At 40.0% G+C, this 69,957-nt stretch overlaps 7 protein-coding genes and 1 long non-coding RNA gene across 12 annotated transcripts; 3 read left to right on the top strand and 5 right to left on the bottom strand.

Annotated features, from left to right (window-relative positions):
• Positions 1-3,791: 3,791 nt before the first annotated feature.
• beat-Vb (beaten path Vb) lies at positions 3,792-18,097 on the top strand. 2 transcript variants are annotated; one of them, XM_020957330.2, is made up of 7 exons: positions 3,792-4,048; positions 6,416-6,781; positions 11,938-12,091; positions 14,626-14,834; positions 16,800-16,933; positions 16,992-17,292; positions 17,660-18,097. In XM_020957330.2, exons 2-7 carry the CDS (start codon positions 6,733-6,735, stop codon positions 17,815-17,817), a joined length of 1,005 nt encoding a protein of 334 aa, XP_020812989.2. In that variant the 5' UTR covers positions 3,792-4,048; positions 6,416-6,732; the 3' UTR covers positions 17,818-18,097. The 2 variants fall into 2 exon arrangements, with proteins under 2 accessions (XP_020812989.2, XP_086693697.1); XM_086837571.1 differs by having other exon boundaries at positions 3,855-4,184.
• Positions 9,711-10,501, bottom strand: LOC147642957 (uncharacterized). Its single transcript, XR_015272740.1, has 2 exons — positions 10,155-10,501; positions 9,711-10,082 (listed from the first exon to the last, which is right to left on the bottom strand). It is a non-coding gene; the product is annotated as an uncharacterized LOC147642957 (long non-coding RNA).
• A 19,003-nt stretch (positions 18,098-37,100) lies between the features above and the next one.
• grsm (probable aminopeptidase NPEPL1 granny smith protein) lies at positions 37,101-58,290 on the bottom strand. Of its 2 annotated transcripts, XM_020957713.2 has the most exons (7): positions 58,165-58,290; positions 57,778-57,987; positions 47,590-48,593; positions 47,366-47,522; positions 45,269-45,445; positions 37,381-37,491; positions 37,101-37,317 (listed from the first exon to the last, which is right to left on the bottom strand). In XM_020957713.2, the coding sequence occupies exons 1-7, from the start codon at positions 58,255-58,257 to the stop codon at positions 37,186-37,188; spliced, it is 1,884 nt and encodes a 627-aa protein (XP_020813372.2). In that variant the 5' UTR covers positions 58,258-58,290; the 3' UTR covers positions 37,101-37,185. The 2 variants fall into 2 exon arrangements, with proteins under 2 accessions (XP_020813372.2, XP_020813373.2); XM_020957714.2 differs by lacking the exons at positions 57,778-57,987; positions 58,165-58,290 and adding an exon at positions 49,629-49,848.
• On the top strand, positions 49,849-51,338 carry Spc25 (kinetochore protein Spc25). Its single transcript, XM_020957716.2, has 3 exons — positions 49,849-50,125; positions 50,195-50,408; positions 50,743-51,338. The coding sequence occupies exons 1-3, from the start codon at positions 49,990-49,992 to the stop codon at positions 51,065-51,067; spliced, it is 675 nt and encodes a 224-aa protein (XP_020813375.2). The 5' UTR covers positions 49,849-49,989; the 3' UTR covers positions 51,068-51,338.
• Cyp304a1 (Probable cytochrome P450 304a1) lies at positions 52,150-54,765 on the top strand. Its single transcript, XM_020957715.2, has 4 exons — positions 52,150-52,341; positions 52,401-52,652; positions 53,299-54,155; positions 54,217-54,765. Exons 1-4 carry the CDS (start codon positions 52,248-52,250, stop codon positions 54,544-54,546), a joined length of 1,533 nt encoding a protein of 510 aa, XP_020813374.2. The 5' UTR covers positions 52,150-52,247; the 3' UTR covers positions 54,547-54,765.
• On the bottom strand, positions 54,747-55,646 carry LOC110188130 (uncharacterized). Its single transcript, XM_020957717.2, has 2 exons — positions 55,405-55,646; positions 54,747-55,333 (listed from the first exon to the last, which is right to left on the bottom strand). The coding sequence occupies exons 1-2, from the start codon at positions 55,452-55,454 to the stop codon at positions 54,823-54,825; spliced, it is 561 nt and encodes a 186-aa protein (XP_020813376.2). The 5' UTR covers positions 55,455-55,646; the 3' UTR covers positions 54,747-54,822.
• Positions 56,854-57,282, bottom strand: LOC110188131 (UPAR/Ly6 domain-containing protein cold). Its single transcript, XM_020957718.2, has one exon. The coding sequence runs from the start codon at positions 57,208-57,210 to the stop codon at positions 56,854-56,856; it is 357 nt and encodes a 118-aa protein (XP_020813377.2). The 5' UTR covers positions 57,211-57,282.
• A 54-nt stretch (positions 58,291-58,344) lies between the features above and the next one.
• LOC110188125 (uncharacterized) lies at positions 58,345-66,900 on the bottom strand. 3 transcript variants are annotated; one of them, XM_086837569.1, is made up of 11 exons: positions 66,489-66,900; positions 65,949-66,131; positions 61,049-61,356; positions 60,871-60,988; positions 60,184-60,804; positions 59,998-60,117; positions 59,812-59,931; positions 59,328-59,744; positions 59,133-59,264; positions 58,913-59,059; positions 58,345-58,849 (listed from the first exon to the last, which is right to left on the bottom strand). In XM_086837569.1, exons 3-11 carry the CDS (start codon positions 61,157-61,159, stop codon positions 58,749-58,751), a joined length of 1,887 nt encoding a protein of 628 aa, XP_086693695.1. In that variant the 5' UTR covers positions 61,160-61,356; positions 65,949-66,131; positions 66,489-66,900; the 3' UTR covers positions 58,345-58,748. The 3 variants fall into 3 exon arrangements, with proteins under 3 accessions (XP_086693695.1, XP_086693696.1, XP_020813371.1); XM_086837570.1 differs by having other exon boundaries at positions 66,682-66,900; XM_020957712.2 differs by lacking the exons at positions 65,949-66,131; positions 66,489-66,900 and adding an exon at positions 63,625-63,730.
• Between the last annotated feature and the right edge of the window lie 3,057 nt (positions 66,901-69,957).

Below are 69,957 nucleotides of genomic sequence, written 5' to 3'. Positions count from 1 at the left end.
AAACTCAGATTTTTAATAAACTTGCCGTGGCTCCTTGCTCGCCGTTCGCCATTCGCCTCGCTCCTTCCGCATTTCGCTGCATACTTTTGGGCGCAGCGACAATAGTCGCATTATTGTTGCCGCAGCGGCTGCTTATTTACGAGTATTTGCCTAGGAATGTGGCAAGCGTCTTGCCAAGTGGCTGAAACCTCTCAAGAAAGAAAAAAAGGAAAACAACCCCCCCACCAACCCCCATAATGAGCCATCATTCTCTCGCCGAATGCCAGACGATGGCAGTTCATGAAAAATCAAGAGCCAAGAAGTTTTAGCCACCCGCACCGCAGATCCGCCAAAACTTTGGCCCAATGTAAATTTCGCCCGATCATGTTTGGAGTTTATTCGGGACTAAGACTATAGGGGAGCTTCTGGAACTCTGGAAGAGGGGCAAAGCTTGGCCATGTCCGGGACCACCTACACGACACGTCGACGGCAACTCCATTAAACCCGCTGGGAACCGAGATGACACCACAAGCCCTCATGTTAGCCTTTTAGCCAAGCAGATGTGCTGGCATGACACTGTACTAAATGACCCAAAAATAGAGTATTTTTTAATTTATATTAAGTTTTTGCCATATAAATTGAAACAACAGTGCGTATGAGTAATATGATTTGAAGCAACACTGCGTATGCGTAATATGATATGAACCATATTACTCATACGCAGTGTAGTCTGTAGAATAATCGATTTAAAACCTTGAAGATAAAAAATTATAAGCCTAAAATTTTAAAAGGTGCTAAAAATATATTTATTTATTATATAATATTTAATAATTTTATTATTATTTATAATATTGTATATATAAATGGATTTTCATGTACCAGCAAAGGGACTTTTTATAACCTCTTGCTAACTAATGAAAATATGCTCCTATTAATTTTAACTCTATTATATTTTGTATTAAAATTATGAGTTATTTTACTAACTTGTAATATTTTAACTTTACTTATTTTATGTATTACCATCAGGTAACAATTTACCGTTCAACAACTTTGGATACTTTATCGAGAGACCATATCACATCGCCATCAGCTGTGTATGGTGGAACCTGCTGCCCTGCTGCCATAGCTTGCTTAACGTGGCCAGAACGTGATGGCTGATGCTGGCAGGGGGTGGTGGAGAGGCGGTGGGAATGCATTTTTAAAATACTCGCGCGCATTTCCGCAAATGGCAACAAACGGCGCCAAGTTTAGCAGCTGCGCTGCCTTCGAGCGCTGTAAAATGCAAAATCCAAAGGCCCTGCATCCTGCTTCCTAGCATCTCCCATCGCCTGGCCTGGCATGGCTTTTGGCATAACATTTTTAGCATATTTGTTGTAGTCTAAACACGTGACAAGTGTACAAGTGTGCGAGTGTGTGTGTGTGTGCTGAGAGGGCCATTAGTCCCTTGGTCATGCGCCGGGTACGGAAAACTCACGTGCCATCTACGGATATGCAGCTATTGCCGAAAAATACAAAAAAGGAAATAAAAACTTTACCGCAAGTGTGTCGCCGGCGACAACAACGGGAATATATGAGAATGGCCCTTGGCCGAGGGGAAATCGCTGCGGTCATACATTTCCCATTGCATCCGCATATTTCTCGGCCCACATTTTAATCAATTTTTCAGGCATTTAAGTGCGCTGCATTCGAGGGTCTCCTCGTGGGAAAATCACACTATGCTGTGTGTAAGCATTTTAATATAAAGCTTACTGAATTTTTAAATACCAATTGTAAGCTGAAAAGAAATTGTGTAATAAGATCCCATTCTGACATAAATAAAATTAAAGGAACTCTCGAGAAAACATGCAATATTTCTATATGTAAATGTATGGTAAAAACTATAAATAATATTCAAAGCATAAATTAGCTAGGACCAACTTTACCTAAAGTATTAGAAAGATTGTTTAATAGTTGAAAAATGTTCAAAAATTCCGTGACTTTAGTGCCATGACCCTGGATATCACACTTTTTCTCTAGATATCTAAAGAACGAAAAGCATCATCGGATGGAGGAAGTCACAACATTTCCCAAAGTTTACGAGCTCTTCTCGTGACCTAGGACAAATCCCTGTGGAGCACAGGCGACAATAATGCTTGAAATTAAATAAATATGCTCGAATATTTTCAGTTTATGGCTATGTAAGTTGGTTGGCAAAAGTGCGCACAATATATTCGATAAATACTTGAATATTAAATCAGCTTAATGCGAACGATCAGGGCCCATCAGTGCGATGCAGCAGGGGGCGTGGCATTCCACCTAGGAAACGCTCATTGAGCTCATTAAGCCCATAAGCTTTATTGATTTTTAACAAGCTCTCACAATGGCGGTCCGGTGATGTCAATTTACAAAAATTAATTATTGCCAGCCGAGCAGAGTGGAAAATGCATTTGAATTGATTTGAGTTGATTTTATTTTTAACACAATTTCATTTAACCATTTAACCATTTAACCAGGTGCCATTAAGAGCAAATCGATTGCATTATAGACTCTTAGTTTCCTCGTTATTTCACTGACAGCCATTAAATGTGATATGTGAACTATTTTAAAACTCGGATTTAAATTAAAATTAATTTTCTAGAAAGCTTGAAATTACATTGATTCACAATTTATTTTAATTGAAACGATAACAAATATCTTAGCTGACAGTTAGATTTACTGGCATTGTGTGTTGGTTTTCTTTTTTGGAGCAGCAGTACCAGGAAGCCAGAAATCAGAGATAGCCCATGATTTGCCCTTGCCAGGAGCCGTAGAAACATCAGCTGCAGCTTCTGCAAGTGACTGATAACTACAAAATTCGCCACCCTGTCCCTTAAAGTGGCTTTTTGGAAACACAACAAATGAAATCGATAAGAAACTAAGCGGCTTGCCGGCGAAATTCCATTTCTTTTTCGAGCAAAGCAACAGCAATTGCAGCTGCGGCTTAAGCCGCTAGATGCAGGTTCCTTCCTGGCTGCTCCTGCTGCTGGATGCAATCCGCCATTCCGCCATGTCCGTTGGCCAAAATGCGGCCATCAGCGACAAAGACTGGCATGTGGCTAATAGGATTTGGCCCGGCTGGCAAATGTAGTTTTCAATTGTCTACTCCGCTGCACAAGGCCGCCGAGAGTTAATGCCACACTAAGCAGCCAAACTGTGGGCTTAAGCGAGCGATTTAGCTGAGAATGGGTTGGGGTTAAATAAGCGTTTGAATTTAAAACTGGAATCTTAAAGTATATAACAAAGAATTTACAAATAGAAAAGTAGTATTCTTATACCAACAGTATTTTATATAGCTCTTCCTTCAAAGTATGTTAATTAGTATCCTTATTTTCTTGAATAAAGTAACCTAATTCTCAAGTGTTCTCCACTTAAATGTATTATATTTTTAGCAAACTAAATTGCTTGTATATACAATTTGTTTTATTTTTATATAATATCAAGAACTAGAAACTTCTTTGAGCATCATCCTAGCTCAACATTGCCAGTGTTGTCTGTTATTATTGCCAGAACTAATTAACATTCTGTTTCTGCTCTGCAAAAAGTCTCCACTCTGTTGACTTAACAGAAAACGACTTTTAACAGCGACCACAAAGCGACAAAGTAACAGGAGCAGCATCCCATGATTTATAGGAAACAAGAGAGCATCCAAGAGAGACGCCGCGCCCAAAGACTATTACTCTCTTTAGAGCTCCATCTCCGAATGTTCTCTTCGAACAGCGGCTTTTCCGAGAAAAAATTCAGCATGCGGACGACGAAGCTGAGCCGCCGAAGGACCCATCAACCACGGCATCAAAGAGTTGCTCCGGATCCGTGAAGGAATCCCGAGTGCCGATTCCCAGAGCCCAGACGCCGGAGTCAGTTTCACGGCAACTCTGGTGCGGAGCGGTACGAAGGGAAAAGTGTTACCGTGCGAAGCGGTACGGTGAAGTTTTGTCAACAAAAGAAAATCCGAAATCGAAACGCCAAATATTAGTTAAGCTCCAAGAAAGATAAAGCCAATAAAAAAAAGAGATTTCAAAATTACTGGAATTATGACCATATGCAGATCTAGGTAAAACTAGTGCCAAATGCATTGGCAGGATACCATAAATATTTCAAAGGGTCCTGTGTAGATTTTAGACAGCCAGAGAGAGACTCTGTGTGTACGTGTGTCATTTAAGCCAGTCAATGAAATGTTTGTTAATTATGTATGTGTTTACATTACATTGCCATTAAGTAATTAACTCAGCTCCGAGCAGAGCTGTTTAAGTCACTATCCTGTGTTAGTGTGTGTGTGTGTGTGCCCCATTTAGGGTTCTAGTATGCTATGTGTGAGAGTGTGTGTATGTGTGCTTGACATTGTCTCCGTCGATGGGAAACATGTTGCGTATACGCCATGTTAATGCACAACAAATTGAGAGCAAATTGATATGCCAAATAAGTCGAAAGGCAATTGCATCTGCAACTGCAAATACTAATGGAGCTGGAGCCACTGAAGTGCCATTCATTTAAACATATATTTCCCATATAATTGCAAGACATTGCCTCGGGAAAAGGATGCTGAGAGTCCTGTAAGGAAGGCCCTAGTTCAATTGCATAAGCGAGGACTTCTCTCTATTGTTTCACAACTGTGAAAAGAATTTTTGTGCATTTGCCATCGCCTTTGATTCAATTTCGTATCTGTCATGCACATTTTAAATGGCATATTCTGCTCCGGGAATTGCCAATCATATTGCTGTCCAAATATTTTTATTGGCCCTTGTATGCTTACAAGCTGACATCGATGGCTCTGAGAGATCATGTCAATCAACAATTTAAATTTCATTGAAACAATTCAATTAGCAAGTATTCAAACTTGTCTTTGGCTCGAAACAATTCTAGTTTCAATGATTTCGTTTGCTTACTGAACCAAAATAAAAGATAAAACAATCGAAAAGAGATTTGATATTTCAAAGAAAACATATTTTTTGTTTGGGTGGTCTTTATTTAATTAAAATATAAATCTATCAACCAGGCTTTATTTTATATGGAGTCTGTATGAGACTGAAAATTAAATATTAAATTTAAGGAAAATATATCGCTTCAAAAGAAATGAAAATGATTTAATCTTAGTAAATGGTAATTAACCCATTTAACCTTTTGATCTTTATCCCATTGCCCCTTTAGCTATTTATTTACTCTCTTTAAATATTTAACCTTTGCCTCGCTCTAATTTATTAACACATCAATTTAATTTTAGCCATTATAATCAAATATTTAAGCTATACACTTTGCTTCCTGTGTCTTCCTTCCTTTTGCCATTTCTTGCTTCCTGTCCGGTCCAATCACAATTGTAATTTGTTCATTCAAACTCCTCCGACTGTAACGAATATTTTTAGTAGCAAACAACCCGACTCCTGCCATCCTGCCTGCCATCCTGCCTGTTTCAGTCTGTCTGTTAAAAAAAAAAAAAAGTAAAAAATAATAATAATTCCGTTCCGCAGCGAAAACTTTGCCGCGGTAATTTTAATAAACGCGTCAATGAAACCAAAACAATGACGACAGCATCAGCAGCAGTAACAACAACATTAACGAGGGGAAGCCCACAAAAAAGAAGCCACAATTTGATTAGAGCATTAAAGGACTTTGTGCCCGAAGCGTCCTGCCGAGGTCAGGTCTGGATGCTGCCCGCTCCTCCGTTCGTTTCCCAGTCTCGGGTTTAGCCCTTGAGATCCCGCCAGCAACGGGGCATTTTTCGGCTTCCAAGGCAGACAAAGTTGCCTGTAGATTTTTTATATTTTCTAATATTTTTTGTATTCGTTTTTACTGGACCTTGGTGAATTTTTTTGAAACTGTCAACGTTTAAATAACGCTGACAATGACAATAAACAAATGCAGTAGCCAAACAGAAACGAAAAAAGTCAGAAAGGAAAGTTTAATAAAAAAGCCAAACTGAAACTTTACAAAAGTCAGACACGTGCGGGCGGGGAAAGAAGCACACATAGAAATGCACTGGGAGAAAACTCAACATAACAGATTTTCAATTAGAGAATGGAACAATTTATAATAGGAATATACATATTTATATTGCTGATAAAATACAATTTTAAATACCAAAAGAAGTAGAAAACATTTACTTAAGCTTTCACACAGACACACTATTTGAATGTAATAAATATTAACTAAATAATTTGCTTTCGGCTATTTACAAAGAATTATTTAAATGGAGTAAGATGAATATTGGTATAAGTATGGTTTAACCGTAGTATATAAATTAATTTAAATTTTTAATATATTGAAAAACTTTCTCTTCAAGTGTATAACCTAGAACGGAGACGATGAATGTTTTTTGGACTTTGACGCCAAAAAAGTTTTCAAATTTAATAACCTTAAAACAAAAAAAAGAGCCATGCCAACGATTTCGTTTTCGGTAACAGGGATTCTCAATTTATTTTTCTAGCTCATTGGCCCGCTGACCTGTCAATGGCATTTATCGATATCGAAACTATATCTATATCCATGTAGATAGATGCCCGGCAACTCCGACGATGTAATCATAAGAGGCGGCGCGTAGAGCGGAAAAAGTTTTCCCTCTGAAAGTTTGGACTAATAGAAAATATGGCCGGCCATTGAGTTTTGGCCAGAGAGAGAGAGCAAAGTTTCCCCCATCTCACTTCTGGTCCTCGCCGCCATCGGGATATATATATTGTTCCATGTGGCCAGGGAGCTGGATCTGCGGAATCGGCTGGGGGCTTTAAAGGCGACGGACTGCCCACAATGGACCTCGGTCGCTGGCTCCTGCAGCTGGGCGTGCACATGCTTTTGGGTAAGTTAAGGTTAAAGTCCTCCTCCGACGACTGCCGGACGGTCGACCGGTCCTGGCTCTATGTATAATAATGAAAATATTTGAAACTTTTCATTTTATTGCCTTTTGCTTTTAATCCTTTGGCAAGCCGCTGCTGCAAAACCTTTTTTTAACGACAAAGTCGGCAACTTTGTGGCTCTCACACACACATACATACATACACACAGATACAAACGCACACAGACAACACTATGGCATAGTCATTTAGGCATTTCCGTTTCCGCTCGGCGCCTTTGTGCATTTTGGCCCCTGTTTTGACCCGAACACGAAATTAGCATAGCAATAAATGTGTTTGTTTGGGTGTCGCCGCCTTTCGCCTTTCGACCCAATAGCATGTCCTGACCCGACCTCGACCACATCAATTTATGTTAATTTTATGCCGTCGAAATTGTTTTTTAAATACACTTTTAATTATGGCTCGCCCAATGAAATGCAAAAAGACCCAAAACGACCAGAACTTGACATCGCTATATAAAAATAATAATTTCAATTAGCTTTAATGTGTCTGCGACAGATAAGTAGAGGGTCCTTTTTGTAGCTTTTACTTTTGCAGAGACAATTCTAAGTAAAAGGATAAGGAAAATTAAATAAAATAGTTTTCAAGGTTACTTTTCTACTTAAATTTTATATCTGCTTTTGGTTTTTGATGAACCCTTCAGATATTCCTTGTCTCTTAAGAGGTTTTTTCTCTTGCTGATAATAATATATGTTTGATTTTTTTGAGCTTTAATTTGAAAGGAAAAGTGCTCAAAGAAAATTCTTTAGGTTCTTTTATTCATATGTATTTAAATCTTCAACAAAGAGTTATACTGAAATATTGATTAATTCCCTCTTTCGTTTAAAATCGAATTTTCATTTAACTATTCCATTTTTACAATTTATTTGTTCAATTTACTACCAGTATTTTAGGTTATTCAAATTCCCCTTACATATGCTAAAGCATATTCATTACCAAAAAAGAATGTTAAACAAACTGTGCAGAGTTTACAGGGTTCCTGTTCCCCATTCATGCATTGTTTGAGGAACTCCAGAGCACTGACAAGGACAAGGACATAGACACAGACATTGACAAATGCCAAGGCAGGACATTTGCATAAACCAAACATAAATGCGACAATTTCAACCCGGAGTACGCCTTAAAGGATTTACCCGCACCGAATTGCGGAAGCAGAACTGTGGCAAGAAGGAAGTCCCTCAGTCGCTATATTTTATTTGCACTTTTCTAAAATTTATAGACGCTCTTAAAATTCACTGCAAACAGTGGAGCGCTGGCTGCTGCGAAAATAAATATTTGGCTACAACGGCGGAGACAACTCCGCCTCTCTTTCTGGCCCCAAGTGCCATAAAGTTTATTTAAACAAATTGCCGATTTTATAAGTGTCTTCAATTTTAGTAAGTGTGCGTTTCCCGAACCCCAGCCCCCCTGTTATCCTTCCGCATTTATGCCCCAAGGCTGAGTAAACGATGAGATGTCTCTGCCATGTTTGCACACAAAAATTACACTTCTCCGCCAGCCCTGAAAATTGGATCGGGAGTTTTGCATGTCATGTGGCCAAAAGTCTGACAAAGCCGCTTGCCAAATCGTTCGCCTACATTCGAACTTGAAGCTGAAGTTGGATTTTGGAACGGATTCGGATTCGAAGGAGTCTCTCAAATCAAGTTTAAACTTTCACGCGTTTGCAGCTGCATAGCAAATGGGATTTGAATGAATCTAGAAAAACAGAAAGCAAAAAAACAACAGAGCCACGCATTCGAAATCAGCATCAGCTGTAGAATCTCGGCAGCAGAGTTGACCACACTTAAAGAAATAGAGCACTATGAGGGGGAAATGTATTAAAAAATACAAAGAATACATAGAAGTCACAGGAGTTTTAGAAACCTTTAAAAAGGTGTTCCAAATATTGCTACAAAATGTTACAAATGGGTTCTAAAACCAAAGTGATAGTAAATAGAAAATCTACTTCTTGAAAGTGTTATCAAAGGTAGGGTAAAAATATATTAATAATAAACCTTGATTTAAGGTAGTTCTTTTGCTTAACTTCTTAAATGTTAGATAATTCCCAGCCCCCTTCTGACCTTTTCTCTTCAAGTGCAATGCGCTTGTTGGCCAAGCTTTTTGTGGCCAAGTTGCCCCTGCTCTTGTCGCTCGTGTTGCTCGTTTAGCAGCTCGAGCTTTCTATTTTTGTTTTTTTGTGAAGCTACTGCGCTTTGCTGAGATTAGCATCTTTATTTGTGTTTGTTTGCCGCAGCCCAGGCCAGAGCCAAACTAAAACAAACTCCCACCTCGAACCGAACTGTGGGAACAGGGAACTGGAACCCAAAACCTAATCTAGCACTTGTCGTTGTTGGCCCCGCATTTGTATGCAAATTATAGACGCTTGGCCCCTCGATTTTCTCTCGGATTTCCCGCTTTTCCTGCTCCTTGGGCTGCTTACTTTACCCTCGGTTTACTGCAGATTTGTCTGTTCGAGCGTTTATCGTTCGTCGTCGTCGTCGGCGGCATCGACAAATCGCTTAAAGCGGATTTGAAGGCAGCCGGAAAAATAGGAAAATACCCAAAATAAATTCTGTACATTTCACCAAACTATTCGAATACGAATCCCGGATCCGGGGCCACCCATTAAAGGAACCTTCTCTGGGAGGCTTCCAAGCAGAAGAGCTTATTGAACTGCTTTTGGCCCTTGACTTTCATTAGAGCCGCCTGAGATGTCTTCTTTGTTTGCGGAGCTTCATGGCCGCAAGCGAACAGCTGCGCCAGACAGGCAAGGGGCCCTGCCCGAAGGCGGAGAAAGTGCACTGGGAGAAATAAGTCCATTTAAGTGCTCCCAAAAAAGTAACTCAAAATACATATTTTCAACCAGGGGAAGTAAGATCAATCCTAAAGTAATTCTTGTATTTAACTTAAAGTTTAATGACAATACCATTTATAGTTTACAAACGTTGTTAAATCAACTAAAATATTAATACATTGGTTAATTTCTATATAATATTTATATAATTTTAACTGCATTATTATTTATTTGTATTATTTCAAAAATACTCTCAAAGTGCATGACAGCAATAGCGAACTGATGTGATGTCTTGACTGCTCCTCCTTGATTTCATCCTCAGTCTGAGTCCTGAGCCTCTGACTTGGGATCTTTCCTGGCGAAACTCTGGCTCTGGGTCCTGGTCCTGGTGCTGGTCCTGGGTTTGGTTCTGGTTGTTAGGCAGCCAAGTTCACTCAAGTGCGTTGATTGCCGTGCAAAAAAGTTTCGTTTGTCTGTGTTTGATGTACTTATTTTTATTATTTACATATACGAGCAGCAGCACACACACACAGACACACACTTACACTCACAAACACAGCCGCAAAACAGTTGTGTCCTGTCTTTGAGTCGCGCAGGTGAAGTTTTCCATTTACTTTTCCTCTACGGCTGTCATTAAGCTGCGGTTGCCGCTGCCATTTGCAAATGTGTTTGCCATTGTCGTTGTCTTTGTTGTTGTGCTTGTTGCTGTCCTTGTTGCTGCTGTTGTTGCTGCTGCTGCTGCTGCTTTGACATGCTTCAAAGGACTCATGTCAGGAGAAGAGAATCTGAATCAGAATCGGAATCACAACGAGAATCAGGCAGGCACTTTTCTCTGTTTCCCCAGTGTTTGTCTATTGAAAGTTTAAACAAGTTTTCCACGATTTCCCAGATGCTGCAGACGTCCTGGAAAACCGAAAATAAATACCCTGCCTCTCGGAGCCTTTGGCAATGGCAACTTTTGACATCCTTGCAAGTTATTTCAACTGTAAACTGCGACAAATTAAATTCGCGAGTGTTGCATCTGCAACTGTTGCTGAATGTTGTTCGTCCCTGTTGCTGGTTGCAGTTTACTGCTGCTCCTGTTACTGCTGCTGTTACCTAATGCGATTTGCGAAAATTATGCGCAAGTTGGCATCTAGTTGAGGACGAGTCCCGGATTGCTTTGCTTATCATGCGGCTGTGTGCCTCAGTTGCCGTTGCAACTTCAACTGGGCCAAGATTATGGAAATTTGCAGCGGCAACTTCGGCATTTAGCGCAATATAAGAAGCTTGGGGAGAGAAAAAAAAACCAGCAAGGCAGCTCCAGCACAACAGCAACAACAACAAAGCACCGTTTCAGCTAATGATATTAACCATTTTTTCCGGCATTTTCCCTTTTTTCTGCGCACTGTCTGTTTTCACTTAAAAGCGTTCTGCAAATTGTAAAAACCAGCACGCGGTTTGGATGCAGTTGTGCTTGCATTGTCGGTGGCAGCCCTTAGTTTGTTGTTTTTTGCCAGCACTGAAGGAGAATCCTGTCTGAGTTTTAGTGCCGAGCATTTCTACAAGTTCATTCAATTAGGAATTGTGCGTCGGTTGTTCCGCGTTTCATCCTTCCCCTGCAATGCTCTAATTCGTGTCGATTTCGTTTTGCTTTTGACAAGCTTAAAATTCCCAGCAGCAGCGATTACGAATGTATCTCAATTTGTAACACAGACGACCAAGTGATGAAACATGTAAATTGTTTATTTAGAATTTTATTCGAGAGGTTAGAAGTAAATATAACACATATTATAAAAATTAGATGATAAAAATACTTAAATATAACATGGGGAAAATGCTAAAAAAAGATCCTTCTAAACAAGTTATTCCACTCTTACCAATGTAGCATCTTTTCTTTAAAGAAAATCCAGCTTTAATTTACCCCACAGAAAAAATAAAAAATCAAACTCTTAATTTTCCGAATATCCAATTGACCAAATATCGATCGGTCCAATGAGCATTGTGAACTTTTCCCCTTATTTTGGCATTCAATTTTCGAAAGAGACCGGTTTCTCCCCTCTCTTGTATTCAAATGATAATTTTTTATTACGCACAATCTGTGACATGAAATCGAGATTCTGTGGAACTGGTTTAATGCCTCAATTTAAGGCCAGGCGACAGGCGAAATGCAAAACATTTTTATTTCGTTGCCAGTTTTTCGTATTTACTCTTTTTGGTTCAGCATTTTTATGGCATTTCTCATCATTTTATCTGACGCTTTTCATCTGACTGCATGGGACTAATATTTTCTCCCCCCCCCCCTGCTCTTCTCTTTCCCGGAAAAACCAACGACACCGACATTGCCAGTTGTGCGGCGCATTCAGTGTCTACGTGTGACTGACATCAATGTGCCACAAATTGTTGATTTTCGTGATAACGTGACATTATCCTGCAGCTATGACATAAGTGGTCACACGTTAAATTCGGTTAAGTGGTATAAAAATGGAAAGGAGTTTTTTAGGTAAGTACGAAATATTGCCGCATCAGATGGATTATGTAAAACATTGATGTTATATACCATCTATACCCTGAGTGTGTTTTATGTTTTTTACATACGGTGCTTTATGGTTATAAATTGAACTTGATACAGAATTTATTATTTGTATCCATTAATTTGATAATATACTATCTTTAAAATATAAACTCTATGAAAAATGTCTAGAAATTATGTTAAATTATGTTTAATTATCTCACTCATCTATAAACAATTAGCAAATAATTAAAACTAATCCAGTTTAGATACATGCATATATAGATTATTAGCTTCCAATTATTTATGAAATTAGGGAAAAATATGCATTGTTATATCATCCTCTCAGTGAGGCCTGATAGCTCTGAGGCGGCCCACTGTCGCTGACCATAATTTATGATATTTATTTCAACACGCAGCTGTCAGATGCACGGAAATCTGGGCCACGCGCCCCTGCTGCTGACCCCATGCCCTGACCTCTGACCCCGGAGTGCTTTCCTCTGCGTTTGAGCGCTGTGCAAGCAAAATCCATACACACACATGCACCCGCACACACAAATATGTTCAGTGTCGGCCGACTTTCTTGCTCAATTAATTATTTAATTAATTAATTTGTGTTGGCAAATTAATTTAAATGTTTGACCAAAGCTCCAAGCCCTACAGCCAACACACACACACACATGTGAGCCGGGTCTGTTAAGCGGCATTTATTATTTATGCACACATCGTTTGCAGCGGGACAAGCAACGAATTAATCGCCCAAAAGAGCACATATTTCGGCAGACCGTTCCAAATATGATGATTAAAAGACCATTTGACCCCAACAAGTGGCTGGGATGACACTCCATTATTGTCAGGCCAGGATGTGTTTGTGTGTGCGTTTGTTTATATGTAATGAAAAATCTCGAGTGGCTGCCTCGCGTTTTGCTTAATTAAAACTGAGCAGGGACATGCACACCCAAAACGCGCGAATATATGAACTCCCGCAACGGAGAAAAACCAACGAGAAAGGCCAAAAGCAAGACAGGGGGAAAACTCAGTGAGAAAGTCAGAGAGAAACGAGACAGTTAGCCGGTCTCATGGGGCGAGCGAAAGTTTTAATTAGACAGCAGCACGTAAAAGTCAACTGGAGGCAAATTGCAATTGCAATTCCACTTGCACTTGCCAGCCGAATGCAAATTAAGTCAGGCACACAGATACATATACAGATACAGATACAGAGGCAGCTCCAGAAAAAGCGCCAGAAGTTCACAAATAACGGGCAACATTTTTCTTGCCTTTGAGTTTCAGGGCAACTAATTGCCAATTTTCAAGGATTCTTAAGTTGCAACACAAATGGCAAGCCAATTATATACTTAAACCGTATAGTATATGGCATTTTAAAGTTCATAAATATGGGAATATAACTAAAAATATAACATTTTCCCAATGTTTTTCAAATTATTTGAAAGTGTATTTTAGTTGCCCATGTTTTTTGTCCAGAAGGACAAACAGAAACCAAACACAGAGAGGATGCCCTGGCATTATTCTGTCCCAAACAAATCCCCTTGTAACGAGCATCGGACGGCGGCGGTTGCCGTTTATATTGCTTATCAAATTTGTTGATTTGCTGCCGCAGTTACCGCCTAAGCCGCAAATAATGCGAAATCGGGCCCAGACCCTCTCCCTGGCCCCCCCGCTGTCTCTATCATGGCTATTAACAAGTAGCGCTCGAAGGCGACTTATCAACACTACAACAGCGCACAGAAGTAGGCAACGATTTTTCTGCTTTAGCCAGGATTTTATTTATGGGGTTTTCGGAGTGCGAGGGGAAAAGCCACTTGACATCTGTGTGTGTGTTTGTGTGTGTGCGTGTGCCGGACAAGTTTTCCACTTGAACGCTTTTTTGTTGTGGATTCCGCTTTTTACATGTTTTTTTGAGGCATTTGTGGGATTAATGAGCATCAATCCACAATACAAAACAAATTAAAGGGGCTGCCCTCGGCTCTTAGCCACTTTTCTCCCCGGTTTCTCTGTTGATTTTCCCGGATTCTCCGCCACTCAACCCCATTTCTCCACACGTCGAACCCACATTGGCAATCAGTTAAGGTTGAGTGCATGTAAGCCACTTGTCTGCGAGTGGCGAAAAAGAGAAACGATTCCTCCATTTCCTGGCCAGTTTGCGTTGATGGCTTTGAAAGCTTTTAACCCAAGCCTACGACACACATCTGTAGATTATCAGTTGGCTTTCCAAAAGGACGAAGGAAGGGAGTCCCTTTGCAATTTGCGGCCACTTTGCCAGCTCATCTGCACCGACACTGTGAAGTGAGGCTACCGCCTTCTTGATAGTTTTTTTTTTTAAGTGCAAATAAGAAAGGGTTTATTTTGTTTCAAAGCAGCGAATATATATAAGGAAGAAAACGAAGGAATCATATAAAATGCTGGAATTTAAGATTTAATTAAGTTTAAGATATCTTTAATTGCTAGCTTAGAGTTTAATTATTTTTCATTCAATATTGTTTTTATCTTCAACTCCCTCGATGCAGATACTCACCTCTAACCCCGCCCACTTATATTCCCTTTGCCGTGGAGGGCGTGCAACTGATCGATGATGGGAACGAGTGCAACGAATCCTCCTGTCGCGTGGAGCTCAATTTATTGGGCGTCAAGTCTTCAGGCGTCTACAGGTGCGAGGTGTCCGGCGATGCGCCCCACTTCCAGCTAACTGCACGCGATGCCAACATGAGCGTGGAAGGTGAGTACCAAAGGGGATCGGGAAATGAAGCTGGAGATGCTACTTCTGGCAGGGGGAGTGCTTGAGAAATAAAATGCAATTGCAATTGTTAGTCTTAAATTAACGAGAGTGGGGCCAGCACGTAAGACAAGCGCCCACAACATGCACGTACTTTAAAATTATCTGAGTAATGCAAATGCCAAAAGGCACTGAACAAAATTAGTGTTAACAAGAAACTATAATTAAAAACAAATATAAATTCTGTATTACGAATGCATTGTTTATTACATTATTGTATTACAATTTCTTCTTAAATGTTTACAAGTTGCATTGTAAAAGTTTTTCAATATGACTTTAAATTGAAAGTAAATGCGACTTGACTTAAACTAATATGGAATATTAGTTCTTCTTTAGTTTGTATAATTTGTAATTTATTATTAATATTTATTATATAATATTAATTATTTCTTATCTTCTTTTAAAGTTATCGTTCTTTTTTTTTTAAAGTTTTTTTTATATAATTAATAATATACTATATATGTTTTAATTCAATTGTATATCTAACTTAATTCTTAAAAGGTGTAAGATTAAAGCCTTTTGCAATATGTAATATATTCTATCAAGGTTTAAATTATCTAAATAGAGCTTAAATAGAACCAATTTGTTAATTAATTGTAAACTTTTGATACACAGTATTTTCTTTAGCTTTAAATCCGTAAAAAGATGTCAATGATTTTGTCACATTTTTTATTTTAACATATTTTAGTTTGAGGCAACAAATTATCCCAAGTAGATGTAGCATTTTTTTCACAGTGCCCAAATGCTATATACTCCTCGTTACCTTTACTGCTTTCGCGCTATTCCCAGCGTGTTGCCTTTGCCGCTGCACAGCATAAACAGAGTAAAATGTGTAATTTCCGTGATATTTTAATAGTAAACAACGGGGGGAAAGAAAACTGCAAGGAGCATGCAGAGCCGTTTGCATATATGACGAGCTGGCAAAGTGGCTGGGGGACCAGGAGATGCTGGTGGGTGTGGTGGGTGGTGTTGCACACGCACAGGATAAGCTGTTCGAGGCAACCAGCCAGCCAGCCAGCCAGGATGTGCTCGCGAGAGGAACAGTGCGCGTTCATAAAATGTAGCCAAGAGATGCATGTGATTCGCATCCGTACACACACACTGAGAAACAGATACAGCTACAGCTACAGCACCCTTCCTGCCGCTCCTTTTCGCTCGTGGGTGTGAGTGTGTGCGGCTCTGTGATTTACGGCAGCACTTTATGCTTAAAAAGGATATCGCTAAAATGAAAAGCTCCGCCACTGCCAGTGCCAGTGCCAGTGCCAGTGTCTGTGTTGCTCCGCTTTTCCCAGCATGTGCGTGTTTGTTGCCTTCATTCTCTTATTTTCGCTTTTACTTTTGCCCCACAGGATGTTTCTCTGCATGTGTTTTATGATCATCTATTTTTCCGCTGATATAAAATAAATATCTTGTAGATGCGGGGCAGCCATAGTCATGCCTCTGGCTCTGCAGCTACCGCCGCTGCTACGCTACTGTTGTTAAAATATTTTTAAAAATTTATCAAAAGCAAATAGAGAACTTGAGGGGCTGGGAGGATGGCAAAATAACACAAACAAAAGATGCGAAAGCAGGAGCACAAACATCGGCGAAAAAGGTGCGCCATTTGCATGTGTAATGTGCGTTTAAAATTAGCTAAGGACGTAACTGAGATGCACTCAGCCGGGCCAAGAGTCATCTGTCTCACAAAGAGGAATCCAGTTTTTTTTCTTGCGATTTGTATTTATAATGCAGAAGCTTTGCTCAGCATTGTTCTGGATAGTTACCCTTTAAGCTCTCTTGGCAAGGACTTGAGTGACTGCAGAAACACTTCAGCTTAGAGTTTAGCATAATATTTACAAAAGCTTTTTCACTGCATTTCTTAGTTTAATAAATATTTACTGTAAACAAAAATAATCCTTATCATTGCAGCTCTTCCCCAGAACAATCCATTGATCAGCAGCTTTCACTCGATGTACCACTTTGATGACTTTGTTCAGGTGAACTGCAGTACCGACTTCTCCAGCCTGTTTACCAGAATCACGTGGTACATCAATGGGATAAAGGTGGGTCAAAATAAACCGTAATTCATATTCATATATAATTTACTATCATTTCTTGAAGGTATCCTTGGTGGACCTTTTGCCTAGCATCGAGACGACGATTGCCGCCCATGAATATAATATGCGTCGCATTGTCTCCCAGCTAAACTTCTATGCCAACGATCCGCGTTTCCATCAGGTGCAGCTTCAAAAAATTAATCAGCAGAAGAGATCCTTCTTCCCAAACAGACTAGGCCTGGAGCTTCGTTGCGTGGCGGAAGTTGATCGATATCCGCATCTGCAACGTGAGGCAACAATGTTCGCCCAGGTGTTCCGGGACGACATCGACCTGAAGAATCAGAAGCTGACCAACTCGCGATCAGGTAACTAGTTTTTAAAAACTTAAACTTAGAAGTAAAGTAAACGTTTTTAGTTAGTAATTTTATTAGTCCCTTTGCTAAAATACCTCCTCACACATGTATTTTAAGGCACAACTGCATTTTGGTTCATTAAATCTGTGAAAATTAAAAACTTATAGCACCCAAAGTGTTGCATTTCCCCCACTTTCCCAATACTTCAGCCCTTAATGCACTTGACCGCAATGTCGCCGGCCGCTAATTAAAAATAAATACGTTTCCATACCGACTGACAGTCCGTTCGCGGTCGCGTATTTGGACAATTTTTAACGCAAATTAATAAAAGTGTGTCCTCTCTCCCTACCTCTCATTCTCCACCCATCTCCCCTGGCAGCTGGCAGCCCAAGAGCACAAGTGCAGCATCTGCCCACGACGATGGCGTTGACGATGGCGATGGCTGCCGCGATGACCGCAGTGCGACTCTTCACACCGCTGACATTCCAATATGGCGGACGGAAGTCGGCTCGATGCAAAATGGCGGCCGCAGCATAAATGAACCTCTCTGTTATTTCCGGTTTTGATTGCGTTTGTTAAACCATTTTTATAGCTCTAAGCAACTGAAATGCACGTGAGAATTTACAAAAGAATCAATGTATTATGTATATGTATAATTGTACGATAATTAATGTCACTGAGTATATATATAAATATATATAGAATTAACTTTAGTCTAGGCTAGAGCGAGCGAGTCCTGTAAATAGCCTTTAAGTGTGCAATGCAATTATAAGAACACAATGAAATCATTATCAATAAACAAGCAACCGAACACGAATGGCTTCGCATATTCTGATTTCTTCCGGATACCGGCCACGCCCCCATCTCTGCACCGCCCCTGCATGCTATCAGACAACCGCAAAAGTGCCGTTAAATATGCTGTTGGGCTCCCTTTTTCTGGTTTGCATTGCGCTTTATTGTTTCACTTATTTTTGTTGTTTTTTGTGTTTTTGAGGCACATGCCTCGCATGCCTTTGGGCACGGCAGCTATGTGTGCCACGCCCACAAAGGCATTCCGTTCCTCCCACGTTCGTCTCGTTTCGATTTCGTTTTTAAATCGAATCGAATGAATTCGATTGCTAACCCCCTTTGCATACGCAATTTTGTGGCACTGAAAAACGCCAGCTTTCAGCCTCGATGCCAAGTGCCGACACTGGCCAACATGGTTGGGCCCCTGGATTTCTAGAAAAGAGTACATCGCGGTCAAAAGTCTAATCAATTTTCCCAAAAATAACTGATTTTACCAAATTATAAATGTCATTAATTGTAGCTTTGGGCCATTCTTTGTTTCCAATTAATTGGAACTAAATATTATTATTACATCATTCTGTGTAAAAAAAAAACAACAGCAATATTTATTATTTCTTATAAAATGTGGCAAAACCAATTTAAATTGAATTTAATGCATTAAATTGTATGCATTTTAATATTAAAACCCTAATTAAAAATTAATTTCCTTGCCAATACATAACTAATAACTTCATTCATATTTAATGCTAAATATATAATTCCATTTTCCTAAAGCAAATATGTATATAATTTTGTTCAGATAAGTGTATCTTGTGGCTTAATTAAAAAGTATAAACACAGGCAAAAGAGAGGACCCCTTCTGTTGGCCAAAACCTTCTACCCTGTTAAAGTTTCTTTTATTACTTTTTTCCAGTTTTAATTTTCGTTGAATTATTAAAAACTTCAACCCCATCTGCATGCTGACGGTTTCCTGGTTTTACGTCTAGAATGCCCACCATGAACGTACAGTGATCACCGAGGCGTAGCACCCTCTGTCCATATCCTTATTCCCATCAGACAGTCGCCTCTGTCTGTTTGTCCTTGTGTCCATTTCGGCTTACCCCATCATTATCCACACTCACATCCTACAGTCTGGCAGCTATGATTGGACCTGGACATCAGAGGATGTTCCAGGCTTTAAGAAGCAGTGAAAATCATTGTTTTTTTCTGACTTAAAACCCCTAAAATTAATAACTAACTTGTACTTTACAAATTAAATGTATTATGAAAACTCCAGTTTGGAAATGATGTCTCAATTAATTAAATTATATTTTCGTAAGCATTCCTTATGCGCTTCGTACTGAATTCTTAAGATTCTTTTTATCTGGAGTATATTTATGGCTTAAGGTGCCTTTTCGTATTAAAACATCCCAGTGGGAACAGTAGAGACCCTGCTTCCCGATATAAAAATGAGGGATCAAAGTGGCCCGGGCCAATAACGGTTGCAACAACAACAACTTGCTGGATAAAAAGACTATTAAGCGATAATTTATTTGTAATCTACGTCGTGGACGGACGGTCCTTCAGCATCCTGCATCCGAGTCCTGAGAATCGAGAACCATTGCACTCGTGCACAGCTAAAAAACTATATTACTCTTCTATTATTATATTAAAATTTCTTATGATTGCGATAAAATACAGTAAGAAAGATTGTAAATTACTTTATATAAAAAATTCCATTTATTTCCAATCAATACTTCTAGTGTGTCGTTTAAGTAAGCCGTTTTCCTTATATACAAGGATTCTTTTCTGTTCATTTCTTTCTGTGTAAAAAGGACGAAGACGACGATGGTAGAAAGGATGCCGCTCATCTCAGGGGGCAATAAAGCGATGCCAACAGCAGCACAATCCTGGCAATGGCCCAGGCAAATATTTAAAGACGCTAAGACGGTGGGGCAGTCAATCGGCAGCGGAAAATGCGCGAAAAGGCAAAGAAAATGCGGGGAAAAGCAGAGTGTAAAGCGCGTAGGGTCTACTCCAGAGAAGGGGCCCCAGACACTGCGGACAGCTGAGCTTTAAAGGCAGGGCAAATAAATGATTTTGCCAGCTGGCTTAAATAACAACAAATGCCAATTACGATTGCTTTAATGGGCAAGTAACGCAGACGCAGACAGTGGTGGCGGGAAGGGAACCGGGCGACATGGGACCTCAGATTGGGGGAAATGGTCACAGAATGCACTTGCTGCTCCAGAAAACCGCAAGGATTAAGTAATTTCTGCCAGACATGCAGCAGCCGCAATCGCCAAATGAACACAAAAACTTTGGCCCAGCATTCGGGCCAGCGTAAGGGACGGCTATAGGGTTGAGAAAGAGAGAGGGAACGCTGCACACACAGGGAATGGCAAAGGACTCTGGCACTCTAATGCACTCGTGTGTGCAATAAATTGGCATATCCTTGCAAGCTCGCACACACACGCACAGACCCCGAGCAATGCCGAGTGTAAGCGCACAGAAAGAAATTAAGCTTGATTGTTATCCGATATCCTCTGGGATAGGTCAGTAATCGAAAACCCGAGGAGATAAAACGGAAAAGGATATTTTGGTGTCTTAAAAGAAGCATTTAATTTGACACCAAAGCTTTTAGGAACCATTCGCAATTGTAAAATATACATAGGAATTAGTAGCTTTCAATGAAGAATAACCCATCTATATCTTTATTGAAGATCAGCAATAAGTGGAAAACAAAATCCTATAAATACCAGCAAAAGTCTAGGAAATTGCTGTTTCTGATATTTCCAGTATCTTCATAAGTATACAATTGCCAACCTAAAGAGTCAAGATGGCGTGACTCGCCAGTTGCATCTGGTAATAAATAATAGATATGTCTATTGAAATATATAAAAATTATAAAAGAAAATTACATTAACAATAGACAAATATTTTTAAATCTGTTTTTCTGCTGGAGATGGCTAGATCGACTCGGTATTTGCATCCTAGGTTTATTTTTAATTGTCTTATTTTATATGATAATTTCTTGTGTTAACCAAATTTTTGTTATTATTATAACTTCGGTAAAAATGCATTAATTTCATATATATATATATATGTATATTTATGTGCTAGTTTGTATAGGCTTAACAAATCTGTATACTGAATTTTGAAATGTAAACAATTAAATTTGTTGTGAAATTTGGACAATTTTAACAAATTTTTAAATTTCTCTTCTTTGAGTCGGTGTTTATCTATATTTTATATGAAAATTTTTCCATCAATGAAATTTTAAAATATTTAAAACTAATTATTTCCATTTTGTTCTATGTCGAGTTTCGATTAGGTTTGTAATTGCATGCTCGATTTAAAAATATAAAATATTCAAATTTGTATCAATTTTTTACCATTTTAACGATGTAACCCCTTACAAAAATTTTCAAAATTAAAAAAAAAAATTTGAAATTTTATTTTATCACCGAACATGTCTAGATCAACTTAGCTGTTGATGCTGATGAACTTAAGAACTTTTTATCCAAAACATTAACCTAGCACTAATGTTTCCTTTATTATTATTATATCAAATATAGAAATATGTATAAAAACGGAAACATTTGGGTTGGCACGAAATCCGCTTGTTACATTATTCTGTGGTAATTCATTTATTGAAGCCAAAATATTTCCCATAATTGATATGCTTTAATTATTCTTTTGACTTAAAATTTCTCTCAGTGCACTCGCAGACAAACACAGATGGTGGACACATACACACAATGAGTTTTGCGTGTGCAGAGGCTGCTGTATTATGCACAGGATGCGCATAAGAATGAAAATCCTTTTGCACTTAATGGCAACACGGAAAAAGGCAGCAGCAGCAGCAACAGCAGCATCCATATTCCCCTTTTCCTCTCTCACTTTACTCACTCTCTTTGCTGCTTTTTGGGTAATATTATTTTGTGCAAAATTTCTTATTTCACCGTGGAAACTCATAAAATGCGCCTGGGACTCCTCGCCTTTGTGGACCCGATGAGCTGCTGGCGGCCAGCAAAACGACGAACGTCCAGCGAACTGCATCTCCTGCTGCTTAACCACTTTGAAGGCCATTAATTTGCAATGACCGTGACGGTGGACAGAAGGGGAGAGGGTAGGGCGAGGAAGCCCGCGGTGGCCAGCGAAGCATACTGGCACATCCTGGCTGGCTTCTTGTCTGGCTTGCTCCACTTTGCGAGCTTTGCACATTTATTGTTTCTAATGCATTTATTGAAACACGACGGCCAGGGGTAAATAGAGAGCGGGGCGGAGGGAAACCCTCTGAAAATTCCAGAGCCAAAATGAAAATTAAGCGCCCTCAAGAAAAACGAGTAGCAAAATAACATCCATCGAGAGTCGATATGCCCTGCATCAAAGTGCAAGACATACGGCCATTATTTATTTAAGACCCGCACACACACGAGCTTCCTTTCCTGGCAGGACGAAAAGGAGGCCGAGACGCTGAGACTCTGAGATACTGAGATACTGAGGCACTCGGATGCTGAGATTGCACGCAATCTGCTTTGGCAGCACATTTCTTCAGTGAGTGCAGCTAATGAAGCCTGGTGTGTCCTTGTGGCGGGATGCACGAAATCTATCTAAATATTCCCGATTCCTAACTCAACCAAAGTGATTAAGTGCAGCAGCGGGCTTTTTCCCCCAAGGAGGTTCATACGAAAAAATAGTGAAAGAGAGGAGCTGTAAGAAAAAGACGAAAATTGTTGTCCTGGAAAATCAACATCAACCTTTGCCAGCTAAATTTAATGTGGAAAACACTCTAGATTAATATTTCATCTACATTAAAGTATTAAATTCGAACCGAATTTAGTTTACAGATTTATTTTAAAAGTTTTTAATTTAAGAAACTCTCATATATGTTTATGGAAATCACTCAGGATAAATATTTCATCTACATTTGTTAATTATTGCAGCTTCTGATATATTAAATAAGAGATATTTTAAAACACGTACATACCTTAACATCATTTTTATCTAATTATTAATTGGATTTTAATTAGAAACTCTCTTATATTTTCATATTATTAACATATTTTCCCCAGTGCTAAAAGAGCCACCTCCTTGAATTGACTTTATCCGCATTGAGCTCAGCTGTTGTCCTGGCGGATCCTGGCCATTCCCGGCCATCGGACACAACGTCCGACTTCCGTAGACGACTGGCAACCGCAATTGAAATGTTTTCGTGGCGGCAACTAAAAATTGTCATCGGGATTTCATTACCTGCGGCCAAGTTGGCTTCTCGGTCGCGTTTATTAAAGGCGCCAAGGCACCCGGACGGCACCCCCACCCGTAGGCAGTTGCCATTGAGGGCTTAATTAAGTTTGTGCCAGTCCCATCCTTTTCAACACCCTCCCTCTTGCCCAGGACAGTCAGTTGCACAGCAAATCCCTTTATCAACTGAAAATGGCGTGAAAAAAATGCAATTAGTGTTGCACTCACTGCCCACGCCCTGCATTTAATTGCGAGACCGCGTTGAATCATGTTCATGGGCGGCGACTTAAAGTCCTTTTCAGATAAAACGAGCGGATGGTGGCGGCCAAAAGGTTCCACCTAACAAACAACAAGAACAACAACAAACCACAGTGGGAAATGGGGAAAATGCATAAGAAAGTAAGCAGCGAATGGAAAACACAGAATAGAAGAAGTCGGAGAAAGTGGTAAGAGATTTGTAGACTGCATTTTTAATTACACTAAAAGCAACTCAGCAGCAGGAGCAACTGAGTAAATGACTGCTCCTTTGGTTTTCCCTCTTTCAGATAATTTTTCAGAGTTCTTCTCATCATTAGATGGATCCTTTCAGCCGATGTCCATATACCTACTACTATAGGCATACAGATGTGGTCAAAATAATGTTTTGAAATGGAAAGTATTAAGGAAAGAAAAACGAAATTTATATGAAAATGTATACATTACTTAACATAGAACTACGACTACTGAATGACAAAGAAGGTAACTAAAATAATTTCGTCTCCTAAAAATATAAAGATATTATAAAGAAAAGGTATCTTTGGCAATTTCTGAATAAAGTTAAGTCACAATTATCAAATTTAAAGCATTTTAAACCATTTTATTCAATAGTAAAAATAGAAATTGATTATCAGCATCATTAGGCGAATCGATTTAGCCATAGGTAACAGAGGTTATTATTCAACATTTACCTATCTCAACATTTTCTAGGAAATCTTTATAAAGTTCATTTTCAAGTTAAACTTAAGTTTCACCACTAGACACTATCTTATTACCTTTAGTAGACAGCACTGTAAATCTAAATAATCCTGTTTAACCGAAAAAACATGTCCTGATAATAGAGAAAAAGAAGAGAAACATTTATAAAAACACACACACACTACTTACTTGCTATTATTTTAACCGCATCCGTGTGTGAGTGACACTGGGATTAGCATAAGGATGCGGCCAAGGAGCGACTGGCAAATAGAAAGTTGTAAAAGCAAACACCATTAAGCACATCAACTGGAAAATGCCGAGAAAACTCATTTCATCTATGACACAACACGAGCTAGCAAAACACCACAAACAAACACAACAAAAACAAAAAAAAAAACGAATAAAAATCAAATTGGACTGAGGGCAACAAAAACAACGAATGTCCGGCATTTCGGGTGACCAGAACTTGTAATATAAGACAAACAAGGGGACGACAATAACAAAATGTTGTTCTTTAAATGGCACAAAATGTTTTCAAAGCTTATTTTTCATTTGCTCGTTGCGCCGCTCAACAAAAACGGAAAGGATATCGAAGGATATGGCCAGGACAACGGCAACGGCAACGGCAGCGCAAGACAAGAACAGCATAATGTGCAGGCGAAACAAGGAGAGCAAACAAAAAATTTACAAAATATAAGAAAAATAGCTGAGGAGATAGTGAAACACCAGCAGCAATAGCAGGGGAAAATTTGAGGGAGAGGGAGGAAAAATCGGAGGAAAACAACGACCAACAACGACGGCAAATAAAAATAAACAAACATGGCAAATAAAATGAAAACAAAAACTCTAGAAAAATGTTTTTTCTGCCTCTGCCCCACGAAAAAGTTAAACATATAACAAGCGAATGTTTATGCACATGCGAGTGAGTGCCCATCTCTGGCTCCCTTTTTTTTTGTTGTGTCTAACCCCCCCTCCAAATTTAGGTCCCTTTTTTCGCCCAGTGTACGAGGTAGGTGTATGTGTGAGTGTGTGCTTTGGCATTTCCCAACCCACTTTTCCTCTTATTGCCTTGATGTTTTTTGCAGTTTACTGCAGTTTTTACAACACAAATCGAAATTGTCATCCATTCGCTCAATTTGTCGTCTTGGGCGCGACCTCGTCAGCAACACCACCACCCACTTTTGCTGAGGAAAGTTTTCCCTGCCTCTGCCCCTGCCCCTGCCCCTTCCTGCCACACCCACATATGCAAGCGAGCTTCTTAATGCTTCGCTACACAAATGCCGTAGCAAACCAATTCGCTTATTTCTTTCATTTCTGCATTTTTTGCTAGTTTGCCAATCTAATGGTAAAAAACACATCATCCCACAGGGGATGGCAGAAAGGACATCCCGAACTTTGCTCTGTCCCGCTCTGTTCCCTATAACTTGTTCGCCGATGTAATGAAGCGGAAATTCGCAGAATAGCATATGTACTTGGAAATAAAATTAAATCAGAATTTACTCAATGATCCTTCAGGTAATAGTAGTAATGACATAAAACCACATGTCATGTTAATATCCTGAAAAGTATAATAGGTGATTTTATTATTTATTGACTTCGCTCAATATTTCATTTATGATATTAGAATTTAGAAAATAGCTGTAAGCCACTAATCCCTACCATTTTAGTTCTGTCACAAAAGTTCAATTTGTAAAGACTTCTCCAAGATTAATTATTATTATTATTGCTCAACTTTATATTCTAGTGACTTACCATTTATATTATTTTTAAAACTACCATAAGCTAATTTTCTAAAGAAGCAATGCAATTAGTCAACTAAAACAATTAAGTGATGGTAAAACAACAAGAAAAAGATATTCAATAATAGATACTCTCTTAACTATGGTGATTGCAAAACCATTTGCAAATGCCAAAGCAACTTAATTAGCTTAATTACACGTTGTGATTAAGGAAAACACGAGCTAGGAATTGAAATTGCCTGGCGAAACAATAACATTCCTGCTGCAATCATTGGATTATGAGCATATCTTTGGGTAGCCATAGAGACAATATACAAAATTAACAAGTTTTCAGTGGATAATTGGGCATTAAGCCAGCGGCATCGTCAGCCCAAAGGATGCACCGGACCAAGCATTCAACCGAATCACATATCGATGTCCGGGAAAGTGAGTTAACCGCCCTCCATTTCCCCAGCGGGAACACATAATATTACTGCGAAAATAAAGGGATTTTCATCCAGACCCGGTTAAATGCTCTTTGGCCATGTCAGTAGCGATGATAATATAAAGTTTGCACAATTGCCGCCAAGACACTCAACGGCATCGTTAACGGAAGGAGAGAAAGGATTCGAATTCAGAGGCGAAGGCAGAACGGCGCCATGGGAAAATGCTGGGAAAATGGGAAAAGGTTTAATGGCCAGCAGGCGCGGCTGAACGGAGGCAGTGAAATTATGGACGACTTTTGCACAACTCAATTAATGAAAAGTAAACATCCTCGGCACAAAGGATTCGCAATCCGATGGCCCAATTGGATGGTACGCGGAACGTACTTCCATGGGGGTCAGAACACAATGCAAAATTAATTAGCTTACTTCACTTAAGCGCTTGCAATTTGAGTGCATCCTATTTCCCATTCCAGTTTCAGTTCCATTCCCAGCCAAACCATCACCACCATCATCATCATCATCATCATCATCGTCATCATGGCAGTTGTCCTTGGCATCCTCAGGCTGAATTTCCACTGAACTGGCATGCCGTAAAGTAATTTGCATTTCAGGCTAATGCCATTTGCATGCGCATATTCCGATTACAATTTAGTTAAATTTTGCCGCCTCCACAGCCCTTCGTTGTTCGGTTGTTCGCCGTCCTTCGCCCTTCGATTATGTCCTTGGCTTTTCTAGTCCTGAAATTTTCAACGAGCAAACTATTGACAATGAACTAATTGCTATTGTTGCCGTCTGGGGACATATTTCGACTGCAAATAAACTCGTTGCTAAAACGAAAGTCACTGCCAGAGACACAGAGACAGAGACCTCGGCAGGGACAGAGACAATGATGGAGAATCCTAGAGATAGAGGAGAGCGGGAGAGCTCCACAGAGTTTCGGGGCCCAAGGCAGCCTGGGCAGGACGGCAGCTTTAACTGCAGCTCGTTTGCTGTCATCGTTATGCCCCCGATTCCCGTCCATTTGGCCACTCAAATGTCTCAAGAGTCTCGCCATCCCCGCCGCACGCCACACACACCGCACACCGCACTCTCCGAATCGCAAACAATTACTTTTTGAAGTAGTGCAACTCCTGCCACTGCCACCCAGAGCCACTGCATCACCTGTGCCACTCACCTGCTCCGGCATTGATCTAGCCCAGTGCCAAATGCCAGATAACGAACCATCGACGGAATGCCTGCAGCTCGAACTTCTGACAGGAACAGGACGCATGGACGTCGTGTGTGTAACGTGATTACGAGTGGGTTTTGGGAAGTCACTAGTACCATGGATATGGTAGATAGCAATGCTATCTACAGGAATCTCAACTTGTCAGGATATACTTCTGGATTGCCTTCAAAATGCCATTGTGTGAGCTTACAAGTGATTTAATTTCCTTTCATATTTTAAAACTACAAAATACTGAAACAAAACAAAAGTTTAAAAAAAATTTATTTGTTTTAGATCAGAAAAAGTATCTTTATATAGATATTTTCGATATGAAATTGAGCTCTGTTAAGGCTTTCTCTTGTCTTTAAACCTATAATGTATCGATATTAATAATAATCCTTTGATAAAGATATCATATATAAATAATTTGTTTGCTATATAAGACCGATTGCTGTCTCAAAACTTGAATTCTATATTTTTCTTTATTTCACATTTAGATATATTAAATTTTACCATATTTTTAACACGATTTTGTCTATGATATATTTATTGATATTTCATATCAATCTTTTCCTTTCAATATACATCCCTAGTGGTCGTTTCTTCGCCACCTGTCACTGCATCCGGCAGCCACTGCCTTTGATGGCACATATCCTCCCACATATCCTTCCACTCATCCTCCCACATATCCTCTCACTCATTCTCCCACAGCGTCTAGCGTTGCAGACCTGAGAACTTTAGCCGGCAATATTTTATAATTAAAATTTCAAATGTTCGCCCCGGAGGACAGGAGGAATGGCAGAGTTGGGCAAGTAGGGCGGCGAGTGAGCAACAAAGCGAATTGAGTCCGGAGTTCCGGAGATCTCATTGATATTGGCAAACGGTGGCTTGCTTTCCCACCGCTTTCCACCGCTTTCCACCGCTTTCCCACTGCATTTCCTTCTCGCTTTTCGATTGCAATTGCGGTGCTTCTGACGGTGCAAGGGATAGGGACATACGAGAATTGTTCTCCGGACACCGGGCAAGTACACATACATCTATATCTGGATAGCTGGCTAAGTATTCAATATGCTTGAATCGATTTTTTGGCCGGCACTTAACAAATAGTTGCCAGCCATTAAAATCGGTAGTTAGCTGGCCATAAAGCGGAACGGCTAGTACAGTGGCGGAATGTAAAAAGAGTCCTTTGGAAAACCGCAAGGAAATTCCTATTCCCGTCAATCAGCTGATAATGAACTGCAGTCGCACCTGTTCTCACCTACGGCCATGAATCAAGTACAATACCAATTACGAGGCGGCGAAATCAGGTCCTCGCTTATCCTTTTGGCCCCCCTCCCTGTCCTGGGGTAAGCGCCCAAAGTTTTTCAAGTATTTATGAACTTTGTTAACAGGCCAAGAATTACAAACTTGTGAGCGCGCGAAACTTCTGAACTGAATGAGAAATTGTGTGCAAAAGCGACAGTGTTCGCTGCTTCCTGCTTTTCCTGCTTCTCCTGGAAATGAATTAAATGGCCACACCCACACCCACACACAGAGAGATATACGCCTACGCCCAGAGGAGCAACACAGTGTTGGTACAGATACCTTTATTTTTCCAGGAAATCTGATCTAACAGCAACATTTTAACCCACAATTTTTATAACTGCTAATTGTTAGAATAATTTGTAAGCTAACGTATATAATTATATATGAACGAATGTAGATATTACACACATTCAAAGTAATTGCTTAATAAAAATTATAATAAATTGGTATAGCTTGTCATTTTGACTCTATTTTTCCTAGTCACCTTGGTCAATTAAATCAACCTGAATAGAAATATTTAAAACTTTGGTTGAGGTGTTATGGACATAATCTATCCTGATAGTTACCAACACTGGCCAACACAGACACAGGAGCACTGCAAGACCAAGCACTAATTGCCATCTAGGCGCCGGAACAAGTTTACGGCCAAGGTAAACGCGGCCAAGCTCCGTAGGCCAAAGTTGAACGTGGCTCAAGTTTTTCGACCGTGTAACGCCTACTCTGTGTGTGTGTGTGGCGAGCGAGGATGTGTCTGCCCTTTGAGGGCTTCACCTTGTGCAACTTTTCCTTTTACTTCTGCGACTCTTCCGCTTTGAATTCAGCTTGCAGTTGCCGTTTTTTTCAGATTCAGGTCCCAGTAACGTCGCTTAAAGTCTCCATAGTTTATGTTTTATCGTTCTTCCTCTCCTTGTGCCTGTTACTGCATATTTTCTCACGTTAATCACTTTTCGTCGTGGGCTTTATGCAACTAGCGGGTGATCTCATTAAAGGTCCATAAACTCCATGAGGCCAATTAAAAAGTTTACCGTCATTTCGTATTTAAGCTGACAAGAAACCAAAAGACATATAATTTACTATTTCATATTATAGACATCAATATTGATCTAGCAATAAGTCTAGAGTATTGTTTTCTCTACATGATTTCATAATCAACAATTTGTACAAACACATTAGTCGTTGGAAAAATAATTATATTTCGTTAACGTTACATACTCCTTATAGCGCAGATGAACTTTAATTAAGGATTTCGCATGACTTTTACTACTTGTGGTCTCAATAGATATGTCCAGGAATACTGTGGCCTTTAAAAATTTAGATCTTTGAGACCGATGCATATCGGCTTCAAAATAATTAATTTCAAAGACAGCAAATGCCGCGATATTCAGAAAAATAAGATTATTTATACTTACCGTATTCTGTTGGAGATTTTAAGACTAGACAGACTGTCCAAAGCTAGTTATTAGCTGAGACTTAAAGAGAACCAAACATATTATCAGGTAGGACACAACCACGTACCAAATGTAAGATATCACCTTATACATAAGACTATACTATATTTTTACACCACAACGAAAATAATCTCCATGGCCCAGAGAGTCAGGTTAGTCATGAGAAGAAAAGTGTATATGGGACAGAATTCCAGGGTTTTTTTGATCAAAACAATGGCGTGATATAACATTACTGACAGTCTTCATAAGTATATCAACTTTGTTGTCACCGATCAATTTCTTAAAGAACTTAACACTTATTTCGTCTTTATATGTCTGACCCTTTAAATTCTAGTCTTGGCTTTTATACTCGAGAAAGATTAATTAATTAATTCTTTCAACGAAGATGTACTATGAAAAATCCTTCCGTTAGCCATGTGTTCTTTTATTGGCACAAAACAGCTGCTGTATTTCGTTGAGAAATATTGAGATTTGTGTAACCAAAAGCCGAGAAGCATATAATCAGATCTGTGAAAGATTCTATGCTACAGACGTTGCATCCTGGCGGCAGCATTGCGTGGCCGTTATGTAATTAAACATAATATCACTCATACGCCCGGTTCTCCAGACATCGCAAAGTGCCGGCGAAGAAAGGAGAGAAGTGCTCGCAAAAGAACACAGGATGAAGCGAAGGCGAAGCGATGCAAAAGGACGAAGGAAACGCACTTGAGTGCAGCTTATTTTCCTAGGCTTGCATAATTTACGAGCATTTTCATTGATGATGGCAAGCTGAACGGAAAAGGCAGGCGAGCAGCAGCTTAACCCGGGACACTTTGGACCAGGTAAAAGTCGGAGCGACTCCCTGGAGGGTCCTGGCTGGGATGGGAAGGGTGAGAGAGAGAGAGACACGCACTCTGCACACGCTGGCAGTCACTCACACCAGCCCAGCCCACTCGAATGGATACAGATTCAGTCACTTAAATTAGCCTTAAGTTGGCTGCAACGAGTGTTTTGCTTAGTTGCTTTGTGCACTTGGATAAGTGCAAGGATCCTCCAGCTTCAGCTCCCAGTCTTGCTCCTGCTGAGACTCCTTGCCCAGATACTTTTCCATCTCGTCCTGCAACAAACTATCAACTGCACAGCCCCATGCAAAACTCATAAGCTATGCTGTGCATAAGCTGCTGCTCATGCATATCCTAGCGGCATATTTCTCCTCGTTTTTTTTTTTTACTCCAACTCTTTACTATTTTATTCTATTTTATTTTTGCCCAACATGTCCAAGTTTGTAACTTGACTGAAGCTAAAAGTTTGCTGTCACCGTCCTGCCCTCCCCCGTCCACCGGCGACCCCCTTGATTACAAGCTTTTTATTAGCTCCCCGAAAGCAATTTGAATATGCTCATGCTGTTGTCAATCTTATTTTTTTGACGCCTTGGAGCGCTTTTTCCCCCAAATCTGGCTGCAAAAGGAAAAAATGTGTGAGTAAAAAGCATATTAAGCAGCATAAGTGCATGATATAATCTCGAATTTACCAGACAGGGAGACTCGACCTGCAAATAATGGTAGGTAGCGTTCTCCTATTACTACTCACTCTCGGTATATCCTTAATGAAGCTTGTCAAAGTTGCCTCGGGTCTTAGATCCTTTCGGAAATTTTATTATTGCAGTGCTAAAAAATATAAATACAGAGGATACTTAAAAAGTGTATGTAGTTATAATAAAAGTTATAATTTAAATCCAAATTTCTCACCTTTCTCATATTATTTGTTTTATGTATACAGAAAAGAATTAATCTTGGCTTAAGTCATTGTTAATCCTCTCTGTGACTTTGCTTTTAATTTCCACAAAGTGATAAATCTACCTTTCGCCTCATTTTTAAATAAATTTAATGGCTCAAAAAGTGTGTGTGTGTGAAATTCATAGTGACATTTTTTCGATGTTTTATTTTTCAGGCTTAAAATCATACTGTCCTCGCACACTCTTTTCGCACACAGCCTTTGACAGGGACCCAGGACCAATGTAAAAGGCTCGATTACGATCCCAGCGGGCTGCACTGCCTGCCAGCGACCAAGTTTTATTATCAGCCGCGCCAGGAGACAAGGAAGCAGCAGCCACAATAAAACTCATAAAATATGTTTGCCATCAGACTCCAAAGCACAAGTTGTACAGTGATGGAGAAAATAATAGCATCAACTTGGGATTATTTTAAAAACTATCAGTGTTTAAATAACAAGGTTCCTCAGTTTGTAAAACGTACTAAATCAGTAATATGTTAATTGATATTTATTGGAGGAATGCTCTCATTGTTATCTATTTTTAAACCTTTTACAATTCATTATATATTGAACAAATTAAACTGAGTTAAAATGTTAATTCTGAATAAACTGTATAGATAGTTGAAAATATTTTACTCCTAAACAAAACGTGTGTTAGTTCTACTCAGTTTCCAACAGATTTGAAATCGAAATTGAATAAGAAATCAGCCTTGATATCCGGAATAAAAATTGAATTATAGGATCGAAACGGAAATAGTAAGCTCAACATTTTTGGTTTCCTTAATCGAAATTCTTCGACATTTTTATATGAAATTATTTTTTTTAACAATCATAATATACAAAAAAAAATCATAACATAATCAAAAATGCATTAATTTTAATGCGGAAAACTTTCCTATGTTCGTTTTTAAAAGGTTTATAAATATTTCTAATAGATTAACATATTTTAAAATTCAAATTTGTATCACATTTTTTAAAATTCAAAACTTGTTTTCGACCTCAGATGGCTAGATCGACTCGGCAGTTGATCCTGCTTGAATATATATATATATTTATAGGGTTGGAAATGACTGATTTACTGCTTTGCTGCCTTTGGCTCTAATTCTATTACCTCGCAAAGGTTTCAATATAGAGGTGCTTGTATTTATATTCCCTCGACTGTATGATGGTCCTTAGTATTTGTATTGGCTGCTTTATTCTTCATTTAACAGCCCGCCTCCCCCTCGGTAGATTTCTTGGGCGACCCCCCAGACCGGCCTTTGCCTTTGTTTCGCGGGCCTCTCCTGGCCTGGCCTTTTTATTATGCGCTTCTTTCGGGCTTATTATATTCTGGCTTTACACTCATTTAAACCATTTTACAGTAATTTTGCTTATAGCTAATTTTAAGCTATTGCCCTGTGGCCGCCAACCCCCAAAAAGTCAAAGGAAAACCCATCGTATCCCGCTGCCACCTGCTTTGCGGTTTCCCTGACGCCTTTTCCACGTTTTCCGGCTGACTTTTTTCTGTTGTTGTTGTTGTTGTTGTTCTTTATGACAGCTATTTCTCCTCGGAGGAAATCATCCGCTTTTTTCCTTCAGTTTATTTTGGCTTTTTGTTTCTGTGGGCTTGCTCGGTTAATTTATTATTTATTAAACTTTTGGCATCCATTAACCAACCGAAAAGTTTTACTTTATAAATTGACAATTTGTTATGTGTCTCTCATCGTTTTGTATTATTTATCTGTGATTTCTTTTGCCCGGAAATTATGATCTATTTTTCATATCGAGCCGTGGGAATTGCACAAATCTCTATGGCACTCTGGCGCCTACATAATTCAGGGGCAGGGCATAAAAATTAAACATTAAGATGGCAAGACGGCACAGTAATCCGAAATCTCTGTCACTTTAGGTGCAGAAGAGAATTATGGATCGGGAGGGGATTTGTTTCGAAACTTGTGCAGCTTAAACGCTGTGCTGGGGTTAAGCTGCCGTCCGGTAAGAGCTACAGCTATGATGCTGGGGGATGCTGGGGGAAAAAAACAATGAGAAGTGCCACAAAAGCCGCACGGCCTGGCAACAAATTCTAATATTGCTTTTGTTTCTCCACCAGTTTTCTCGGCATCCTTCGGCCGGGCACGCACTCTGGGCAGGCCGGACGGCCCTGTTGGCTTCAAATTGAGTTGTGAGCATAAAAAACCCGGGGCAAATGCTCCTGGGGACTTGGTCCAATGCGGCAAAGTCAACTCCTCCTGCAGAGGCATGCCAAAGATGGACGCTGCAAAGTGGACACAATGGACGATAGAGCACTGCAAGTAAAACGATTTGAAAATTCTACAGAAATTTTAAGCTTAGTAAATTATATATGTTTAAAGTAAGAATTGAAGTATATTTCAGTCACAATCAATAGGATTCCCCTTCCTTATGCCCTTGAATTAACTAGTAATCTTTTATATATAGATTTTTTTCTGTGTGCATAAACACTGTTTGTTGTCCAAGTCGCAGTGTGAAGATATTTATGGCCACTGTCCAGGGACTTTAGCTGGTGTTTTGGAGTCTGCTGCATCAGCCATCGTCCAACGGTCATAGACCACTCGCCTTGAGCCCCGCTGGGTTAAGCCGTTTAGGGTTCAATCTCTCAATGGGGTCGAGGTCGATCCCTTGCAGCCAACGCGGCGCATGAGTAATATGTAAACAATCAACAATCCAATTTCATGGCCATTTCAAATTTGAATGCCTCTTAAGAAATAAATTTACTATTCCCTTCGGTAGATAGAGTGAGAATAAACATTAATTGGTATCAAAGTAAAATTAATTATGATTGAGTTAGAATTTTTATTGCTTTAATAAAAGTTCAACAGCAAAAGATATCTTTAAAAAATATAAGCAACAAGTAGAACTAAATCCCCGGGAATCGATAACCATAAAATGTCAAAATTCATTCAATTAAAACCTGAATAATATGCGATTTAAAGGTTTGTCAAACAGCATTTAGTTTTTGGTGTTGCTTTAAATAAAAATCTGCTATAATTCGGTTTGTGTACAAAGCGCAAATAATCTCACCTGCTAAGCTGGCAGCAGTTTATATTTAGTAATTGAATTATGCAAATCATTTCATGGTAATAAAATATTTGTAGCTTATTTTGTATAAATAATGTAGCAATGGTAAATTTAATCAAGCAAGTGTGTAGCTAAAAGTTAGTTTGTTAAAAAAATAAACCCATGATAATTGATGGAATTAATTCCAAATGAACATATTATTTCGAAAATATGTGTATTTACTTTAAAGATACCGTAAGTTCATTACAAATTTGATTTGCAAATTAGAAATTAATTTTTTATTAACTCCTAGTTCGATACTAAAAGAAACCCCTAAGAAACTTGTACTCTATGGTTTAAAGTAAAAAAGAAAAATAAATCCCTGCTAAATGGGCAACATTGTATTCTTAAATATTGCAGTTCATCTCACAGACCACTTCACCTGATCCCCTTCGAGAGATAGTCCCCATCGAACCGAGAGCAAACCCACTTGAAATCCACTCTGGAATGTTAACAACATCTCCAGCATGTGCCACCATTCAATTGCAAGTGCAATCGCTGGCTAAGGTAACACGGGGCGGATGAATGATGCCTGTGGAAAGGGGACTTTTTGCAAAATTACTCGCACCACATTCCAAGGATTAACAAATCACCTGCACACACACACACACACACTGGCACTCTGGCACACTCACCTGACTCGTTGTTTACAGCACTTACAAATGAAAATAAACGCATTTCAAGCTAATTAAACAATAAAAGAACGGCAGAAGGGCACACGGCCCCCCGAAAAGCAGCTAATGGAATAACAAAGCAAATAAAAATGGAGACGACGGGGGCGGGGTGGCTGTAATTCTGAAAATAAAAAGTGCACGGCATTGGCATTAGTCTTGGGCGTAGACAGGGGGCGTGGCACCACCGCCCCCACCACCTGACAGCTGACAAACACGCGAGAGCACGGTGGGGGAAACGGCGAGAATATTTGGCAAAAGGTGTTGCCTTTACTTTGACTTTGATTTTATTTGCACCGAAAATAAAACAAAAGGAAAAACAAAACAAAAAGAAAATAACAAATATGAATAACAAGTATATTTAGAATTAAATTAAAACAAAGAAGTTCAAATTATGTTAACAAATTGTTCTTCTACTTTTTACCTCAATAATACTTAATTTATTATTAATTTTTATTATTATTAATTTTTATAAGTGTAGAAGCAGTACAAAAAAATATACTTTGACAACTATTATGGATGGCTTATCTAATGTGACCAATATCCTGTTCATCGTACAAGGAATACAACGTTTTATTTATCCAAAATAATATATTCATTCCCATGGTGAAGCGTGAAGCTCTGGAGCGCACAAAAGTAGGCAACAAATACGGTTGCGATGCGATTGCTGCAGCTCGCTGACGGTGACGACGTGGCACAATGATGTTGCAATTTAATTTGTATTGTCGGCGGGAGTGCAGAGCAGGGAGAAGGAACCAGAGAAGGAGTGGCATAGAATGGAAAGGGATGAATGCCACTGCCGACACAATTGCACTGGCGGCAAAGAGAATGCCAGCTCTGGTGATTCACGCTGACGATGATGAGGACGACGGTGCTGATGGCAATGGGTGATGAATCCACTTAGACGTCGGGCGCCAGGCAACGGCATCAGAAGCAGGAGCAGGAGCAGCAGCAGCAGGAGCAACATCTACAGCAGCAGGGCAGCAACTGGGGCAGCAGCAACAGCAACATCAGTGGAAGCCAGAGTGTCGCCTAATTGAACAGCCAAAGGATGAAATGCAAGACAACGACGCAGCGGACACATGGACACCGAGTGGTGGGTGTGTGTTAACTACTCCAACTGCAAATTATATTAGCCCCGAAACCTCATACACTTAAGCGGAAGAAGATTTAATCCAGTTTCAAATGTAACATATACATCACAGAGAATTCCATTAAATCAGCACATATCCATTTTTTCCAATTTATTTTATAAAAATAGGGTTTTAAAGGCCTAAAAAGCACTTGGTAGCAACAGAGCCAATGGCGAGCGATCTAATCGCGGCACAGACGCTTCGACGGCGGCTCCTCTTCGTTTGGAGCGATACTCTGCAACAGCTTCGACTCACTGTGTGCCCCGAAAAGAGTCAGAAGCAGGGCTACTCCATAGCCCGTTGCACGTTCCCCCTGAAAGATAGCAAAAATCACATTAAATTCGAATACAATTAATGCGGACTGGAAATCACTTACGCAATGTACGGGAGTGGCCATATCGACGTGCAGCCAAGCTCCTGGGTAATCGAATCCAAGGTGGGCAGCAATGAAAAGGCCGGCGCAGGAGGACTGCGCGTTTTGTCGATCCTGCAGAGCGGAAGGGAAATCTTAGTTAGACATGGTGACATATTCGCTCGGATGTGGGTATTCCTTTATGGGAACATCTCCATCCTCGATGTCGATGTGTGTATGTGTGTGGTTGGTTAGTAGTCGCAGTGGTGGGGGGTATGTTGTGTATGGAACATGCAACAAGCAAAACTTGGCGTCGCTTTATTAAAAAAGCGTCCTGCGGTGCAGCGCAACAAGAAAATATATTTATAGAGATAGATGAACATATACGAGGGCAGTTTGAAAAGAAGACACTGTAGCTAGATAGCTTTGTTTTAAGGTTTTATTTATTTAAACGAAATCAAACTCGTACAGAGTTCAATTAATGGGTCTTGGCTGAGCACAATGTCTTGAAAGGCTTTGAGTTGAATCTTACGTGTCGGAGTGCACAAGCAAATGTTGCTAAGCTAATGTACCTAAACAAATTAAGAAGGAAACATGTTTAGCAACATATTTAGGATTAGATACTGAGAAATACTGTCTATACATAGACCATCTCTTCAAATATCGTTACAAAGTGATATTTAAATCTATATATACATATTGATATAGAGATATAACAATATTTATTTATTTGTACCGTAACAATTCTATTACACCGGATATTAATAAAAAAGTTTCTAATGTCGCAAAAGTATAATTCCCATACTTTAAATAAACGTGTGGTCACGAATGTAGTAATTAAAACCATATATTCAAAGTCGATAATTATTCTTCAAAAACAAAGATAATGGAAGCATTAAGTCGAGTAAATTATATATATAGAAGATTTATTTCTATTCCCTCTCTCCTTGACCAAGGCTTTTCATAGCGCACCTCGTGGAGAGTGCTAAGTCTGGGTGTCCTAATGCCTAAATTATATGCCATGCACTGGCAGCTGCGTAACGGAAGCAGTCGCTCTACTAACTTGGGCGGAAATTGCAGCGCTTAAATGCCAAACATAAAGTACACTCTCCGCACACTCACCAAATAAAGGAGGAACCGACGCACACACTCTGCTGACAGTTGGCCAAAAAATGGAGTTAACTGGCAGACTTCACCAGCAGGGGTGGCGGAAGAGAGCGGACACAGGACATGAGCGGACGGCAGGACGACGAGCAGTGAAAATTACATGACAACGCGCTAGCTACCCTCTCAAGATGAAAATCACACACACACCGTTGGCAAGAGACGTGCAAACATCGTCCTTCCAGCGGCGGAAGTCAAAAGTCCATTGAAGCAACACAGCCGAGCATCAGAGCATCAGACTTGAAGAATGAAAACTAAAGACCGCTGCTACTACTACTACAACGCACAGAGCAAAAATAGGTTTATAACTAATGCAATAGGAATTTAAAATTTCTTTAAATATATTACCAGTTGAAAGAGCCTTTTAGCAAAACCATAAACACGATCTAATTATATACTAAGAAATTTTTAAATAAACAAGGAAAGTATGTAAATCAAATGCTTTAAATATGCTTAAATATTTTCCATGTGTAACCATTGTTCCTGTGCTAGTTCCTGTTGCTGCTGGTGAAACTCCATTTCATGTCCTAATACTGCACAGCTACTGCTTTCGGTGGTTTTGCAGCTAATAACCCGCTTTTGTTATGAAACTTGCGGCTGTCGCTGCCAACAAGCTCGTCATTTTCATATGAACTTCCCTTAACTGGGAACCAGTCGTTCTTAGATTTGATTTTTCTGTTTATGTAAAGATACTTGAACTTTTCAGATAAAATTATTCTAGTTTCGGGAATCAACTTTAAATTAAAGACTGGAGTTTCAGGCTGACAAATGTACCAGAAACTTAAATTAACAATTTGGTACATATATGAAAGGTATTCATAAGTTAACTGTAGGCTTAAATTTGAATTAACCGATTCGGTATCAAAGTATTCTTAAAAATTTTCATAGAGTAATTGAAATAAATGTAAAAACAACCTGCTGCTCTTCCCTAAGAAAGGAAATACTAAGCTTTAACTTAAATTAGACAAGTAAAACCTACATCAATAAATTCTGTAACTTTTCCTCAGAATAGCACTCCAAAAATTGAAAAGTCCACAAGGTCTCGTTGTAACTACGGCGCTAATTAAATGTTTAACATTGCCGAGCCTGATCAGTGCCCTCACGCACATCATCAACCCCATGACGGACTGGCAACGAATCGAATCGAATCGAATCGAATGGAATGGAATCGAAACGGGCTTTCATCAATAATGGGCAGCATTTGTCAACATAATGTCATTAACATTGATTGCATTAGGGGCCCCGGCATTGATTGTGTGTGTCCCTATGATGTGTGCTTGTATCCCTGCCTCGTCCTTTTGTAAATAACGAAGCTACATAACATTCACCGAACCCTCGCTCCACTTGGTCCTAGGCGAAATCTCCACCAGAGTTTGACAATGGGTCGCCGCCGACTAATTGCGGTTTGGAACGTGACCGTGTGAAGGCCACCCCTTGATTGCCTAGACCACCACCATCCCCATCCCCATCCTCATCCTCATCCGGATTCGCGTGCAACATCATCCGCAATCGGTGATGATGCGATTCATTTGCGATTAACTTGAAATTAGCCAGCCGGTGTCATTGTCTCACGTTTAAGCTGCGGTTAGTGAAATTCAATCTGTGACAAACGTATATATGTATGTATATATATATGTAACTCCCGATTACATCGGTGACGGATTCACGCCCCAGAGCCATCCACTGGTTGCAAGTATCAATTACGCATTCATTCAACAAGCGAAACGAGTCCAGGCAAGGATTTGCCATCGATGCTGCCATCATTGAATCGTTTCGCTGAAGGCGGCTGCAATTTTTATTCAATTTTCGTAGTGTCACAGCCAGAGAGCGCTTAAAAAACTATATGCCCGCCGGGAAAAATCGCAGAAAAAAAAAATATATATAAAGATATAGCCAAAAGAGTGGCGTCAGCAAAGGAAAAGGAAAATGTTAGAAAATATTCAAAGAGAATGAATGGTATGTAGTGAGCGGGTGGCTAAACATCTTATTCTCTTTTTATTTTATTTTTTTTAGTATATTATAGTAAAATATTGTATCTTCTTAAAGTATTTGGAGGTTTTTAAGGATTTAATTAGAAGGTAAGTTCAGGGTTTAAAGGTTTCTTTTACATTTCAACCAGCCTTACTTATTCGTTTCTAATCCTATTCATGCTTTGTGTTTTATGGCCTATTTATAACGCTTTTACATTGATATATTGAAGCATCTCTGATGGCTTCGAAAGTTAAACGGAAACCGAGACATAACAAGCGGAAAGATTTGTGTTAACAAAGTCGCCATTGCCATTGCCAGGGACGCCCCTCCAAGTAGGCAACGGAAATGGGAATCATTTCGCAAATTACGTGACTCCATTGCCACGCCCTCACCAAGGACTCAAGTCTCTCTCTCTCACTTTCTCTCTCTGGATCCCTTTCCCCTGGTGAAATCTGCATTTAAACCACTGAGCTTGGGCATTATTTATAAACTGCTGCGGCTTGCTTTAATCAAAAAACTTAACCCCGACGACTAAGCATGACCGCAACAAAAACAAGAACAGGACGAGCAAACGGGAGCAAAGGCAAAGGCAAAATTTCCGGCGCCTGGAGGTCGTGCCGTAAAAAAACTTTTTGCCACATAAAAAGTTCAATTTAATTCATTAAACCGCGTAAAAAGTCGCCGTGCAATTGAATTTAAAATGTCGACGCCCAATAAAAATGAACCCGCGTTTTTGGAGCCGAAACAAAAAACAATTACGCATACGACCGGGTGTGCGGCCGGCTGCAACACGTTGCCGAGACACTGCGGATGGAGAATGGGAATGGGTTTATCTAAAATTCATGCTCCCTTCTCGGCGGCAGCATTTTTACGATTTAGCATAAAAATCAATTACCAACAATGGGAAAATTTCACAGTCATAAAACGTCGAGTAACTTTCGACTTAGATTCCTTGGCGGCATCGCCCGGGAAAATTGAGAAACAATTGGAAATGTTTAAGCAAATTTTATTGTCCCGCCGCCGTGTTGCTTATGTTTTACTTATGACACAGTACAACCGCCTCTTCATCCGATGCTAAACAGACGCGAAAGCCAAAGACAGACGGAAGGAGGACTGGGCAGGATTTCTGGGGTGGTTTCTAGGTTTGTGGACAGTCGGGTCGCAGTTCAGTCTCGCGGTCATAAAGTTGGCAAAATTTGGGATAATATTATTTTTACTTCCCTCACTTTTTTGTTTGCCTCTCTGCTTAGTGGCTTGGAAGAGGAAATTTTACTTTGGCGCTTTTAAAAAGCCAAACGGCCTAAAGGTTGAAGGCAAAAGCGGCAAGTAATTCCAAGAATATTGTAATTTAATGAGCAGTTGCTCCGGCACTTGAAGCTGAACACATTCCCATCATGCCGTCATTCGATGTTTGTTTTATTATTTTTTTCATTTTGGGATACAAACGAATCTCATAAATATGCAGGAAGATTATTTATAAAAAGCAAAAACATTGGGAAAGATAGAGGAGAAAACCATATAGGGAAGTTTTAACTATATTCATTTGATATATGTGTTGTAATTATAGGTAATCTTATCTCAAGTTCCCTTACAAACTCTTCCATTAAAGGCACTTAAGAACCACTAACCCTTTGACCAATTCAACCTCTGATTTCCAAAATGAGACCATGCTAATTATCAGCTAAAGTGGCATCGATTGATTCCCAAACTCGCTGCGTGTTATCGAAAGCGAGGACATGGCAAATATCACCGCACACCGGGGGATCACAACTCAAAAACGGCGGTCTAACAAATGGGAATCGCTTATTTTTGGTGACCAAATGGATGGATAGATGGATGGATGGCGGAGACATCATCATCCTCTCGGCCACCATCAGCTGCACGGATTCGTGCCAAAATGAGCTGAATGAAGAGCCGCAGAAACGAAAGCCAAAGCCAGCGGCCAACAAAGAACCCTGGCGACCGCTAACAACACTCATAATCCCTCCATTTAGTGGCAAACTAGGGGAAAAGACCCACGAAAAAGGTACCAAGAAAAAACGCAAGGTAACCGGGTGCCAGAAAAAGGAAGAAAAAAAACCCCTCCAACCGCTTGCTCATGTAATTTAAACGCAGAGCGTGGGAATTTGCCTCAAAGCCAGCACACCCAGAAAGGGCCACAAAAAAATGCGACGCTGATGGGTGTGATAGGTGGCCAGGTATTTCACCTTTTTCGCATTTAACGTTAAATGCATTTGGAATTTAAAACACTTTATCACAGACACCATTGACAAAGTGCGCGGCGCTGTCACATCAACTGAAGCAGGGGCATGAAGGGGTTAAGAGGAGTAGGTGTTGTTTTCTGTGTGTGTGTGGCATGGGCAAACCTGCACTGGTGTGATATTTTGACTTGATTCCCATCCTTTTTTTTGCCCAACGTAGAACTGACGAAAAATCAAACAACCAGCATGCAGGGCAGCTACCAAAGAAGTACACTTGAAAGATTATTAACAATTGTTTATAAGAAATTTCTAAATTTTTCCTTAATTTGGGTTTACTTTTTACCTATAGAAAGGAGACTGGGAAAAACGTCTGTTTTAGATGGAATACAATATTTTCTCTTCAGTATCCAATAAGTTTTGTCCCTTATGAGTTAGGACTAGTGCCTTAATTGAAATACAAGTTTTACATTTATAGTTTTTTAAGTTGTAACGATTGAAAAAATTAGTGCAAGGACGCTGAAGGGTATCCCTGAGGGCCTGGGACTTGGTTCCTTTCAAGAGTTTTAAAAGGAAATTAAAACAAACTCCTTATTTTCAATGTAAAAAGAAACCTTTTGTCATTGAATATTCATAAAAATACTCTAATCAATCATAAGTAAGAACTGAATGAAATTTAAAATATTTTCTATAAAAGTATATTCAAACTTTTTCCAGAGCTTCAAGCTCTAGCATCTTGGGAGTTCGAATATTAAATTTACCCGACAACTATTATAGTTATTAAACCTCAAAAAGCCACCAAAATTTCCCTTAGTGCAGTTATCGAAAGGGGGCTAGTTGGGCGGTTGGCGATTGGCAGGTAGCCAAAAATTGCCACGCCACTTGACCTGCCTGCCCTTGCCTCTCCATCTACGCACAGCCAGACCCAGACCTGCCCATCCAGCGATCCACCAGCAGCAGCAATTCCTGGGAACCTCTCTGCGTCCTGCGCCCACGGCGTGACAATGATGAATGACCATTGATCCGAAGCGCTTGCGACGTACAATAAGGTAACTCGATTTGGTTGGCTGTTGTGGCAGGAACTGGAACTGGAACCGAGAGGTAGCCCCGGGCCACCGACGCACCTTGCTCCGATGGCCAGCGCCCAGAGATGGGTTTATGGCTCGCCGGTTCCCAGTCCCATCATCCCCATCCCAATACCAATCCTCTGGCCTTTCTAATGGTTGCAAAAGTGGCTGCTGGCGTAGATTGAACGCCAAAGTTTTTGATACATGCGAGTGCTACATGGGGTCGGAGGGCGGACTATGTGTATGTGTGTGGCATAAATCAGAGTAATACTAATCAATCTTTAAACCAAACATGACGTTCATCATTTTTCCGCAACGGTGCGGTCGAGTGTAAGTAAGACAAAAGAACAACATTGAGTGCAAGCGATAAAGTTAATTAAAAATGTGTGTAAAATTTTCTCTAGAGTGCAAAGAAACAAGAAGAAGACAAAAAATCAGGAGGAGAAACCGAAAATGAATTGAAAACAAATGAATAAAGTTACACTGAAACTTGATTAAAACTTTCTCAAAGTCATCCGGTCGGGTGTCTCTCCTCACTTCATATATATGTATGTATATCTCAGCGGGAGCCCGGAAAAGTTCCGCTCGGGTGTCTTCGATAATGCATAAATTAAGCCACTTTGGGAATTGATTCCGGGAAAACCTCTGTTAATCTAAGGATATGCCAAAGGAAAACTGCTTCAAGGGCAGAGTAAAAGGACGCGGATGAGATGGCAAACGAAGATAGTTCGATTTAACCAAAATTGTTCGATATTGATAGGCATAAACTTTTCGAATGATAACGAAAGTCTTGAATCTTTCACTACTTATGTACATTAATTTGAATACCAATATACATTTGAAGTGACAACTATTAAGCGCTATTGGTTCTAAACAAAAAGAAACTTGAAAGAGTATCCTTTTAGGGAGCAGAATAGGCTTGCCTTCTCTCTTATTATTATTATTATTACCTAATTGTTATTAGAGATACAAACTTTAAGCTCTATTTTCTTAAACAATGTGATCTTTAATTGGTTCTTCTATCAACTGATCAATTGCGAGCAATTGAAGAAAAGGAACCCCCTTCTATAATATATTCCTGGTTCATTTATCAACCTATGTATAGGGAATATGAGTAAATAATCTGTTTTTAGAGGCACTTTTAGTAATTTAATCTCGTAATTAAACTTCTGAATTTACCTTCCTTTAAAACTAGCATCTTTTTCGACGCAACTAAAAATGTTATATTATATTGTTATTATTATAAAAGATTTGTTAAACTACTTTTAGTAAACTGAGTTTCTTAGTGTAAAGGCTTGTGATAATAAAGTGTAAGCTAAAAACCAACTGATTCTTTATGTAATTAAATATTTTCCACATTTCGGAAATCCATACCAAAAGGCATACAATTAAGATTTAACCAAATTCCAGTGCCCCGTTCATTTCATGGTTTTTGCAAGTGAGTTGATGTTGATGAAAGGGATCACTACTACTTGTTTTACTACTTTTCATTTAATAACAGATAATACTTACTGCGACTGAGTTTTTCATATCAGCAACGGCCGAAGCAAACTCTGAAAAATGCAGCTCCGGGCAGTAAGGGATCGGAGCCAACAAATCACCGGATTTGCGTCCAGCCTGGACAGACTTTGCCTCCCACGACTCGGAGTTTGACAATATAGCTCCATGATACTTCCCGGTAGCGATACCCTGTGAAAAACGAATATTGGGGATGTGAGAAATCGCAAATGAAATATTCAATGGCCCCGGGACCGGGAGATATATATTTAAGGACGATGGTTTGCACCCTCCGGGGAGGGTTTGATAGAAAACAAGCAACAATCAACAAAATGCCAGCAATAAAACTGAACAGCAACTAACAATGTTTGAGGGGGCTGAGGTGGGGTTTTCGGGGCAAGGTGTTGAGCAGCGGAGGCTCCACGAAAATTGCGAGCTTCCGACGCGACCGGCAATAAAAAGGTGCAAGGTTATTTAGCACGAGCAACAAGGACTCCGTGGCGCGTGTTCCACTGCAGCTGGACAAATGAAGGTAGCACCATCAGTGGCAGCAACAAAACGTAGTAACTGGAGCAACAAAACCAGCAGCACTAGAGGCAAATGCACTCGGAAAAGCGAGGAAAACAAATTTATTAACAATAACAACTAATCTGAGCAATAAGTTACTCTAAAGGCTAACAATCTCCTTCTGAAAATTCCCTATCCGGGCTTACAACTATTATTCCTTGCTTTGTATTTGGTTAGCAAGTTTACTAATTAATCCATCTTTCTTTCAAGTGTAATTGTGGCAGCCACACACACAGCTGAAAACAACAGCAGAAAAGGTGTAACAAGCAGGGAAACATAAAATGTAAAGGCGAAAAAGTGTTGGCTGCCTGCTTTTTGTTGTTTGCCAGTATTGTTGTTACTGCTGCTCCTGTTGCAGTGGCAGTGGCAGTGGCAGTTGCGCCAATGTTGGCAATTAATATTATTGCATCTCCCATCTAGAGGTGTGGTGTGTGTGTGTGTGTGGTGAGTGTCTGGGTGTAATGAAATTAAGCACAACAAGCGCCAAAAACGGAATTCTAAACAAAATTGCAACAAAATGTTGAAAACCCCGTACAGAAAGTGTGTATGGGAAGGAAGTGTGCCTCGATTTTTAGGCTGGGCGTCCAAGGAATTTCCAACGAACAATGCAAACTGCGAGTAGCAGCAGCAGCAACAGCTGGAGGGGGAGCCTGGTGGAGCAGGACCCTGACCAGTTTCGATTTATTTCCCATCGAACCACAAATAACGTAAATTGGCATCATATTTTAAGCAAATTGCAGTCAAGATTTATGGTAATTGTGCGCCATCGCACCAGCTACTCTCGCTGCCACCCCCCCGACTCACTGCAGCAGCAACCCAACGACGTGGACCACAAAGCGACGACGAATCCTTTTGCCCGTTGTTGGTCTTCCAATCCTGCCGCTTCTGCTGCTATTACTCCAAGTTGCCGGCGAAAAACCAAATTTGCAATTTATTTTTCCAATTAACCTCGTGACTTTTATAAAGCGTGGCATAAATTCTCGCATAACAAGCCAACTCGCAAAGCCAAGTACATGCATCCAAGGCCACCCAGCCCACCTGGCCGCAACACTCATTCTTTGCTTTGGAAAAGTGTAAAGATCTCGAAACCGAAATTACCTTGAACGTTGGGAAAATAAATTTCGAGCAGCATTAGTGGCGGGAATGTGCATACAATCTGCACAAAGATTAACCTTCAAACGCTATTAGGGAAATGCGAATATAAAATACTAAGAAGATACATTTTTCGGAAGAGTGCTCTAAGTACATAAAGCTCTATGAGAATAAGAAAAGAGGTAAAGCTAGCTCTTATTGCGGCTTCTGAAGCAACAAGTAACTTTCTAGTCTGAAAAGATTTAGTGCATGATTTAGAAGCATTAAGAAATGTCGATATATATCGATTCAAAGAATGCGAATATTTTAAGTTTAGTTAAGATAAATTTTCGTTACTATCCGATAATTCAAATGCAAACTGCAAGGGTATATTAACTTTATCCTCCTGAAGAGGAAAACGGCTTATAATACGAGTTCATAAAAAGGCTAAAAAAATCTTATAATCAAACTCACCTGGGCACCCGTAAGCGTGGCCATATCGAGAATTATATTGGCCTTAAGGTCCCTACTAGCGAAAGTAACGCCATCAGCCAGAACGAGGCGGCCCTCGGCGTCAGTATTATTAATTTCCACAGTGCGTCCTGAATACAAGGTGTGGATATCATCGGGTCTGCGAATCAAATAAGTTTTATCTTAATAATAACTTTAAAGATAAGTCAAACGTAATCCATACATACCTAGTTGCATTGGGACCTACGGAATTCTCTGCCAGGCAGAAGACGGCATGGAGGTTTTCCTTGAATCCACACTTTACAGCGGCGTAGAAGGCACCAAGTATAGCTGCGGCTCCTCCGCAATCGCGCTTCATTCCAGGCATGCCAGTCTTGCTCTTGATGCTCAGGCCACCTGTATCATAGACGATGCCCTTGCCGACGAGAGCTATGGTTTCCTGGGCACGCTTCGGCAGGTGAGACAGGACCACGAGGGCCGGCGGCACAGCTGCAGCCTTGCCCACACCATAAATGCCACCAAAGCCGCGCTCACGCAGCTCTTCGCCACGGATCACTTGAGGCTTTATGCCCAACTCATCGCCAAGCTCCTCCACAGTCTGGACAAAATGATCGACATTCATTTCGTTGCAAGGCATGTCAACGATGCGTGCCGTCAGCCGGATAGCATGGGCTGTCACATTAAGGCACTTAATTTCGTCTTCGGTCAGCGGATCGGTTTCCACGCCGCCCTCTTTGTTGATCAGGATAAACTCAACGTTCACGACATTCCTGCCGGTATCCTTGCTACCATCTCCGCATCCAGTTGCCTGCCCATTGCCAGTCTTGCGAGAGTAAAGTGGAAAGGCACGAACGACAGCACAAGCGCTGGCAAACAGATTCTCGCGTTCACAAACCAGGACCACGCTTTCCTCGGAAACATTCAGCACGTGATTCTTTACCAGCCGGGTTACAGCGTGAGCCCGGGAATCCGTATTATGCCGGGACGCCTTCAACGGCAGAGCAGCCAAAGTCGCCAAATCCAGGTACAGGGAAACCTTATCCGTTGGCGCTGGATGAAGGCTGGCGACGGCATTCAAGAATGTTTCCTCTGTAACGCGTTGGTTGAGCTTGCTGGCTAAATCGTTGAATTTCAACAGATTGAGGTGGCGCAGCTGACCAATGACCAACACGGGGTGGACCTGGGGATCCGTGGAGCCCAGCGAGGCGTTAAATTTCAGATCCGTGGCCATCTGGAAGAGAAGTCAGAGTCGAATGAGCAAAGATCTAGTGAGGAATGCCAAGTTAATCCAAATCTCAGCGATAGGCCACTGTCCCTACAGTATTTATATCTTATCAATGCTAATCTCGGGTTTACCCTGCCATGTGTTGTGGCCCACTTGCTTATCAGTCGACGACTTTGCACTACAATTGATGCACTAACTCATTCCATAAATCACGAGAGCATAAAGCGTAGTGATAATGAAATGTTTGGGTGTGGTACATACAGAAATATTTATTTATTTTTACACTTTGTTATTATGGAGTAGACATTTTTATTTAAATAGCATAATTTGATTTTCATAGGTAAACAAGACGATTAATTTAGGTCTGATTTAAGAACAATGATTGAAAACAAAGAAACAGACTGACCTTTTCAGTTTTTAAGGTAAAGGATTTCAGCTAACTCAAGGTTTAGTCGCCTTGATTTAATACGTAAAATCGACAATCGACTTTAAGGTTTAATTTAAGGTTAGGATTGGCTGAAATAGAGCATTAGAAAAGGAAGCTATTTCTTTTTCTAGGTTTTTGAAAGCAATTTTAACCAAACAATTAATATTTCTGTTAATATTAAGTAACCTTAGCTATCAGCTAAATAGTACATTTGCTTTATTTTTTTACAACACGACTCCTGGGCTTCCAATAAATTCCAGTGAAACATTGAAAATCAAAGCTGATTATATGTCGCTCCCGTTATATGGAAGCAACAAAATAGCAACAATTTTGAGCGATAAATGAACGCCGCGGCGGCATGACCTTGAATTTCGTGGAACAAGAACAACAAGTGGGTCGTTGACCGATTCGCGGGGGAGGAGGGGGTGTATTCTTTCGATTTTCATAGATTGCAGGCATTTTATGGAAACGAGCGAACAGAAAGATAGCTATACTCTAAGGAATTATGCAAATGTTGCCTCTATTTATAGACTCTTTGTTCTTTTTTCTATTCATTCGCAAAATACAGGAGAAATATAAATTCGCAAATTTGCACATTTTTCTGCATGTCTCACCTTTCCAATGCGGCGGGTGCTGAAGGTGCGAGCAAGAAGGTTCCGTAATGCCGGGGCGCCGAACAGCAAGCGCATTAAGTGCTTTTTATTCAAACTTCTTCAATTTTTGCAGTAAATGCGTTTCTTGTTCTGCTGATTTGACTTGCAAAATTTTTTGGTTGCCGGCTCCTAGAGATGGTAGATGAAGCACGATAGATCGATGGCCAACTATCGATACCAAGAGCGTTTGACCTATACCTGACCATCTGGCAACCCTAATTTTATGGAAAGTACCATCGCTAACTGGAATTAATGCCAAACAAACGCCTGGGCGGTGAATTTTTAAATTAAACTACAAAAATCAAGAAAACTAAGCTAAACTATGGCCCAAAAGGATATTAATGCTGTCCTTTTAGACTACCATAACCGATTAAAGAGTATGTACGACAAGCAAAACAGCATGGAGCTCCGAGAGTCACGTCTGACGAAGAAAGTCTCCAAATTCCAAGGCAACTTCAGTGAGTTTGTTTAAATTTAATAAAATAATTTGGCTTGAGACATTTTAATTAATGAATTAATTTAACTAGTGTCTGCCAAAGAGGCTTGCATGTCCCAGCAGCGAGACTGCAAGGTGCAGAAGGCACTCCAACAGCGTCGCCACGAGCTAGAAGAGCGAATCTCGTTCGAGAAGCTGCTGGCAGAGGAGCTGGAGGAGACAAGGCAGCGTAATCTAGCCATGCGCGAAGAGCTGAAGAAGCAGACGTCGCAGATTAGGCAGATCAACAACGAGCTCATGGAATGGTTAGCATTTACAGTGTTTATTGGAAACCAAGAGTAGAACCTGGTGCTTCTTTCTTAATAAACTATTCCATATCTTCCAATATTTTAATGTAAATGCATCGAATTTTACATAGTTCTTATCATAAAGTCACAATAGAATTATCGTTCTTCACTTAACCAGCTCCTTTTAGATTTTAAAATACGCTTAAAAACAAGCCTATAATCACCTGTTCCAATACCACCTTTAAAAATACGAACAATAATTGTGTAAAGCCTCAATTATTCTATATTCCCCATAATGTTTGTTCTATATATGACTTAATGACACATTTTCCTTTGTTTATATTTTTTATAGCATTCACACACTGAAAACGACAACGGGAACATATATAAATCAAGAACCTTTGCCGGCACGTGTGAAAGGTGTCGTTGCACGCAGAGACTCTGATGGCGATCTATGGATACCATTCGATCTGGCGGCGACGGATGCCGAAGGCTTTGAGACCCTCTTCCAGAAGCTTCAGAATGCAAATGTTGACATTGAAAAGTGGCGACAACTCGTCTCGTTGGCAGCGGATTTCTCTGCCGAGTCGAGGTCATCCACCACCCCGCGCAAGGACGATGCCAAGTGCAGTCCCATAATAGAGATCGATCTCACCTCGCCACCAAATCAAGCCTAACTTCCGGACTATTGGACTATTGCGCCATCGGAACTCCACATCAAAATTAAATAATTGAGGTCAGAATATTAGCACAATAAATCCGATTTGCGATTTTAATTAATCTGCTTAAACAATCATTTTAAGCGTGTTGCACTAGTTAACTTAATTGCAGATAATATTGCTTAATTGCAGTCAAAATCATAAATATGAATTGATAAGTATATGAATGAATTTAATAAAGAAAATGAAGTGAAGAAAGGGGTTATGCCTCTGAAGTATATGAAAACAATTCATTTATGCCTCTGAAGCTCATATTCATTTATCGTTTCTTAAAAATATTCAAATATAACCTTTAATATTTTATTATTAAATTATTAAAATTAAATTTTATTATTTGAATACATTACTTTGTATATTTTCTCCAACGAATTGGAGATATCTCCAAAGACTTTATTATGTCAAAATAGGAGATATCGCCGAATTGAGACTTTAATGCCTATAAAACTAGTTTTCAAAAAGATGATACATAATTTATGCGCTAGTATGTAGTGATTAGCAATGTATGATTTTTTAAAAGAAGTTACAAACGTATTTTTATTAAATACATACAGTGATAGAATTCTAAAAATATTTTCTAAATCTGCTGACAATTTTTTAATTGTATATTTTATACAATTATTGATTCGAGATGATTGATCGATTTTTAAATAATAACACTTGCACAACGAGAACATGAATACTTACAACTCGGATAATTAACAGCGGATGCCAAGTTATTATAATATTAAGTTTATTTGCTAACTAGATTTCTCTAATAATATTAAATATAAAATAACAATACAATACAATAAATATTTTAGGAAAAGTAAACCAGATAATAAATTATGTTTCTGTATATAAGTAAATATACCTTTAAAACAAAATATTTGGCATTCCGCTTTTGACCGCGACTGTCAATGAAATCTCGACAAAAAAATACACAAAAAGCAAGACAAAGTTAGTGGACCGTCAGACCGATCGATCGGCCGACAGGCTAACCGATGCGATTTAAGTATAAACACCGATCTACATATATAGATTGGCGTTGTTTAATTGCCATTGTCCGGCGAAAGTGTGAGTGACTTATCATCGCACGGAGACCTCTACAAAAACGCAGCAGCACGCTGGAGGCGCAATCAGTCGGTGGACGGACTCCAAAATGATCACGGAACTTCTCCTGGCGCTGTGCACTGCGGCGTTCCTCTGCCTGGCATATCGTTATGCCTGGTATCGTCCCGCCGGCTTTCCACCGGGTTCGTCATCATCTCGTCACTCCTCGAGGATCTGCAGGACCTAATTGGATTATTCACAGGTCCGCCGCGGATTCCGCTTTTCGGGAGCTATCTCTTCATGTTGATGATCAACTTCAAGTACCTGCACAAGGCGGCTCTCACCCTCAGTCGGTGGTACAAGTCTGATATAATCGGGCTGCACGTTGGATCCTTCCAGGTCGCTGTCGTCCACAATGCCGAGGGAGTACGCGAGATTCTTAATAACAAGGTATTTGACGGACGCCCCGGAATCTTTGTGGCCGCCATGCGTGATCCCGGCGATGATATACGAGGTGAGATCAGAGGGCCTGCCCACTTATATGTAAATGGCTTTGGGGGCTCATATTGGGGTCAATCGCAAATTAATTGTGGCGAACAAAACAAATGTTATCACTTGATAACACAAGGCACATTTAGGCTACTGCGTCTAAAGAATATTTAAACAATTAAATCGGTTTCAAGCACAGTGCTTTCGATAAGGTTTTCTTGTGTGCTAAAAATCAAGGTACTCAAATATAGGATAGTGTTTTCCAAAACAATATAGAATTAGGTTCTATCAAGTTCTTGTCAAAAACAAGCAACCGATATGTTTTAGAAAAAAACCATCCAAAGAAGAGCAGATGAACTTGGAAAAATGTATTCATATTTTTAATGCTACTAACCGCTTAGCGTAATGCAAATACCGTCTATAAATATTTATTTTTATGCATAATACGCATATTATTTAGTAAATAATATGTAACAAACGAAAAACAAACCAGAGCGTCAAAATGGACTAAAAATAAATATAATGCCCACAGATAAGGATTATGCCATAAGTTTCGCTTTCATTTGTCTGAATTGCCATTTGCGATGAGATTAGGGTTAGAGCAACAAGCTTTCTTTTCACTGATAATAAAAACTATTTACTGATTACCTACAATTCCTATCTCCACTTAGGCATCTTCTTCCAGGAAGGACCCCTGTGGAAGGAGCAGCGCCGCTTTATCCTGCGATATCTTCGAGACTTTGGATTCGGACGCCGCTTTGAGCAACTGGAGCTGGTCATTCAGGAGCAGCTGACTGACATGCTGGACCTCATCCGTAACGGACCAAAGCATCAACACGAACACCACATGGTTAAGCCCGGAGGGTACCGGGTGCTTCTGCCTTTGCTCTTTAATCCCTTCTCGGCGAACTGTCATTTCCATATCGTGTACAATGAATGCCAGAGTCGGGAGGAGATGGCTCGTTTGGTTGAGCTCTGCCAGATGGGCATTCAGTTCCAGCGGAACGCGGACGACTATGGCCGGATGATAAGTATCATGCCTTGGATCCGGCACATCTGGCCCGAGTGGAGTGGCTACAGGATACTCAATGAGTCCAATGTGTTTGTCCACAAGTACTTTTCCGACATCGTAGATAGAGCCTTGGAGACCTACGAGGAAGGTGTGGAGCGTCACTTCATGGATGTGTATATCGCAGAGATGCGTCGCTCTCCTGGGTACGGTTTCAATCGGGAGCAGTTCATCATGGGCCTGGTGGACTTCTCCTTTCCCGCCTTCACCGCCATTGGAGTGCAGTTGTCGCTGCTCGTTCAGTATCTCATGTTATATCCGGAGGTGACCCAACGGATACAGCGCGAGATAGACGAGGTGGTCGGCTGCGGTCGACTGCCCTCTTTGGAGGATCGGAAGAACCTACCCTTCACGGAGGCCACCGTTCGCGAGGGCCTGCGGATAGAGACTCTGGTGCCCTCGGATGTGCCGCATAAGGCACTGGAGGACACCGAGCTGCTGGGTTACAGGATTCCCAAGGTGAGTACATTACTTTCATTATAAATGTAACCATTTAGAATGCTTCGAGATCTTTCTCTAGGATACCATTGTCATACCCAGTCTTTATGCTTTCCATTCGGATGCCCGCATCTGGTCGGATCCAGAGCAGTTCCGGCCGGAGAGGTTCCTTGATGCAGATGGCAAGCTCAGCCTGAAGCTGGATGTCTCGCTGCCGTTTGGAGCAGGAAAGCGTCTATGTGCCGGTGAGACCTTTGCCAGGAATATGCTCTTCCTGATGACAGCGACCATGTGCCAGCACTTTGACTTTGTCCTCGCACCAGGCGACAAACTACCCGATCTGTCCCAGAACCTCAACGGGCTGATTATCTCGCCACCTGATTTCTGGGTGCAGCTGCAGGATCGCCATTGAACTGAGCCCGACCAGTAGTCGGGTCGATTGACATTTAGATTAAGCAAGATCTTAGATTAAAAGACGAAATTTTATTTTTAAGAAATCATAAAGCCCTAAGTGTATACCTTAAATTACTTCCGATTTAAGAATAGTCAATTCCTTTTGGAAATTTCCATAAAAAACACCTCAAGTCACAACTAAGCTAAACACGCTATAAATAGTTGCTGCTACTATAAACTCTGTATTTGTATTAGGGTGACGAACTAGTACTTGTATGTAAAACTGCGCATGGAATTAGTTGTCGCTGTCGTCTTCCCAGGTGTCTTCCAGGAACTGATGTGAAATCTCCGACGTATGCTGAGAATCTTCATCCTCATCATTCTCCTCACTATTCTCCGCCTCTCCCTCATTGTCGTCTTCCTCCAGGAGATCGAGCTCAGATGTGGTCGAAGCGGAACTGCCCATTGGAGACTCTGCCCCTGAATATTGCAACAAATCCCACTCCGGCATGTAACCATCCCAATCCGGAGTGTCATCATCAACGGTCGAAGTCGATGTATCCAATGTGTTTATCTCGCCCGAAGTTGTCGAAACGGAATGACACTTCTTGCGCAGCTCCACCAACTCGGCAAGGATCTCGACCTGCTTCGAGGCAATCCTGGCAACCAGCTGCTTCAGGCTATCGATGGTGGACTCGCACTCGGTCAGCTTCTCCTTCAGCTGAGAGTTCTCGGCACGATAGGTGGCCAATTCCAAGGAGGCGCACAGAGCGATCTTGGTGTTGTCCGACTCGGCGGATTTGGTGCTAAATTCGGTCCAAGAACGACGAAATATTCAACAGTTGCCACTATTACGAGCTACACGGATAACACTTACATGGACAGAACAATGGAGTCCCTGGCATGGGCCGAGGAAAGATGCGACATCTTGAGACTTAAAATTTTTTCGAAACTCAATTGATTATTTGTCTCAAAAATAAACCGACTTGGCTCAGATATTCTTTCGAATTTCTCCGAGAAACACTGATACTGACTTTACTAGCTCCGATTTGAATGAGAGCCAGTGGTATTATGAATCAAACAGTATTTTCAAGGCGACTATGATCTAGATATCTAAGGGCCTTTTTAAATTCATTTTTTCGGGCAACTAGGATCATTCGGAGTTATTTTGCTGTTTATTGGAAACCTTTCATAGTCGTAATATCAGTTAAAGAGCATTTTTCAAGCAACAAGAAATTTTTAACCATTTTTCTGTTCATTGATTAACTGGCAGCACCAATAGATGTTGCTCAAAATGTTTTCTGCAACATTTTACGTTTGATTTAAATTTGTCCATCATTTTAGCATTGTACATATAACCTATGGCAAGTAGGATTTTTCTGGGTTGTTATAATTAGGTTATTATATTTATACGAGGTAAATTAGCTTTTTTCATATGTACTTTGCCAAATAGAAACATTCTTAAATATGTTTCATTAATTGATGTTGCTCAACATGCTACCGGCCACATTGTCTTGTGCCTTTAGCCATATTAAATTGAACATCATAGACAATGCTTTTATCGTTTGCAATGTTACCGTAGCTTTCGTACTTTGTGTTCTTTTTTTCAGTGTACGTAAATCGCTATGTTATACATTGGAAATATCTTTAATCTACTGATAACCCATTTAAAGAGAAATCCAAAAAAAATGGAGGTAAACAATCAACGAAAACAAAGGTGGGCGAATTTTAATTAAGCTCGCAAGGAACAATAAAAATCGACCGATCTCGTCTATATAGCTATTGATAATTCGAATTCAAAATTCTGATAAGACAAACAAATATATACAAATTGTGAGCGACTATGTCGTTGTAGTTGTTTATAGATGATAAAAAAAATATCTAAAGGAAATATTTGCCAAATTTTGTTATGCAAAAATATAAAAATCTTTAAAGTAAGAGAAAATTTAATGAAAGCACCTATTATTGTATGTAGATTTTCTCCTGTATTCTATGTAAATCAACCAAAAATAAAAAAGTGTTAAGATTTACAATTCCAAATGAGTTTCAAATTGTGTGTAATGGGGGTGTGAGATTCTAAGATACAACAGTGGTTTTAATTAAGTCTTTTTCTTGGTTCTAAAATTGTTACCATTATGGTATTTTTGCCTTAAGTTTGGGTATTCTATTGGTTACTTAATATTATCTGTAAATCGGCATCAGCATGGCCTTTAGGTTGTGTAAATAATGAAATAATACCTATTGTGGAATTATTTGATTTTTATAAAGGAAAGGGGGAGAGGAGTTGTGAGGTAGGGAGGTACAATAGCTGTTAGTTGCTCCGTAATCACAAAGTATTAGGTGCTAAGCACTCGTTGCACGCCCAATCCTCGTACCAGATGTGGGTGCAGTACAGCTGCATGTACCGCTTCCGCTTGGACTGGCACTGCTCCTTGGTCATGCAGCGCTTGGACACGTAATACTGCTTGAGGGCTCCCTCCGAGAAGTATGGCTGCGATCCCCAGCGGATCTCCGTGCCGCAGACATTTTCAAAGGGCTCACAGGTCTTGATGGTGTTCAAGCATTTTTCTGTGTTTCCCGTCTGGTTGGAGCACACATTGCACTCCAAGCCGGCCACAAAACTCACTTGCGAGCACAAGTAAACGGCAGCGACGACCACCAGGGCTATCTCCCAGGACTTCATCTGCACCAGCTGGATGTACCGGAAGTTTTGGGCGACTTCTATTAGCTTGCAATTGATAAGCAAAGCCGTAAAACAACGCAATAAATTAACAAACAAAAACCACTCCCAAAAATAACAAAAGTCGCGTGAGTTTAACAACCCTAAAAAGGTTAAATGTTTTTATCTATGAATAAAAGTATTTACAGGAGCAAACAACTGGAACGCTAAAAATTGGCGTTCAAAAATATGCTAAAATAAAATGCCAGATGTATCAACTTTGGATACGATTTTAACAAATTCTAAGCACCATTGCATTATTCTGTGCTTCAAGCAGGAGAGGCTCGGCAAGGAAATGCCCCTAGGAAACATTTAAATTCAGTTCGAAAACATTTTTCAGACAGATGGGATCATTCTAAGGTATTTATCAATATTGTTCTTGATCATTCTTATCCTGTTTTAAGCAAATATCAAGTTGGGATCAAATGGGATCATTCTAAGATATTTATCAATATTGTTCCTGATCGTTCTTATCCTGTTTTAAGCAAATATCAAGTTCAATGGCACCCCTGTAAATATTTTCTGACTTACTGGTCGGCTTTTGGACACATTCTTTCGCATTTGTAAACTTTTGAAACGCACTGGTCTTCTCTTGTAGATAACCTTCCGCTGGGTACTACAGCTGCTTGTACCAGAACTAGAGAATACTTTGCTCCTGGGTTTTCTAGGCCTCGGGTATGGACACTTTGGCTTTCGGTTTATTCGCCTTTGACAGGAATATTTTAAATTAGTTTTTTTGACCTGCGAGTATGAAGAATCATTAGAAATAGTTTGACAAGGTGGATTCAACAATTATTCCGGGAAACTCTGTTTCCATTTCTTATTGATTTAAAGGAAGGCAAATTATTACTACTTTTGTAAATTTTCTTAAGCTACTTTTAGCATACTTGATTTTTTGATTTTGGGATATATTCTCACCTTTGACCGACATAATCTCTTTCCCGTTTCCGTTAATCTCAGTGAGTAAACGGACTTCACACTTTGGCTCTGGCTATTATCAAAAGAACACATTTTTCACAATAAAATTTTTAACTTCTTTTGTCCACAAACAATTTAACAATTTTAATGACTTTTCACAAAGAAATTTAGAGCAAAGCCTGCTTGTTTCAGGAATTTATTTGATAAATGGAAACAAGTATTTATCGATTTAATACAACTTTCCCGTTGGCCTTAGTTTATTATGATGTATATATTACACTTTTTTGTTAAAAACTTTTTGTTTGTCTAGTCTAATCAACAAGCAGTTTTACTTGAAACTTACAGCTAATTTGTAATTACTTTTAGCCGTATTAATTAAGCGGGAGTCCAACCAGAGGCTCCGATTATTGCTTCGAATCTTAAATATCAGCTTATGGACTAATTGATTTCTATTCACGTTGCGCATGGACGCAGGTCCATGCCACTAACTTGGCTAATACTGGCCACATCCAGTCGGTCCAATCGAGGGTGTGATCCCTCATCTCCTCGCCGGTCCTCACAACGCTAGCAAAGGTTTCAATTGGTTAATAGTAGGCCTGCTTTATGGCCGCACTGGTGATCAGGAAAGCAGAGCCGATCAGCATGAAGGTGATGATTTTGAGGGCACTGGGTCTACCGGAAGAATCTGTTCAAGAATTACGAATATAAATGAGATTAAGAATACTTTAAGGTAATTTAAAGGCATTACTTTTCTTGCTGGGCATCATGCACTGTTTCTGATTGGAGCTCGTCTGGTAGCCGACCTTGCATTGACAGACTGAGTTGCGGCACTCCACATTCTCGGGATCCTTTTCGATGTAGCACTCCGTGGCCTTGGTGCAGGATTCGCCCAGCTCTATGGGGCAAGAGGAAGATATAATATATAATAATATACGGCTGTATTTAGGTATATATGTAAGTTGAATTACCCCGCTTCGTCTCACAGATGCCGTTCTTTTCGTGCTGCTCCTCTGTGCATCCACACTTGCCCTCCGAATTGCAGCTGGCCAGGAGTGGCTTGCACTGCTCATCCTCCACGCACTCATCGTCCAGCTCCTCAGCTGTAAGGATATAAACCAAATGGTACAATCATCTATAAAGTTTTTTTGACTATGAACTCCCACCTTCCTTGAGGCACTGATCCTTAAAGTGGACATAACCCTTCCGGCACTGGCATGTGCGCGACTGCTCCTCCTCCTCTGCTTCATTGTCCTTGGCTGCGCAGGTTGTGTTGTCGGCTATGCAATCGTCCTCCTCCGAGCAGTCAGCTCCAATGCCCCGCACACAGGTCTCGTCCTTCTCAAAGTAATGATCCGCGCAGACGCACAAGCGATTGGAGCAAACGGAATGATCCACGGGGCAGGCATCGCTGGACTCACACTCGGCTCCCAGACCTTGCTTGTACTCGCACAGCTGCTTGATGGCATCGTATATGGCGTACTCCTCACAGGTACAGCGCCTCGGAATCTCCGGGTGGCAGTAGGAGGCACCAAAGGGACTGCATTGGCTGTTGGAGGTGCACGACAGGTGATATTGGATAGCTGTCAATGGGTAGAGAAGAAGGGAAGTGTTAAGGTTTCCTCTGGAACAGGCTAACTATCTACACACGTTTCCGGCAGTTCCGCAGATCCCTCTCGTAGAAGTAGTTCTTTTGGCAAACGCAAGTCTTGGACAGTTCATCAAACTCGTACTCGCACTCATCCGTGCTCTCGGCAATCTCTCCCAGCTCTGTGGACAAGTCGAAGGAGCTCGTTTAGTACATAGATCATATGAAGAGATCTCAGTATCACCTACCTGCAAAACATTTTCCATTGCGGGCATAGTAACCCTGCCGACACAGGCAAATGTTCTTGGAGCAAATTGAGTGCGGTAGCCCAGAACAGGTCTTTCCATTGTCCGTGCAGCTGCTACCATCTAAAGACGAAAAACAAAGCAATATTATTTTCCTCCCAGCTTAAGGACTTTTTGAGGACTACTCACACTTCTTCTCATCGGCATCATCATCATCGCGACTGGATCCCAGTGTGGAGTAGGTTTTGATGTCCTCGTCATCGAAGCGGAAGAGGGCGGGCAGGCGGCGACGCCTTTGGTTGTGGCTCAGGCTGTGGCTTTGGCTGTGGCTCTGGTTGCGGCTGGAGGTGCGCCGGCTGCTGGTGCTGGTGGATGCTGTGGCGGTGGCCACATTTCTCACGCTGCGCAGATCGCGCATCTCGTACTTCTCGATGCTCGTCTGCACGGCGATCTCGTGGGAGCGCGGCGAAATAAGTGGCTCGGTGTCGGCGCCATTGGTGAGCGCCGCGAAGGACACCTGGGCAGCAACATCGTGGTGCGTGGGCGGGGGAGCGTGTACAAAGGCCTTGGTTAGCTGCCGCCGGCTCCTGAAGGCGGTCGTCGTCGTCTCCGGTTCCGGTTCCGGGGTCTCGGTGACAGCCTCCGCTGTGGTCGAATCCTCGGTGGTCTCCTCGCCCGGTTCCTCGGTGGTGTCCTCGCCGCCGGGAGTAGTCGTAATCTCGTCCACATAGGTGCATACTAAGCCAACGCATTCGGCACCGGCGCCCAGTGCATCACAGTCCTCATTGACGACGCAGGCATCGTTTTCTTCTGTAAATGAAATACATATTTTCGTGCTTAGTGCTTAGGCTCAATCCCATCCCGGATCGTACTCACCCATTGATTTGCGACGACATATGTTTCCATATCTATTATAATAGCCATTTGCACAGCGGCACACGTTTTGCTGACAACTCACAGAGGAACGATCGTAGGCAAAGTAGCAGTCCAAGTCCTGAAAGGCAACTCAACTAGGAAATGGTTCGGACAATGTCTGGAGCTCGGAAGGACTCACCGTGTCGCAGGACTCCCCGAGTCCGTTCAGTGGGCGGCACTTGCCACGTAGATAGGTTTGGCCATCGGCGCAATCGCAGACCCCGGCTTTACAACTGGCCCCCGTTGGCATAAGATTGCACTGGACGCTATCGTCGCACCGGTCACCAACGAGCGCCGTCGCCAGGCATTGCGTGAAGTTCTCCGCGAGCACCGCGTCGAATGTGGAGCACTCGCACTGCCCACTGGCCAAGTCGCAGCTCGAGCCGTCAGCTGTGCAGTCCGCCTCGCTTTCACATGGCCAAAATACGGCCGACGCGCCGCCGTCGCCTGCAATATTCAATGGTCGGGATTGTGGGGTCAAGAAACGGCGGTAACTAGTGCCAACCATGTGAGTAAGACCCAAAGTTGCCTATTTAAATATGTTCGCCTCATGCCTCATGCCTCATGCCAGACGACCCAGTTTCGGATCCGCTTCGGGACCCATTCCACTCAATTATTCAGGGCCGTATTAAGTTCTTATCCTCGGAAAATAGCGTTCTCAACTTTTCTGCCTTGCACAATTTTGGTCACCCGTGATAGGTCTAAGTTGCACCCCACAAACCCATATTTTACAATACCACAGCGTAGTATATTCCATTTTATGGATCAATTATCAAAGCTTGAGCATGCGACTCGCGATTTAATAGACACATTTAAATAGAAAGTAGTCACATTTTTCTCTAAAAGCTCAATTATTTCTTAAGTCTTTTGTTTTACACAAAATTAATAATATTTATTAATATATTTAAAATTACTTTGATTTAAATTTATTTAACAAAAGGTACCAAAAGGTAAAGGACTCGAGTTTTTATAGTGTCTGAGAATATTACCTCATTATGATAGACGTATAGATATTACATGCCTAAATCTAGTCACCTTTTGATACTGATAATAAATTAGAATATAGAGGCAGATAATAATAAGAATATCAATATATCGATAATATTTCACAAATGCCAATATATATGTAAATAGATATACCAACGTTGCGGTATGTTTCCGATAAATCGGCGAGTTTTAAAGAAAACCTAAACATTGTGGAATATAATTACATAAAAAATTACATAATTGTATTACATTGTATGGCATTGAAATTAATATTAAATTGAAATAAAATATTTCTCGATATTAAACTTGTTTTCTTATTTAACTTTACGATAATTTCAATGTGATTTGAAGAGAGAATATTTTAAAATATATACTAACCAATATTTTTCTTCTCTCTCTTCAAATGGTAAAAGGTACAGGTTAGAAAGAAACAAAACCCCAAATTAGATCAGATCTGTTTAAAATGTGAAGTGCAGTTATGAAATTATATCTTAACATTAACGTGAACATGTGACATCTCTATATATATATTGTTTTCTTTGGTGATTTAAAAATCGAGTAATTCAAAAATGGAAATATACCGAAACACAAAATATGTTTCTAAAACTACCTATTATATAAACCGAATTATCTGTAAAGTTTCTCTAAAATTAATAAAATAGATTGCCCAGAAAAGGATATAAACACAGATGCCTGTTGATACTGATTATAACTATATACATGAACCTAATAGGACCCTATTAACATCATAGTACAATTTGAAATCTATAATTAAATGAACAATTTAACGAAACTATTGATTTTTAATTCTGTTTACATGGTGAGAGTTTAACAAGTAATCATTCCTACAAGAGAAAAATAAGTAAGAAATATAAAAAAAAATGCTAATTGTAAATATAAATGATCAAATATAAGTTTTTCCTTGTGCAGCCTATTCCCTTTCAATCACAATCCCAATCAATTCTCAATTGATTGAGCAGCCTCGTCAATCTTGGCGGTGCCACGCCCACTTTTCCACCTCTCCAGCTGATTATTAAATTTATAGAAACCGACCCCGAGAGCTGTAACCGAATTCCCCGCGTCTCGACGGCAAAAGCTTCTCCTGACACGCAACGTGTCGGGGCCGCAATTTATTACGTATACGCCAACGACTTCCGGATGAGGTTGCGGCAAACGTAAAAAACTACAAAAATTTCCATGCAAAAGAGTATCAACGCAGCCGCAGGCAAAAACAAAAAAAAAACAATAAACAACAAAAAAAGAGCGAAAAACTATAACAATATCGCAAAATAGAAGGAGTACTGGAATTCGCTCGACGCTTTGCCACTTTAATTTCCATTTTCCGTGGCCGACAAAACAATTTCTCAAGCCGCAAAGGACCTTGGGACCTGGACGGTGAACGGTGGGCCATGGTGGGTGCTGCTGCTGGCTGGTGGTGGTGGGGTCAATAGGGCAAAGTACTTGACCTTGATTGCGTTTGCATTAATTACTCTGGCTGTTCTTTAATGTTATGACTGCCGTCCGCCCACGATATTTGTCAACCAATTTGGCCTGCCCTTTCGATGGCCTCACACCAAATTAATCGCGGCTTTAATTCAATTACCGGAAATTGCCTGCAACATTTCTGAATGCCATTCAGCTACATGATTTGACCGTAAGCCTCTCGTTTTTCGACCTTTTCGGTTTTCGCTTTTCTGCTGTTCCACTTTTCCCCGTCCCTGTTGTTACCTTGAGGACTGAGAATCGCGCAGCACAGGACGCCGAGGACGAAAAGCCACTGAAAGTTGGACATTGTCGCGAACAGAGAAGGTTTCCCGAACAACTGGCAAAGGCAACTAACTTACCATGCTGAGCGGAGATCGAACTATTTGGAGTGTTCGATTCCGGTTAATCTTATCTGGCGGTCGGTGGGCCGTAAAAAAAATACACCCGTACACCGATGATTAACCGGTGGCAAGTGGAGTGCCGGACGGTGGTTTTTCCAGATAATCCCCATTTTAGTTATCGCGATGCAGAGTTTTTACTCTGTCAAAGGAATCGCGAATCGCAATTGGTTGCCAGGGCTACAGTGATTATCCGCTTTGTTGGCCTATCACCTCCGCCGCCGGTCACCCAACACAGTATCAGCTGCGATACAATAAGAGCATGCTTATCAGCAGCCGACACCTGGCCGGGCACACCTGTTCGACGATCTAATAATAATGGCCGTGTAGTAAAATGTTAACCCCTTCAGGTCCCTTTTAAAAGAGTTAAGCTGATAACGCTGAGGCAGCAGTTTTATTTCAACGATTAGACCACTTCCAATAACATTGTCACAGAATAAAATAATTCATCAATGAATCACTTAATGAGAAGAAGCATCAAAATTAATTGCTTTATAGCTTGTAATAGGTCAAAGCTTTACTAATGACAATCAGTTAATATGGTACCTTGAGATACTTTCACTTAAATGTAATACTTAAGAGTTTATGAATTCAAAAGGTGCTTTCGCATCTTAGATGGACATGGCCAACTAAAACAGCCAAAGGAAGTCCCTGATTCTAAGACTTAAGATGAGGAATGCTGCACAATTATGCATCAGATGAAGATATAGACAGACAGGTGTATATAGTTATAGGCTTAAATATTCTGCTATAATTCAAACTGGAACATGTAGTGTTCAACCGACAGTGAGATATCCGGTACCCAAAACATTATGGGTGAAATCAAAAGCAACATGAACATGGCTATTCCACTTTTCCCAATTTTGCTCGAATTATTTAAAAACTTATATTAAAGAGACAGGAAGGCAGAGTAAAATGTTGACAAATGAATGCATAAATATATAAATTATATAATTAACACTCAACAAATTCTATGGACCACAAAATATATAAATAACCACATAAAAATCACAATAACCACTTAAATATTACAATGACCACAAAGACATGGGACATGGGGTCGGAGATAATACTTTTATAATGTCTCATTGATTATGCTATTAGATGAAAACTTTTCATGATATGGTAATGCCTTTATTAATAACCTATTAATCATATTTTGATCTAAATATTATTTTAACACGTATATAACCGGAAGTTTAAAAGCTACAGAAACGTGATTTGAATGGTAAAAATATCCATTTTATAACCCAATCCATTAAACCATGTAATCCAGGTGAAAGTCAAACTTATGTTTGTTAATATAAACGTAAAGTAATCATAAATCAGAAGATATTACTTAATGGACTTAGTGATAGATGCAGTGTGTCAACGCCAGAGATAGGCAACTTTTCAGTGGGAGTTCCAAGTCATAGCTCACTACGCGTGTTTCCAATTTTTCAAAGGACTCGTCGAAGTAACCTTCCTTTCCTTCTACTCCCATCGTTAATGTGGATTGGTAAATTACTAACGTGTTGTATTTATAATTCAATATGAATTATGTGTTAAAAATAGCGTAACAACTACGTGGAGTGTCCAAGTGTCGCAATAGGCGACCTTGAAATTGTTTATAAGTATAAACCAATCGAAGTAAAAGGGGTTAATTGGAGACCTCAAGTAAGTGTCATCTGGGGAAAAATTAAGGAGGTATGGTCTCTTTGAATAGAATTGGGAATAAATATATAGGCTATAGGACATATGATATTCAAAAGAGAAAATTAATAAGATTTAGGTAAATCCCAGATCCTAATGAATAGCATTTTCAAGTGGTCTTCCATTTGGCTTGCTGTTCGCACTCGCTTCAATTTTCCCGCCGATGTTGTGGTTTTCCCTACACATTTTCTTTTTCGGAGACATAACGTAAAAGGACATTTTGTGGCTATAAAAATGCTTTGCCACGCACGCGATGAAGTGAAAAGAGCAGCGACAGGTGCAAGAGAAATTATAGCCCGTCCACCCCATCTATATTGTATATAATACAACTTTTTATATACATATATATACTTTCATATGGATTTGTGTGTCGCCTCAAAGTTATTTCGTTAGTAGTACAAGTGCAAGGACGCACTTTGAAATTATCGACTAGCAAGTGTCGCGGGATTTTCTTTTATAGTTTTTTATTTGACTCACATTTGGCTTTAAGGCTTCCTTTATTCTATAACATCCGATAGAGAGCGGAGAGGTGATGTTTCTATTTTCCCAGGTATCAAATATTCAGGAACTTTGTAGGTAGCACACACTCACTGACTTCTTCACTATATTTGGTGTTTTGTTAATCACTCATTAATCATTTTGATCACTGGTAACGAGGACCTTTGAATAATTTGAAATTTTCATCGGTTAACATCTTGAAGCCATCTTTAATCAACTAATGCATGCAACAATGGAGTCAACAAATAATACTAATAATAAAATAAATTAGTGGATTTCAAGAACACATGCGATTGGAGCTCGTTAGTTAGTGGGGGAATGGAATCGGCGGCGGCAGTATTGGAATAGGCAGTGGGGAGAGGTCCTCGGAACTTGGAACTGGGAATGGGAATACGAATCGAAATGGGAATGAGTTCCACATTCGATATGTAATAAATGACGCCCTATTAATGCCCCTGTGTCCGTGTGTGAGTGTGCTGGTGATTTTGGTGTGGTTATGCATATAATGGATTGAAATACGTTAAGCGTTGGCGCGCCACTGAACGTGATGACCTCCGTGACCCGTCGTCGTTGTCGTCGTCTATGGGAAACACGTTTTTATTCTTCACATCTGACACAATCGATACTCATTAAAGTTTTCAGCAGCAACAACAACAAAATAGATATAACACGATATGTTTAATTATGTAATAAACAAAGTGGTTAACTTTACGCTTAATATCCTTCCCGTTCGTATTGGTTACATATTCAGGGACTTTTGATTATTATTAATAACACACACTGCACTTTTGCGATTTGTTAATAACTCGGCCACTCGCTTAAACGTATCCTTTTACGCGCACTTTGTTAAAACGGAAGTGTGGCCCGATGGCAACATTGCCACCCACGATTATCGAGTTGATCCTTTCGTAGCGAGCTTCAAGCCGCTACTAATGGCTTCACCGTTAGCTTCGCATGTTTACGGCTCTCGGTGAGAGCGAACTAACCTGCGAGAGAGCGAATGCCGAAGGAGAGCGAAAACCAAAGCAGGACCAAGACGCCCAGTACACCGAAAAAAAGTAATGAAGGATTTGGTGAAAAGATACATGGATCATTGAAAGCATTTAAGAAAGGAATGATTTATTACTTGGTAAAAATTAAAAACTCCAAACTTGTATCCTTTTAATAAGCATATTAATATACTGATAAACAAAATAATGTTGAAGTTTTAAAAATTAATAAAGTAAAATAAGTTAAAATATTAATGCCGGAAATTGTAGAACCACGAATTTTAAGATTTTATTTTAACACAATTAAACATGAATATAGAGTAACTATCTTAATGAGCAAAATTGGATTTAAATACTTCCATGACCAAATGGCAAAAATCCCTATTTTTTCTATACTGAAACCCTTTTAAATAAAGGGACGGACTACTGACTGCTTCGGACTGAAACTTGAGAATTACAACATGGTCACATAAAAGAAAAGGAATAATAAAGAAACTTGACGATGGTATTAAAAAATACAAATGAACTAAAAATAAATAAATAAAAAAACTACAATACTAAACTATTTATTTTGTTTGCGGTACAAAGTTAACTTAGGTTCAGTAACTTACAAAAAATATAAGTCCAGCTTAACAATCTTTTAAATTTCTTTACGTGCAGAGCCAAGTTCAGAGAGAGCGTGCTCGTGCTCGATTCACGTCTTCGGGCTCCTAATTGTAAGTGTAACTGTAACTGTATTCTCACCTGCTGGCGGAGCAACAATTTTCCGCCCTTCAACTGTCGCAAGCTTTCGATGGTGTGTTTTGTGTGTGTGTGGACAGGTGAGTGTGTCATGAAACTATGCACTGTTAGATGGCTCATAAAATTCTCCCAGCGAAAAACAAAAACACACACACTTGAAAGGAAGTCCGAAAAATAAAAAACTAGGAGCAAAAATAAATTATGGAAAATTACTTTTAAGCCCTTTGCCACGTCTTCATTACAAATAAGAAAAAAAAAGTGGTTTTCCCACCAAAGAACAGACCACAACTTTACATAAGCCATAATAAATCCCTGCCAGAAAGCGAGACAGGAATGAGAAAATTTGGGTCAAGTGGCCGCATTGGAATTGGACCCACCTCCAGTTTCGGACACCACTTTGTTTGCTCTCTATCTCTCTCGCTCTGCGGCGACCAGGTGGGAATATAAAGGATTCGTAGGAAATGGTTAACCACAAAAAAATAAAATAGTAAGCGTAAAAAGAAATGAAGAGAGAGAGACAAGAGCAAAGCGCAAGAGAGAGACCACATCTATGAGACAGCAAAAGTCAGTTGTGTTTGTTAGTGTGTGTGTGGCTTCCTGTTGGATATATAGCATAACATCAGGGGCATATCCGGTGAAAAGTACCTTTTTATACCCTTGCAGGGTATTATAATTTCAGTCAGAAGTTTGCAACGCAGTGAAGGAGGCACCTCCGACTATATAAAGTATATATATTCTTGATCAGGACCAACAGCCGAGTCGATCTAGCCATGTCCGTCTGTCCGTCTGTCCGTCTGTCCGTCTGTCCGTTTCTACGCAAACTAGTCTCTCAGTTTTGAAGCTATCTGAATGAAACTTTGCAGTTAGTCTTCTATATACTCTCACTCGTATATATGTCGGAACGGGCCGGATCGGACAACTATATCATATAGCTGCCATAGGAATGATCGAAAAATTTTTACAAAAAAAATTATAACATTTTTAGTTTTCAACAGAATTTGATCAAATTTGAGATATAGCCATTTCATATTATTCTACAATTTTGTGTAAAATTTTATGAAAATCGGACGACTATATCATATAGCTCCCATAGGAACGATCGAGAAATTAATTCAATTAAAAAGTATAACATTTTCAGTTCTCAACAGATTTTCATCAAATTTGAGATATAGCCGTTTTATATTATTCTACAATTTTGTGTTAAATTTTATGAAAATCGGACGACTATATCATATAGCTCCCATAGGAACAATCGAGAAATTAATTCAATTAAAAAGTATAACATTTTCAGTTTTCAAAAGATTTTCATCAAATTTGAGATATAGCCGTTTTATATTATTCTACAATTTTGTGTAAAATTTTATGAAAATCGGACGACTATATCATATAGTTCCCATAGGAACGATCGAGAAATTTGAGAGGAATGAGAATGGCGGTGGCTGTTGTCGGAAGACTGACAATAGCGGTGGCGATAACATTTTTAGTTTTCAACAGAATTTAATCAAATTTGAGATATAGCCATTTCATATTATTCAACAATTTTGTGTAAAATTTTACGAAAATTGGACGACTATATCATATAGCTCCTATAGGAACGATCGAGAAATTAATTCAATTAAAATGTATAACATTTTCAGTTTTCAACAGATTTTTATCAAATTTGATACATAGCCATTTTATAAAAAATAAAAGAAGTTAATAAAATTAAAGATTATAACTTCTTCAGTTTTCACCAGATTTTCATAAAATATCATTTTATTTTAATCAAAATTTTGTGTAAAGTTATAAAAAAAACCGGACTACTATATAACGAACGATCAAAAAATGAATACAATTAAAAATTATAACGTTTGCAGTTTTCAGCAGATTTTCATTAAATTTGAAATATAGCGTTTTATATCAGTCTTGAATTTTGTTGCAAATTTTATGAAAATCGACTATATCACATAGGTGCCATACAAACGATCGTTAGATGTGGAGCAAAAATGCAAATCTGTGAATGTAAAACTGAAAATATAATATGTATAGGTGAATGAAATGAGAGCAGGTATTACTTTATTGTTTTTTTTAACATTAATATAAATATTTTATATTGTATGGAAGGAATCCAGGAAGTCATCGAAGTTCTATCTGCAAGGGTATATAAACTTCGGCGTGCCGAAGTTAGCTTCCTTTCTTGTTATTACCTCAAGTTTTACCTGGTATCTTACATCGTATAATGTTTTAAGATTATCGAAAGGTAAACAGCTCTTACTGAG

Source organism: Drosophila serrata, unplaced genomic scaffold (genome assembly GCF_035046125.1).
Source record: "Drosophila serrata isolate PLE 108 unplaced genomic scaffold, ASM3504612v1 contig_320, whole genome shotgun sequence".
In the NCBI taxonomy this organism is placed as follows: Eukaryota; Metazoa; Arthropoda; class Insecta; order Diptera; family Drosophilidae; genus Drosophila; species Drosophila serrata.
Note: the sequence above shows the minus strand (reverse complement) of the source record. Positions and strands in the feature narration are given on the sequence as shown.

Excerpts from the sequence above, each read along its gene's own strand:
- beat-Vb (XM_020957330.2), top strand. The coding sequence starts at position 6,733 with ATGGACCTCGGTCGCTGGCTCCTGCAGCTGGGCGTGCACATGCTTTTG. Across the intron at positions 6,782-11,937 it reads GGGCGTGCACATGCTTTTGG|TTGTGCGGCGCATTCAGTGT; the intron begins GTAAGTTAAGGT and ends CGACATTGCCAG. Across the intron at positions 17,293-17,659 it reads GCTGACCAACTCGCGATCAG|CTGGCAGCCCAAGAGCACAA; the intron begins GTAACTAGTTTT and ends CTCCCCTGGCAG.
- Spc25 (XM_020957716.2), top strand. The coding sequence starts at position 49,990 with ATGGCCCAAAAGGATATTAATGCTGTCCTTTTAGACTACCATAACCGA. Across the intron at positions 50,126-50,194 it reads CAAATTCCAAGGCAACTTCA|TGTCTGCCAAAGAGGCTTGC; the intron begins GTGAGTTTGTTT and ends TAATTTAACTAG. Across the intron at positions 50,409-50,742 it reads AACAACGAGCTCATGGAATG|CATTCACACACTGAAAACGA; the intron begins GTTAGCATTTAC and ends TATTTTTTATAG.
- Cyp304a1 (XM_020957715.2), top strand. The coding sequence starts at position 52,248 with ATGATCACGGAACTTCTCCTGGCGCTGTGCACTGCGGCGTTCCTCTGC. Across the intron at positions 52,342-52,400 it reads TCCCGCCGGCTTTCCACCGG|GTCCGCCGCGGATTCCGCTT; the intron begins GTTCGTCATCAT and ends GATTATTCACAG. Across the intron at positions 54,156-54,216 it reads TGGGTTACAGGATTCCCAAG|GATACCATTGTCATACCCAG; the intron begins GTGAGTACATTA and ends ATCTTTCTCTAG.
- LOC110188130 (XM_020957717.2), bottom strand. The coding sequence starts at position 55,454 with ATGTCGCATCTTTCCTCGGCCCATGCCAGGGACTCCATTGTTCTGTCC. Across the intron at positions 55,334-55,404 it reads GACTCCATTGTTCTGTCCAT|CACCAAATCCGCCGAGTCGG; the intron begins GTAAGTGTTATC and ends GACCGAATTTAG.
- LOC110188131 (XM_020957718.2), bottom strand. The coding sequence starts at position 57,210 with ATGAAGTCCTGGGAGATAGCCCTGGTGGTCGTCGCTGCCGTTTACTTG.
- grsm (XM_020957713.2), bottom strand. The coding sequence starts at position 58,257 with ATGTGTTCTTTTGATAATAGCCAGAGCCAAAGTGTGAAGTCCGTTTAC. Across the intron at positions 45,446-47,365 it reads CCACGCTTACGGGTGCCCAG|GGTATCGCTACCGGGAAGTA; the intron begins GTGAGTTTGATT and ends CGTTTTTCACAG. Across the intron at positions 37,492-45,268 it reads ATATGAAAAACTCAGTCGCA|GATCGACAAAACGCGCAGTC; the intron begins GTAAGTATTATC and ends TCCGCTCTGCAG.
- LOC110188125 (XM_020957712.2), bottom strand. The coding sequence starts at position 63,688 with ATGTCCAACTTTCAGTGGCTTTTCGTCCTCGGCGTCCTGTGCTGCGCG. Across the intron at positions 60,118-60,183 it reads TGATGCCGATGAGAAGAAGT|ATGGTAGCAGCTGCACGGAC; the intron begins GTGAGTAGTCCT and ends TTTCGTCTTTAG. Across the intron at positions 58,850-58,912 it reads CATGATGCCCAGCAAGAAAA|ATTCTTCCGGTAGACCCAGT; the intron begins GTAATGCCTTTA and ends ATTCTTGAACAG.